This window comes from Ascidiella aspersa, chromosome 5 (genome assembly GCF_963924565.1).
Source record: "Ascidiella aspersa chromosome 5, kaAscAspe10.2, whole genome shotgun sequence".
In the NCBI taxonomy this organism is placed as follows: Eukaryota; Metazoa; Chordata; class Ascidiacea; order Phlebobranchia; family Ascidiidae; genus Ascidiella; species Ascidiella aspersa.
In genome coordinates this window covers 4,695,309-4,748,734 of record NC_139451.1, presented here as the reverse complement: position 1 = coordinate 4,748,734, position 53,426 = coordinate 4,695,309, and the positions used below count along the sequence as shown (strand labels likewise).

At 34.8% G+C, this 53,426-nt stretch overlaps 3 protein-coding genes, 1 long non-coding RNA gene and 1 other non-coding gene across 5 annotated transcripts; 1 reads left to right on the top strand and 4 right to left on the bottom strand.

The window, feature by feature from the left end:
* Positions 1–1,722: 1,722 nt before the first annotated feature.
* On the bottom strand, positions 1,723–6,710 carry LOC146141556 (uncharacterized). The gene is made up of 3 exons (XR_014498723.1): positions 6,584–6,710; positions 5,638–5,760; positions 1,723–2,584 (listed from the first exon to the last, which is right to left on the bottom strand). It is a non-coding gene; the product is annotated as an uncharacterized LOC146141556 (long non-coding RNA).
* Positions 6,711–7,135: 425 nt separating this feature from the next.
* LOC146141555 (uncharacterized) lies at positions 7,136–13,757 on the bottom strand. Its single transcript, XM_083390180.1, has 7 exons — positions 13,653–13,757; positions 11,604–11,732; positions 11,250–11,426; positions 10,366–10,488; positions 9,430–9,555; positions 8,567–8,689; positions 7,136–7,149 (listed from the first exon to the last, which is right to left on the bottom strand). Exons 1-7 carry the CDS (start codon positions 13,726–13,728, stop codon positions 7,136–7,138), a joined length of 768 nt encoding a protein of 255 aa, XP_083246306.1. The 5' UTR covers positions 13,729–13,757.
* Positions 13,758–29,376: 15,619 nt separating this feature from the next.
* Positions 29,377–29,451, bottom strand: Trnap-cgg (transfer RNA proline (anticodon CGG)). Its single transcript has one exon. It is a non-coding gene; the product is annotated as a tRNA-Pro (tRNA).
* Positions 29,452–29,613: 162 nt separating this feature from the next.
* LOC146141553 (sodium channel modifier 1-like) lies at positions 29,614–37,062 on the bottom strand. The gene is made up of 8 exons (XM_083390003.1): positions 36,781–37,062; positions 36,083–36,133; positions 35,480–35,645; positions 34,245–34,321; positions 32,859–33,030; positions 32,158–32,201; positions 31,295–31,368; positions 29,614–30,258 (listed from the first exon to the last, which is right to left on the bottom strand). The coding sequence occupies exons 2-8, from the start codon at positions 36,131–36,133 to the stop codon at positions 30,165–30,167; spliced, it is 678 nt and encodes a 225-aa protein (XP_083246129.1). The 5' UTR covers positions 36,781–37,062; the 3' UTR covers positions 29,614–30,164.
* A 2,096-nt stretch (positions 37,063–39,158) lies between these two features.
* LOC146141552 (uncharacterized) lies at positions 39,159–50,645 on the top strand. The gene is made up of 9 exons (XM_083390179.1): positions 39,159–39,293; positions 41,051–41,145; positions 41,933–42,009; positions 43,250–43,333; positions 45,184–45,252; positions 45,658–45,752; positions 47,198–47,371; positions 48,432–48,547; positions 49,972–50,645. The coding sequence occupies exons 1-9, from the start codon at positions 39,192–39,194 to the stop codon at positions 50,126–50,128; spliced, it is 969 nt and encodes a 322-aa protein (XP_083246305.1). The 5' UTR covers positions 39,159–39,191; the 3' UTR covers positions 50,129–50,645.
* The last annotated feature ends 2,781 nt before the right edge of the window (positions 50,646–53,426 follow it).

Below are 53,426 nucleotides of genomic sequence, written 5' to 3'. Positions count from 1 at the left end.
GGTCATGTCTCACCTGTTCAAATATACACACTTGACATCCTCATCTATTCCTATCATAGCTTTGTCAAGACCAGGCATAATTGCAGTATTTAATTACAGGGGTCACGCTTTATATTATACGAAATTATAATCTCCCTTTTTCACCCGGCCAAGACATTTTCTGTTTCTAACGCGACAAAACTATAATGGGCCACACCTGATCTAACGTCACGTTATTGCGTCATAAAACAACTATTTTTACGGTGCTCTTATGTTTCTTTTAATTGCCTTATTAACTTATTGGCTGTTCATTGGTTGCCGAAACGTTGGTAAAGAATTAAAATTACCAGAGGAGATGTTTTTTGATTTATATTGCTATGCCTGGTAGCAACAGTTTACATATTTATTGGCTGTTCAATGAAATTATTGGGAATTTCAAGTCAAAACTAACACGGGGATAACTAGAAATTTCTGGTTTAAAAAACACATTGGGGTTAATTTGTGCAAGCATAGATTGCAGTACGAGTTATTGAGTTTATATCGCACATTAAAACTACTTTTGTAGTGGTGTGCCTCCAATTTTTTCATGTTTTTCTTCGAATGTGTTATACATAGTGGATAGCTGTTTGACTGATCACCTGTATCCAGTTGTAACACAGTTCGCATGAAGAAGTGTACAATTTTTAACACATGCTCTAACACATGCTTCAACACAGACGCTACAAAGCCCCGAATTATCCTAACTTGAGCGCTACAGGCGTCTAAAACAAATCGAACCGGGTGATACTTCAGTCGGCGGCCCAACCAAATTAAACGAAGACCCAATATTTTTGAAATTGGTTCGAGCTAGATTTCACCAAAAGTTGAAAAAACAAAAGCAATGAGGAGACTTGACTCAACATTATTCAATTCGAAGTTATTAATGCCAATATCTTTCGTTCACTTTAAGCTTATTAAGTGTTCAGTCAAGAAAATTAATCCGGCAAACCTTCGATGTTAAACTTATGCATTTGAGTCGCAGCGAACAAAGGTTGAGAATCACTGATATAAAGTATAATATGATTTTTACTTTAAAGTATAATATGATTTTTACTTTGAACGCAAAATAAATGTCGATCTCAACTCCTCAACAGTAACAGCAGAATAGTCTACCAAAGCCAGTAATTCGGTTCGGACACAATTACTAAATGTAATAAATGATTCATTCGAATTAAGACAAGATAAACTTACGATGCATTTATTGGCAAATATATAGAGCTTTTAACATCTATAAAAAGTGTCTGACCTGAATTACTAGCTGTTCTATAGAGATGTCCGATACTGTAGTTTATACCGATACCGATACCCGATATTTTGGACAAAAAGTATCGCGATCCGATATTCTATGACGTCATTAATATACTCAAACTAGCACAAATTGTGAAATTAAATCTTTAAATGTCATGTTTTCCACGTTAATATGTTAAAAGGTTGTTATTAGGTTAGTTACCTTTAGTTGTTAACCTAGGAATATATGATAAATTTGTGTTTCAAGTAAAGATCGTTGGTTGGATCGCAAATCCACGGTAAATTTTCTATGTTAATCTAAAATCGGATGGGCACCGATACCACCCTAATATCGTACGAGTACCGATACTACGACTAGGAATCTGGTATCGGCTCCGATCAGATATTCGGACATTCCTACTGCTAAGTAAACAACATGATTAAATATTTTGAGTTTAAGCACAAAAAAATGCAGCAGTGCTATCTTTAGTCAATTGATTGTCACCCAGTCGCTTCTTAAACCAAAAGACCACAGTCTCAGTGAAGCGGTTGGTCCGATACTTGACATTTTAATCCTTAACCGATACCCGATATTTGGCAAAAGTATCGAGAACCGATCCAATAGGATGTCCTTACTATGCTGAAATAAGCCAAAAAGATGAAACTAAATCGTTTAAATATCAAGTTTTCCCGGTTAACATGTAAAAAGTTTATTTTGTGTGACTAGGTTACCTCTGGAACACTATATACGGATCTGTTCATAAGTTTAATGGTGAAAATAACGGCCACTGATGATGGCATGAGCATTTGCCGAAACGTTTGAATAATAAAGCATGTCGCTTTTTATGTCTATTTGGGCCGTTATTTTCACCATTAAGGTTACCTCTAGTTGTTAACGTAATACTATTTGATAATTTTCTGTTTCAAGATAAAAATCGCTGGTTAAATCGCAATTATGGGCTCATATTCCTAGGTTAATATGGTATCGGATCGGCACCGATACCATCCTAGTATCGGACGAGTACCTAGACTACCATTTAGTATCGGTTATCGGCTTCGATCTGACATTATCAGGCATCCCTTGAGATGAGTATAAAATATAATTGAATTTTTTAAGTTCATGAAGCCAAAAAGCATTATGCAGCAGTGCTATCTTTAGTCGATTGATTGTCACCAAGTCGCTTCTCAAACCAAACGACCACAGTCTCAGTGAAGCGGTTGGGACACAGCATGGCAGTCAGGTTGAAGAAGGTTGCAATGTAGCAGAGCACCAGCACCACGATTGCTGCGTTAAGGATTCCGTCCCTAACCTTTACGAGGGTGCTTGGCGCAGAAAGATCTAGAAACGTCAAAGTATGTTTTAAGTGATTCTGTTTGGGCTATGAACTAAATAAATATGCTTAAAACAGAGACAGAATTATAGGAAAACAAGGCCAACGTTTGCGCGAAGCGCAAATTATTTTTGTTACGTACGGTAATTAAAACAACCAAAAATATAATGTAAGCCTTAGATGGAACAGTATGGCCTATAGCAGTGGTCGGCAAACTTTTTTTGTCGCGGCCCAATTTACTCTTTTCAGAGATATTGGAGGCCCACTACGTAAAACCACTACGAAAACAGTGGCGGATTTAGGATATTTCAATTTGGGTTAAAACATTACACGGCGCCCTGATGCCCAACACACACCATGTCATCATGTGAAACATAATATAATACGAAGGTTATGCGCGCGAAGCGCGAAAAAAACTTGTTTGCGTAGAGTTGGAAAAAAATATAGTCCGATAGGCCCTCATGGCCATATTTGGCATATGGGCCTTTCCAAGCTGAGTGAATTTAAAAAGTCTATGCCGCACCAACTTTTAAATAAAATGCAATAAATTTACGGCTTTCACGCGGCCCACAACTACTTAAAAGGACTAAACTATCCAAAAGTAACTCGCGGCCCACTAAAAATGGCTCCATGGCCGACAGTTTGCCGACCACTGGCCTATAGGGTCCAGTACATCCCCGTTATGCCACTGCGAATTACATACTCCCATACCTGTCTATTTAACAATAATGGAGACTGTTGTAATTGCTTTTTAAACTCAATATGGGTGTACTTGCCAAGTCGAAGTAAAACTGCTTGCTAACAGGGTACGTCCGATACAGGTGCGGATCTAGGCATGAGTTTGTTCTTCAGAGATGACGTCACAAAGTTACGTCCTAATGTGACGTCACAAGGTTACGTCAAAACGTGACGAAGTTGTATACAAACGGGGCGTCAAGAAAAAGTATACTTAAGAACGGTACACGGTTGGTTTATTTTGCTAAAGTTTGAAGAAAGTGTTACTTTCAAAGCAACAGCTATATAACAAAGATGTTAATGAAAAAAATGCCTTTATATTTTTTAGGTTGCCCGACTTCGCTTTAACGACGAACTAGGGCTAAAACCAAAACTACGCCTTAGGCTAAGACAAATTGATTAAAATTGGTTTAGAAACTTAACCCTGGACTATACGCAGCGCAAACAATCAAAATAGGCAAAAATACAGTTTGGGGGATAATTATGGCCACGTTTGTTTTATAAGAGTTATTTCATTTTTTAAATTACACACCAATATTTTAATTAAGCCTTCATGGAACCCCTAAAACTTAGTTCATATGACTTGTTGTAGTAAATAAGTAACTTTATAATGAAAGTCCCAGTCGAGTAATTTGCAAAATAACTTAAGTTTAAGTCTTTTCAGCAAAAAGCAAGTCACAGTCCCGGTTAAAATCATTAGCTACTCACGTCAATTTCATGTTACAGCATTGATACAAATATTAATATTAAACTTCTAGAAATTGTGCAAATGTTCCATTTTGATTTCACACAGCAAACACAAAAACAAAACAAATGGCAAATTGACATTTTATTCCATTTACTAATTGACTAAAACAAATCAAAATAACAAAACGATAAAACTAAAGCTTAACATAGCCCAAGTTATTTGTCTAAATGACCTAGGTTAAGTCAAGTCATTTTACCCCAAATAGCTAAGTCACGTCAAATCACTGACAAACGGTTACATAAGTTTACCCAAGCCAAGCTATTTTCATTCATTGACTGTCCACGGACCCCATTTAAGAACACTGAGGTACCCCAGTATAAATCGACATTTAATCAACAACAAGTGCAAGCGTAAATAGGCGATCCAGCCGAATAGCATAGGCAACTCCCGAGACTATCTAACCGGCTAACATCGATTTAAAAAAAAACATTGCAATTATGCAAAACTCGCAAAATTCGTACACTTTATTATGGATTTTCCCCAACATAGACCCTTCGAGTTAGAAAGGCATTATGTTATTATTCATAGTGGCTCTTTACTTTGCACGTGTATTGGTCCAAAAGCGTATGCTGGCCACTGCAAATGTTAGTCATTTTATTTCCGATCTAAAACCATCTATTCGGAAATAGCGCGCTATAGGCCAGATGAGTGTTTTCGTGGGCGTATTTCCTGGAACAGAGGTTTCAGGCCTTTTTGAGCCACGGAACACCTAATGCATTACAATAACCTCGCAAACAATAATTATTATAGAATTTATTAGTTTAATATAAGTTTAATAAATTAGATCATTTAAATTTTTTCAAATAAGATTCGAATTAGAATTGCGGTATTGTCGAAAAACAGAATTTAAACTAGAACTTGAACTAGAATTAAATTTAAGCATTCACAATAAATTTAGTCATCGAAATTTATTTTTAAAAGAATATAAAGGTAAATATTTGTGTTCTATTTTTTTTACGTTTTGGCAGTCTGCCTGTTAGGACAAAAAGAAAATTGATTCGGACTGTATTGTACTTCATCAGAAACACGCCTACGCAATTGTGATCCTAATATAACACGGCTAGCCTATTATTACACAACAATAAACAAGTCAAATCACGACGGTTATTACACAATATTTACCTGTATTTACAAACCGCCGATGTTATTATGTTTACCATGCGTTTTTACCGAAAAATCATTCTCATCTGTAAAACCTTTCTGCTTTTATTCAAATATTTGACATTTATTTAAAGTCTGCATTATGCTGAAAATATCTACGGAAAGCGAATACGGAATTTTTAACCGACTCCAGCAATAAGATCGAAATAAGAACAACGGCAACGTCGGAATAAATTTCACTTCTGGGCGTCTAAACTTCATACGTTAGTTTTGTCATTTAGGCCTTTTTTCTAATTTTAGAAAGTATTCCAACAGGTTTAGGCCTTATTCCGATGATTTACATATTATTCCGTGCTGGATATTACTGTGTATTTGGCTTTATTATCTCGTTGGTCCCAATGCTAAGGTATTATAGATTATTCTGCTTTAGATGTTGTTGCCTTGTAGGTCTTGTTGTGTGTTCCCTTTTTAACTTACCAATGCATGTCTTGCCGTTTCCCGACCAGCCCGAATTGCACCAGCACATGTATTCTTTCCCCACTTGGTTCACGCACAAGGCCTGCTCGTGGCAAGTGTAGTTGCCGATGCATTCGTTGATATCTAAATCAGATAGGTTGTAACCTAACAAATGTGTACTGTTGTATGGGACTTCAAATGTAAAGCCCTTATAAGCGGAATTGGACATTTAGATAATTCAAGTTCTCATTTCAAGAATTAGAAAAAATTTTACAAAATTTTAATTCTAGTCTAGGTTGTGAATTGCTTGTGTGCTGTAATTCTAGTTTTATTCGAATTCGAATTTTACCAAAAAGCATTTTTAGTTTCTCTTAATGTTTTTGCCAACCGATACCCGATACCGATATCCGATTTTTTATATGCGGTAACTCAGACAAAGTAATAACTATCCTTTTTTATTAAAAAAAAAAAAAAAATTACATTCAGTTTATTTACTTTCTAAATTATACAATTCTTTTATTGCATATCAGCTTTGCATTATGCAAAGCACACACGAGAAATCAAACACTGTATTAATCAGTCAGCCATGTAAATGAAAGAAAATTACAAATCCGAAAGTTCGAAAGTTAGGAAAATTGTGTATTTTCAAGAAAATACTGTATACTATTTTCATAAAAATATCGACAAAAAATCGACCAAATTTACTGAACCAATATATCGGTAGAAGTGAAATATCAGCCGATGTTATCGGTAAACAGATATATTGATCTGCCTCTAATATAAACGCAAATCTTTTCCCTATCTTACTGAAGCATTCAGTTGCTTAATGTAGCATTCAGTAAGGATTTGATTTGGAATTGACTTTCTCTAATTATTACTTGAATGGGACTTGATCGTGATTCTTTTTGAAAAGGCTTGACTGGGACTTAAGCTATTAATCTCCTTTCAACCAATACGAGCAGCTTACCGTAGCATTCAGTTTGGTCGCCCAAGTAATAGCCTGGCGGACAGTGACAGGCGTAACTTCCGTCAGTGTTGCTGCAATTGGCCAACTTTGAACATCTGGACGTCTCAGTAGTACACTCGTCAATATCTGTACAAAAAGTTAAGCAGAGGGGTACAGTATAACATATAGATGTCCGATAATATCGAACTTTAGCCGATACCCGATGTACTTGTCCGATACTAGGGTATCGGTGCCGATTCGATTCTATATTATTGGTATTTTAGCAATCAATTGCTGCCTAGTATAAAATTATAGGTATTTTAGCAACAATTGCTGCCCAGGGAAGCGATTTCTATCTTAAAATGTGAATTTATCAGCAAATAGTAGCTTAACAACAGGTGGTAATTAAACTTCCTCACGCTAGGTCTAATACCCTGAGAAAACAAATTTTGAACGTCCTACTTCAATTAATTTGATTTGTTTGGGCATAGTATTGACGTCATTAGGATACGATCGCGACACTTTTGGTCTAGATATTGGGCATCGGCGTCGGATTGAAATGTCAAGTAAAGTCTAATCGTCATTATCTGTACAAAAAGTTAAGCAGAGGGTTCTAATATAAACATAGAGATGTCTGATTACATCGGATCGGAGCCGATACCCGAGTCAAGTGGTAGTATCGGTACTTGTCCGATACTAGAGTGGTATCGGTGCCGATCCGATGCCAAATTAATCCAGGTATTCTAGCAATTAATTGCTGTCTAGTGCATTTCTATCCTGAAATGTGATTCTATAAAAAAATAGTAGGTTAACAAATGATCGTAATTGAACTTCTTAAAAAAAAATTGGGCCTGAAACCTGAGAAAAATTGTTTTAGAACGTTTTAATTCAATAAACTTTATGTGCTTGGGTATAGTAATGACGTCATTAGGATCCGATCGCGACACTTTTGGTCTAGCTATCGGGCATCGGCGTCGGATTGAAATGTCAAGTAGCGGACATCCCTAGCATAACAACTGAAAAAGAGTTTAAAAAACATATATCAATGTTTCGGCATTCAGGTGTTTATCTTTTCTGTTGAAAATAGACCAGTTGGAAAAAAGGGAACAAAACATGGTAAAACTGTTCAATGTCGACATTTTTATAGACAGACTATAATTTATCAATAAGGGCAAATAGGGACCTGATATTTGACATCTCGTTCCGACGCCGATACCCGATATATCGGACAAAAAGAATCGCGATCTGTTCCGATACCAAAATGCAACAATACGCTCAAACATGCAAAATAGATAAATTTGAACCTCGACGCAATTTTTTAAGTGTTTGGGCAAATTTCGCGTCACGGATTGCAAATAAACGCGAAATGCGAATAAACACCAAAAACTTTAAGCAAGGGCTAAAATTACATCAACATGTTTTATCGTTTCCAAATATAATTTTATTTCAGCTTTCCATGTCATTGCTTATTGTTTAGTCAGTGTTTAGTAAAATAGATTGTACAACGATTTTTTTTGTCTAGATCAGTGGTTCTCAACCTTTTTTCTCTCGTGGCCCATTTTCGTTGCACAAAAATTCTGTGGCCCAATACACTTTTATAAAAGAAAAATAAATATAAAATAGGTTTAGAACAAAACACAGCAGAACACATATCAAAACAGATTATTTATTTAACCGTGCATTAGTGAGATAGTTTCTGCTGAACAATCAATTTACATTTTATTTACATTTTTATAAAATAAGCATATTGACGCAAATGAAACTAAATTCTTCGATTAATCTAGCTTTTTTAAATTGGTCTGTGGCCCACCTCAAAATGTTTTATGGCCCACCAGTGAGCCATGGCCCACTGGTTGAGAACCGCTGGTCTAGACTAAATATGAAATGGCTATCTGAAAAAATAGTGTTTTCTTACATTAAAAGGGTCAAAAACATATTTCACAAAAAAATTCTTAATATAGTATTAAAACCGCGAAGCGTTATTGCAATTGTAGCAAACTTTACCTTGACAGGTATTTTCAACGTGTTTGTAACCAGCTGGACAATGACAGACGTAACTTCCAACCGTATTGGCACAAGTAATGTTCTTTGGGCAGCTCGACGTGTTTTGTCGACATTCATCCAAATCTGCAATTGATATTGATAATAAAAAAATTATCGTAAAACTATCCGATTAAGGTAACTGTATTCTACTGATTCATTCGAATTAGGATAAATTGATGATGTCATTTATTGGCGAAATACATATTTTCTAATATAAGTTTTAACACATTGTTAGCTAATGTTTGTTCGAAACGGTGCGTTTCTCAAGCTATTAAGTCTAATACAGACAAGAAAGAAGGATACAATACTAAAAGCCAGTGTCTTGAACAATTCATTTTGAAATGGCTCAAGTCCCAGTCAAATCTTTTTTAAAAATAAACAAGTTATGTGCCACTCCAAGTCATCAGTTGCTTAAGTTAGAGCAAGTAATCTAGAGCAAGTAATCTCCTAGTCAAATCACTGATATAAATAAACAAAACAATACACAACTAAAATTAGTAAACTTTTTCGATTAAGAGCAATGATTCAACTAAAAAATAACAAAAAACAACATTTAGAAAGCAAATCGTTTTACGTGCAAATCTTGATATAAACAGCTCAACTTTATAAAAATAAAATGGTAAATAAAAGCACTTAATTTTAACACAAGTTATTTGACCCAATGACTTAAGTCCAAGTCAAGTCATTTGATCAAAACGACTTAGGTCAAGTCAAGTCATTTGGCAACAGTGAATTAAGTGCACTTAAGTCAGGTCATTGACCTATAACACTGCTATAAGCGTAAATATACGCATATATTATTTCAACCAATACGAGCAACTTACCAATGCACTCAGTGTGGTTTATCAGGTTATAGCCTGGCGGACAGTAACAGGCGTAACTTCCGACAGTGTTGCTGCAATTTGCCAACTTGGAACAACTGGAAGTCCCTGTGGCACACTCGTCAATATCTGAACGAACATCGTATAAAGGATAATTAGTTTTTGGTGGATGGAATATAAGCTGTGGAGTAGAGGCCGGACTCGGTACTCGACGGAATCGCACATTTAGCGGGAGTCGGCCTCGGGAATCAAGGCTAGGACTCGGCTTAATATTTTTGGCCGGAGTCGGACTCTAGTTACTTTTATATGACTCACCAGTCCTCATGAAAACGGTATACAATTTTGCCTCAACATCACTGACAAATGACTGATTCAACAGTGGTTGGTTTATATTGTTCAGCATCATGCAAAGTTAATATTTAGAAAAAGTGTTGACGGGGCTAGCAAGTTTGGCCGTGGTGTGGTTTATTTTGTGACCGGAGTAGAATTCGGGTTTATTTTTTTCCCAGAGTCGGACTCGGGTTGTTTTTACCCCACTCAGCAGTCTGCGTAAAACACAGAGTTCAATTTACTGACTGTCTTTATGGCTCCCTCGCGTGGCGCAAGAATGCCGGGCCGGTCCGAAACATCGTTCCGATAATAAAAAATGTTTTTTTTTTACTGGGCTATTTCGCCAATTTTTGTTCCGTCTAACAAATTTTGCGAAACAAATTCCTTCTGAAAATTGTTTCTGAAATAAATTTGCGATTTGGGAACAAAATATTCAAGTTAAAATTAAACTTTGACATTATAGAACATTTTTTAAGTTGGCGTTTCACGTTTTTAAGTTGGCGTTTCACGACTCTGCAGTACTTTTTCGTCTCTGACTCTGCAATGCCGTACTTTCGTCCCTGATTTAACGCCATGTGTGTTTGTTTGGATAAATTATGTAATTCTCACCTCGACAGTTCTTAGCCTCGCTGGTGTAGCCAAGTGGACACTGGCATTGGTAATCTCCGATCGTGTTGCTGCAATTTGCGTTGTGGGGACAACTGCTGGCGTTTAAAAGGCATTCATTCACATCTAAGTGGATACAAATATTTTGTAAGTGTACATATCTGTATTATAAGCCAATTGTAGAATCAAATTGCGAAACGCCAAACCTACTCGCCAAAGCGTTGGTCACAGGTCAGTGAACACCAGTCACGTGTATAGTGACGTCAAATTGGGCAAGGCAGCGGTTGGATATTGGAAAACTACTTCCTAACGCTACAGATAGGCTACTGTGTCCGGTTTCAACTAGACATGGGATACTAGATAATTTGAGTTCTGTTAAATTTGAGCGAAATGCTGCTAATTCTAATTTTAATTTTAATCTAGTTCGTGAATTGCTTGTGGGCTCTAACTTCTAGTTCTAATCTAATTCGGATTTGACCAAAAACGCTACTTTGTTCAACCGCATTTTTAGTTTCCCAGTTGAAATAAAAATCTTGAATTGGTGAAAACGACTTATAAGTGAATTTTACAGTCTGAAAAGCATACGCTATACTAAAACTTATAAAATAGAAAGTTTGCACTTTACGTTCCTACGCGAATGAATTGAAACTAAATTAATTGTGAATACCTACAGTTCAAATTCTAGTTCAAATTCTGGCTTTAAAAATCAGTAATTCTAATTCTAATCTAAATCGAGAAAACGTAAAAATTTGATCCAATTTTGATTCTAATCGAATTTGAAAACACTGAAATAGTCTAATTTTAATTCTGGTCAAAGTTTAAAACGGCGAAATAAATCTAGTTATTCAGGTCTAATACTAACATAGTCTGGTGCTAATGGCACTTACCTGTGCAGTTCGTTCCAGACGGGACGTAAGCCAAATTATAGAAAGAAACGTATGATTTTGAACTCGTATCCTTAAATCCGGGTTTGCAGGAACATCTATAAATCGACGGTTTGCCAGATCCAACGCACTTTGCGTTAACATTGCATTTGTTAAGGGTGGATTTGCAAATTTCTGAAACTAAATATAAAAATACAAAGGTTGTTTAAGGGCAAACTTGTCTCCTACTATAAAATAATGCAGCACGTTAATATAATGAAAATCAAATTAAATATGCTTGAGTATACTATGCACGGAGCTTTAATGTAGCTTGATAGGTAAAACGACATCATCGTGATAATCCACTATGACACTTACTTGTTTCATACATTTTTGTGGAACTGTTTAGTAAAACACCGACCCCACGCTCAGATTCAGTGAGATTGTTAAAAGCGTTCGTGTATGCTCTATATCCGAACCCATCGACTTCATTCACAGTGATCATAACTGGAAACAACATAGAGATAAAGACCAACTGTGAAATATTTGCGAAACATATATTATTAAAATTGTGCTTTACTACTCGGTTAATGCAGTCCGAAAAAACGAAGACATTTTTTGCAAACACTAAATACATTACTTTAAACCAGTGCTCCGCAACCTTTTTTAATTTGCGGCACACCATCGGAGCTAAAATAACTTGGCGGCACATCTGTTTTAAAATGCGTGTCGATTGACAAAACAACAACATCAGCAAATATCCCAGGCAACCAAGAGAAAAAGGATCATTTTGTGACAAAACGCGCCGAAGGCGAAAAAAGTTTTATGTATTAGATTTCTTTATTTTCTGGTTTTGCGGTTTTTCCTGAAGAAAAACTTCCTAAAGTTTCCGAAAGCCGGTCAAAGTCCTACAACTTGTAACCCTTTGCAATAGCTGATTGGAGAATAGAGGGCTTTTGATAGCATTCGAAAAACGAAACCTGACATTATGGCTTTGTATTTTTTGAATAATTTGATTTTTCATAACAGCTTCCAAGGTTAAATTACAATCAGAAAATGCCAATAATATATTTATAATAATGCTTTATGGGTTTCGAGCGTATGGTTAATCTCCCATTGCAATTTGTTGTACAGGTAACACATTTTTTGTATGTTTATACTCTGGTAGTTGAGTTAGTTAAAAAAAACTCTTTTGATTTCCGGTGATTTAAGATAGCTTTATAAGATATAAATTCTTCGCGTTAATTCGACTAATTGTTAAAAAATATATACTTAAAAACGCAAGTAACACACCTATGAGAACGTCGCGGGCACACCTAGCATGGCCGGAATACCGTTTGCGGAGCACTGGTTGAAAGTGTGACCACCCGCCAGTGTAAATCATCCGGCCACCTCTTTTACAAACCGGACATGAGGCCATTCCTCATATTATTTGGCTGATGCAAATAAGTAAACGCTAAAATATTTCGACTTTGCGCAAATATTGTGTTCATGCATCTAGTGTGTTTGACTTTTAAATAAATCTTTTCAAGCTTTTTTCGACTTGACTGAAATCACAGCGATTTACCACCAACTTGCAGTGTTGTAATGACTTAGGCCAGGGGTTCTTAAACTTTTTTAACCACGGCATCTTATTTTGTTGCTTCGCGTGGACCACAGTAAGCATGCACTTTTTAAAAATGACGTCATAAATTGACATCACAATACAAATAGATTTTAGAAATCTGCAGTCTTCGGGACACAAAGTAAAGCAGAGTTTAAATTCATTGCAAAAACGTTTTATTTTTAATTAACCTCTTCTTAGAAAAATCGATTAATTCTTAAATATACACTAATATTTGGATTTGGCCTTCACGGACCCCCAAGAGGTACATGGAGCCCAGTTTAAGAACCCCTGACTTAGGTCAATGGCCTGACTTATTTATAGCTTAATTTTTAATATGCTACGCTTGGTAGCAACAGCATATTTATTGACTAAAATGTCCGGATTTAAGTATGCACAACAAGCTAATGGTACGATTTGAGCGTCCATTCATTTTATTAAACATTGTTTGACTGAAGCTTGATTCATTAATTGAAAAGTTTTATGGTAACGTCATAAAGACGACAGAAACAAATGTTAGACTGACGGTGCTTTTGCTCCTTCTATACTGCTTAACTTTTAGTACATATTGCTATTTCTTATAAAGTTTTTTTTTTATCAAATACTACACGGCGACCCCACCAGACAACCCCTTGCGACCCCCAGGTTGGAACCACTGCTCTAACTATTTTGGTTGCCGCAAAAAGGCAGAGAAACACTGAATCAAGGCGTTGCGATTGTAACTTTAAGCATAGTTTATAAAACAAAGTGGAAGAGTAGGCATACACCTCGTTTATTTACTGTTTCTGTACAGTTTAACCTTTACGCCAACAATAACAACTTACATGCTTCCGAATCTATTGCAACGGACTGCTGTTTCTCAACAATTGCCAAAGAACAAAGCAAAGCAAACAATATCATTCTTCTAATTGCTAATAGTAAATTACTTTTCCGACTAACACAACAACAGTAAAACATTAAGCTCTGGTGCTCTATCTAAGCAGACTGGAAGTGTAGGCGTAGAACTGCTGACACCCACTGCTTTTAGTAGCTTATGTTGTATACCTGGGCAAACTATACGGCCTGTGGCTTAAAATTTTCCATGAAATGTTTTTTGAGCAAAATAAGCCTTTCACATTTTTACCTTGGTTTTCAAACAGTTATTTGATCAGATTATATTGGTAAGGCAAATTGTATTTTTTCATAAAATTTGAGTTTTCTTAACTTAGGTTAGATTTAAAACAGTTTAGCTTAAAACAGACCTTTTTACCCACTTCTATTATACCTACTTCTTTATGGGCTTTGATATTCTTACTACGTGTAACTAAAACCTCCGACCATTATGTTCCAAAACATATTTACTGTTTGTAAAATGGGCTTTTCGATTTTTCAGAAAAGATTTTTTTTCACTGAGGTGTAAAGCACGATATTAATAAAATATGTTCGTAAAATATTTAACAGTTGGTATCTATGTTGTTTCCAGTTATGGCCAAAGTGAAAGAATTCATTCTGTTCGGACATAAAAATCCAACCCATTGATTTTGAAACAGTTAATCGATTAGGTTTTACGATAAAGGAACCTCACTTTTTCTACTCTTTAAAGTTGTCAAAAAATGTCATTTTTCAGCATTCTTTAAAATACATGCCAAACTGAATGTGTAAAATAGGAAGATATCTCCTCGCCCTTACACATAAGTGACGACAATAATGGCTTCAAATGTATTTGATCTATAAAATTATAAACACTTTTGTAATGTGCATTTCGGTGTAGACATCTCCAATTTATCTTTTGACCCGTACCTCCAAATCATTTTCCTATTCACATGCTGTCAAAAAGTATTCTATTTATATTAACAGTGTTGTAATGATTTAAGTCAATAACTTGACTTGAGTGCACTTAGTCACTGTTTTCAAATGACTAGACTCGACTGAAGTATGTTGGGCAAAATGACTTGGATTAAATTCAAATATATTCATTATCCATTTTTTATTATAAAAATTGGGTTATTTATCTTAATTTTTCCACAAAAAATTACTTGCCATATGATGCGTTGATGTTGTTTTTTACTTGAGTATTTGCTCATAATCGGATGAGTTTACCAGTTTTTAGTTTGACATTTTATTTTTATAAAAGGAATTGACTTGAAGTTGACTTGCTCAAATAATGACTTGGACAGGAACTTGACTTGTTATTTGAAAAAAAAGACTTGACTTGAACTTGAGTAATTTTACAAATCGCTTAACTGGGACTTGACGTTCTGAAATAAGTTGTTTACAACACTAATGCTTGTAATTCACATTAAAACCTGAAATCCCTTAACTGAAAAAATCTGTTATTTTAACCATTATTTTGTTCCTGTGGCTGTTCTTATAGCCGTTTCGAGACCAGACCCACCTCTAGCAACATGTTATGTTTATGACGCAATAGTGTTTTTGTAATGTGCCATTTTCTCTTTATTAAAAACCCACAGTAAAAAAATGCCTCTTGCCAAATCTTTATTTACTGTGATATGGCTGAAAATCCTACTGGTGACAAGGTTTACTTCTTGTTAATTTAACTTGCGTAGTTAATGTACAGGGTGTCCAAAAATTGTCTTAACAATTTAAAAAAATATTAAAAAGTGAAATGATGAGATATCGCAATGAGGTTTGTTTTATGTTAATCAGTATTTCATAAAGATTTTATTAACACATTAAATTCACTTCTAAACATTTAATCATCATTTAATTAAAAAATCAGAAAAAATGGTATTACTTTATACAATACACTTCTATATGTGCACCATTAGTTGCACGAAGCACATCTAAACGGTTAATTTAGAAATTTTGTCTGAAACCATAAATTTTAGTGTCAATAAAAACTTTATGAAATACTGATCAACGTAAAACAAACCTCATTGCGATATCTCATCATTTCACTTTTCAATATTTTTTAAATTGTAAAGAGACTTTATGGACACCCTGTATATCTGTTGTTCATTTTATAGGTTTTATAAATTTTGTTCCACTTATTTAGATAGTAAAAAACGTCATTTAGTAGTCGCAAAAAAAGGCGCATAAGGATGCGATATGGTATTACCGGAACTATTAATTGCGCGTTAAATAATAAGCTATAAACACACACTTTGAAATAGCATTTAATGTGTAACAGGCAAATTAAGGGATGTCTGCAAAACGCAAAAGCCAACAGCAGTAAGTAAAAAGTTATGTGCTTTGTGTATTTGCAATAAGTCCAAATCAATCTGTAACGGGTAGACTTGGACAACTAGATTTAGTTTAGCTTTCTAAAATAGGATTAGATTTAAAATTAGAGCATTTCATTTTTTCCAAATTAGAATTAGATCATTTTTGTTTTCTTAAATTAGATTAGAATTAGAATTACCGTACTTGAAAAACTAGAATTTAAACTGGAATTTGAACTAGAATTACACTTAATTATTTAGTTTTCACTTATTGAGATAATACTAAACGCCCATTTGGTCATCGCAAAACAGGCGCTTAATAATGAGATATGGTGTTACCGGAACTATTCATTGCGCGTTAAATAATAAACTATAAACACCCACTTCGAAATAGCATTTAATCGATTAGAACTAGAATTAGACCACACAAGTAATTCACCAACTATATAGATTTGAATAAGAATTAGCCGCAATTTGCTCTAATTCTTCACTTAGAAAACTAGAATTACCTAGTTGTCCAAGTCTGGTAGCGGACATTCAATAAATGACAAGGGTTGAAAAGCCTGTTATAATATATGCAACTAAAATAGGTTTTTACTTTTTGCTTTCACTATTATTAACAGATATAATATTCCGATAAAGACTGTAATTAAGATTACGATAAAGACTAAAATTATAATTCTGCAGTTGTCCAAGTCTGGTTATAGTATTATGCAAATAAAGGAGAAAACCTTAAAATATTTACTTTTACTATTATTAACGGATATAAGTTTACGATAAAGACTATAAGCACATTAGGTTTTAGTATTCGTTATACAACTGAATGAATGACAGTTATGCTTAACCGATAGCATTTGATCAAGCCAGATAACCAAACAGGATATAAAAGAAGAATTTTGTATTGTAAACGAAATATATTTACCCTTTTTTAGCGAAGCAATACTTTGTACACAAAATTACTTTAGGTTTTTATAGATTGGTATTGCAATAACTTTCGTCTGTTATTAAACTAGAGGTTTTTCGCTTTGTAATTTATTCCTTCAACATTCCGCTTTATCAAAAAGACCTAGGCTATTGAAGTAGTAAATATTTGGAGCGATAAGTAAACTAAAAAATAGCAAAAAACAACGTGTAACAATCTAATCGTTTTACGTGTAGGAATTAAGATAAATAACTTATTTTTATAACAAAATGTTCAATAAAAACATCTAGTTTGAACCTATGTCATTCGACTTAGACACTTAAGTCCAAGTCAAGTTATTTGGCCAAAATACGTAAGTCAAGCCATTTTTCAAAACGACTTAAGTCAAGTTAAGTCCTTTGGCCTAAATACTTAAGTCAAGACAAGTCATTTACCAAACGACTTAAGTCAATTCATGTAATTTAAAAACAGTGACTTAGATCCATTTAAGTAAAGTCACTAACTTAAGTCATTACAACACTGCAACATGATGGTAAACCGCTTTGATGGTATACCTATATACTGCAGGCCATTAAGATGGTATTCACGAAGGCAGTTGGTTGAACAATCAAAAGCAGTGGACTACAAGCCTTATTGTAGGGTGGGCTACATGCCCCCCTACCAACATCCTGCCTACTATTTTGCAAGGTAAACAACCTTTATACATTACCACAAGTATTTTTATTATATTTATTGTCCCACATATATTTCGTCCTTTCAATTTGATTTTTGACAAGTTTCGTTATGTAACAAAAATGTGGTAGGATTCTAGACCAGCGCCGACAGCAAACAAGCCATTTTCAATAAATGATTTTCCTGTGTTCTAAGCAAGTCACCTCCAAATAACTCGAGTCACAGTTAAGTCGTTAGAAAAATCGCTTAGGTCAAAATCAAGTCCTTTTCAATAAATGATTTGCCTGTGTTGTAAACAAGTCATTTTGAAATTACTCGAGTCATAGTCAAGTCATTTCGAAAATCACTAAAGATAAAGTCAAGTCATTTTCAATAAATGATTTGACCATGTTGCAGGGCTGCGAAATCGGTTAAAAATAACCCGAGTCCGACTCCGGTCAAATGTGCGATTTCTTGGAGTCCCAAGTCCGGCCCTGACTCTACAGCCTGTATTCCGCCCATTTATGTAACTAAAATAACGTGGATATTCAGCAATCCATTTATAGGGGTGTCGTATAATTCATTCACTTAAAATACTTGGTTGGAAAACATTCACCATATGCTGTTCCACCTTTACAATTTCCAGTTGGCGGCCATATTAGTTTTAAAATTTGGTACTGCGCATGCGCATGTCGGACTCGGGACTCGGGTAGTTTTACGTGCTCTTACTCGAGTCCCGAGTCCAAGCCCAGCAAAACAAACCGACTCCTCGAGTCCCGAGTCCGACTCCAACTCCGCAGCCCTGCTATGTTGTAAACAAGTCATTTTGAAATAAGTTAAGTCCCAGAGAAACTATTTGTTATCGTTGTTTTCAGCGCATTTCGTCTTACCAATGAGACGCTCAACATATGGACGCACTTTTTACCCTTGATTTACTTCATCCATAAATACATATCTCGTTTCGTTGATGATGGATACCAAGTTGAACCATACATGCTACCTTTCTACACCTATGGTCTTGGTAAAAATGTGTATAGTATGGTATTTAAAATAAGCTGTGCCGTTAAAACAAACTATATTTGGTTTGACTTTCTGGTTGTAGCCTATATTTGTGCAAAAGTGGATTAGAATTTTGGAATGTTACCTTTTGGTATCGGGTAGCGATTCCCATCCGACATTAATAAAAAACACAGCTTCTCTGGTAATTGTAATTGTTAACCAACGTTGACGAATGACTTTAGCCTTTTGTTTTTGAACAAGTGTCTGTAGTACGTTAAGAGCTTCAAAGTAACTTTTCTTGCTTTATTTCAACAAACAAAATCGTGTTACTTAGAATGTTTAGTCGAACAAAGATACTTTGATTGACATGCTGTTAACAAAAACCTACACAACGTTAACTTTTTAAACAGAAAGTTGTTGGAACAAAAATATTATTGTACATGTCCCGGCAAGGTAACATAACTTTTCTTGTTTTATTTCAGCCGTTTGCCTCGCCCTTCTATCCAGCACAGTTGCGCACATGTTCAACTCTTATTCCGCTGCAGTTCACCACTGTTGCTTCTCCGCTGACAAATCCTGCATTTTCTCGCTCGTATTCGCTGGAATCTCCGGAGTACAGCACTACATTTGCGAGTTGGAACACCACTGCGCATGTAAGGCGAGGTTAAGTACAAATAAAGTGATTGTGAATAAGTAAAGTACTAACTGCAGGGGTAGAAATGAGCAAAGTACTGATTGCAGGGGTGGAAATGAGTAAAGTAGTGGTTACAGGGGTGGAAGTGAGGCAAGTAGTGACTGTAGGGGTGGAAATGACACAAGTAGTGAATGTTTGAATACCATTGCGCATGTAAGAGCGAGGTTTGGTACAAATAATAATTGGCCTAGCTACAGGGGTAGAAATGAGTAAAGTACCGATAACAGGAGTCGAAATGAGTAAAGTACTAATGTCAGGGGCGGAAATGAATAAGTAGTTACTGTGGGAAGTGAGTAAAGTACTGATTGTAGGGGTGGAAATAGGTCAAGTAGGCCTAGTGAGTGTTGGACTACCATTGCGCATGTAAGAGTAGGGTTAGGTACAAACAAAGTGATTGGAATGATTAAAGTACTGACTGCAAGGGTGGAAATGAGTAAAGTGCTGACTACAGGGATAGAAATGAGGTTAGTAGTGACTGTTGAAACACCACTGCGTATAAGAGTGAGGTTAGGTTCAAACAAAGTGGTTTACTGCAAACTATCAGACAAGGGCGAATCCATGGTGGACTGAAACTAAAATTATGATGTTAAGAACATTTGGGATCTATGAAAATTCACAGATGGTTCTAACGTTCAATGAAAGATAGACACACATATATGTGCTAAACAAATGTGATCCATCCCTTCTGAAGTTGATTTTTGACCAACGATTAGTACAAGCTCACCGAATTTGTCGGTCAATGATCACAGCAAGACAGGCTAGAGAACAACTAGCTTACGGTGAGGTTCGAACTGACAGCCTCTGGTCATACCGGGACTGTCGCTCTACCAACAAAGCTGCACAGGCTCAGAGAGGAGCTATTCGAGAAACAACCATCCGCCAATGCTTGCTACATTCTGTTAGTAGAAGCAACTTTATATTAAAGGGTATCTCCAGTGCCATATCATTGTTCAATTCAGGCAACATTGACCCACAGATTCGGTGAGTCTATGACACTTTCAGTGTACATGGGTCTAACGCAGTGGTTCTCAAACTGGGGTCCGCAAGACAATTTTGTGGGACCGCGAAGCACCTAACAAAATTAACACGACGCTCCTGAAGAAGAAAATTTTATGTGCCACAAAATTTTCAGGCAACTTACTTTTTAAACCAAGCTGAACAAACAATTAGAGTAACTATGCCGTACATAGACCTAATTGTGGGAAAAAAAGAAAGTCAAACTCAGGCTCGACCTATACGCGCAAAGTGACATTACGCTAACTTAATTCCAACGTGTTTGCGCTCGTCATCACAAGCTACGATTAGTTGTTCATTCACGTGATTGCATGCTTTGAGTTAAATGTGCATTTTGACGTCATAGTGTTGCGTTGTGCTAATGAGAATTACGTTTTTACAGCTTGCTGTGCTACCACTGTGGGCTGTACGGTCACGATTTAAAAACTTATCGTGATTGCTTCATTCAAATAAAGTAATTTCGTTACTGTTACTATACTAAATACGGTATCAACAAGCCTTCTAAGACTGCAAGTGCAGCCGTCCCATTTACCATTAAAAACAACGTGTTATTTTGTGTTTATTTGTGTATAATATTAAGGGGACCGTGAGCAATTTAAAAAATTGCTAGGGTATCATTTCGTAATTTAAAAAAAATGTTTGAGAACCACTGGTCTAACGTATATAGGAGAAAATGTAGTTATTGAACAAAAATGCAAAGTTGTGCTCGCGGACTCACCTTAAATCTCACGAGGATTCAAATGAGTCGACCGACTTTGGGTCGAGAAACACTGTTCTCTATAACTTGATAATCTACTGTTTCAGGGCCCATTACACTCTTTTCGCTTCGCACACATCAGATACTAGTGGTGATCTGCTTTTGGTGGACTTTATTTTCCCGTGGCAAGAAATACGCAAAGGTAATCACTGCTATCTCCGGGACCATTGTATCGGGGGTTGGAATTTCGCCTTGCTTTGTCAGGTAATTTCATTTTTTTTTGATGGTCAAAGTTAAGTCATTTGTAAAATAACTTAAAAATATAACAGGTTCAAGACCCTTGCTTTGTAAGGTAATTCCAATTATTTTAAAAATAGTTTAAGTTAAGTCATTTGTAAAATAACTTTAAGTTTAAATAAATTCTTTACAAAAATAACAAGTTCAAGTCCCTTGCTTTGTGAGGTAATTCCAGTTTTTTTTAAATAGTTCAAGTTAAGTCATTTGTAAAATAACTTTAAGTCTAAGCCAAGTCTTTGAAAAAATAACAAGGTCAATAATTAAGTCCCTTGCTTTGTCAGGTAATTCCAGTTTTTTAAAATAGTCCAAGTCAAGTCATTTGTAAAATAACTTTAAGTCTAAGCCAAGTCTTTGAAAAAATAATAAGTTCAAGTCTCTTGCTTTTCCAAGTCAAGTCCTTTAGAATAAATAAAAGTAGAGTTAAAGTCATCATTTGCCCAAGTCAAGTCATTTGTAAAATAACTTTAAGTCTAAGTCAAAACTAAAAAAAAAAATAACAAGTCCAATTCATCAGTTGCCAAAGTCAAATCCTTTTCAAGTCATTATAAGAGCAAGTCATCTCCAAGTCAAATCTAAAATCAAAATAGAACGATAAACTTACTAAAATTGGTAAACTCGTCCAATTATGAGCATTCCACAAAAAATAACAAAAAACAACATGTAACAATCCAATCGTTCTACGTGCAAAAATTGAGATAAATGGCACAATTTTATAACTTAACGTTAAATAAAAATACCTATTTTTCACCCAAGTCATTTGAATTGATGACGAAATTCCAAGTCAGATCCTTTGTCCGAAAGACTTTAAGTAGAGTCAAGTATTTTTACCAGAACGACTTCAGTCAAGTTAAGTCATTAAAAAACAGTGCCTTAAGTCAAGATAATCGGTTAAGTCATTGACTTAAGTCATCACAGTACTGAAAACTGCATCTTCGGTTTTTTGTTGCCATCTATTGGAAAAACAGTTAAATCCAAATGCGACAAGAACCATAGAAACAATTTAGGCGAAGCTTGACTTTTATAATACCTTACATAAAGTTATTTCATCGCCTGTTTGCCGACAGTTTTTTTTTTGGAACAATTAATGCTCGACGTATGAAAGTTGCAAGATCCTTCCTTGGATGTCTGAGCAGAAAAAAATTACTATTACAAAAAGAATTTCAATTCAAACTTTATATTTCAATGCATTTTACTTTTTAAATATGTAGTATTATGGACATACCTTCAAACTAAACTTTATGATACTGGTCGCGTTTGGGTTTAACTGTTTTTCAAATAGAAGGCAACTAAAAATCGAAGATGCGATTTTTCGATTATATAGTACTTAAAAATAAAATTTTTAAGGCTTGGAAATTTTTAAACTAAATTTTTAAATAGAAATTAAATTTTGGAAATTTTGACTAAAATTTTTTATTTTTCTGTTTTTTTTTATAATTCTTGTCGCGTTTGGATTTAACTTTTATTCAAATAGCAGCTTACTAAAGTACGAAGATGCATTTTTCGGTTTTATAGTACTTAAAAAATAAAATTTAAGCTTGGAAATTTTAAAACTAAATTTTTAAACAGAAATTAAGTTTTAAAAATTTTAAAAATTTAGGAAATTTTGACTAAAAATTTTTGTTTTCTGTTTTTTTTTTACAATTCTTGTCGCGTTTGGATTTACCTTTTTTTTCAAACAACAGCTTACTAAAATCCGAATATGCATTTTTCGATTTCATAGTATCGGTAATTTGTTTCTGAGTTTGTTTTGTTTTCTAAAAACCACCTTTTCCAGGCTTTTCTATGGAATGCGTCCCCGTATGGAACACCTGAGCTATTATGCTGATTTCCCGTCCGATTTTTTTCTATGGGCGGCCTTGGTTGGTTTGTTCGGCATTCTTCTGTACGGTTTTAAAATACCAGAAAGATTTTCTCCAGGTCAGTAAGTTAGAATCCGTGTTGTAAACAAAAGTCCCAGTCAAGTTATTTGCAAAACAACATAAGTCGAAGGCAAGTCTTTTGCCTAAAAAAGCCTGTCCTAGTCCAAGTCATCGGTTGCCAAAGTCAAGTCATTATGAGAGCAAGTCAATTTCAAGTTATGTCATTGACATAAAAGTAAACCGTTTAATTATAAACATGGACAAACTCGTCTGATTATGAGCAACAATGTAGCTAAAAAATAACACAAACGCAATAAAGTCCAATTCAGGTCATTTGTCCAAAAGACTTAGGTCAAATCAAGTCATTGAAACACTGCTAGGAATGCTCGATAATATCCTATCGGAACCGATATTCGATAACAAGGACTAGTATCGGTCTTCGTACGATAGAGTTTTATCGGAGGCAGTCAAATACCAAATCGATATTAAGGTTTTAGCAATGTTTTGATAAAAAGCAGTGATCAAAAACTTTCTACATTGAAAGGATTATTTTTCATTTTAATAAAAAATTGTAAGTTATCAGCTGGGGATATTTAAACTGTAATTAACACTAAGTCAGCCTTTGGCCTGACAATTTTGAACAAAGGCCAGTGTTGCTATGACTTAAATGATTTGACTTAAGTGCACTTAAGTCACTGTTTGACTTGAATTGACTACGGACAAATGATTTAACTTGAACTTCTGTCATAGTGCCAACAACATGGGTTGAAATTAATTGTTTTTTTAAATATGTTTCTTTAAACTTAACTTGTTTTTCAGGGGACTCGGTTAGACTTAAGTCGTTTCCAAGCAGGATAAAAATGAAAAATCGCTCGTTTCAAATGACTTGACTTTGCTTAAGTCCTTTGGACAAATGACTTGGGTTAAAATGAAGTGTTTTCATCAAGCATTTTTTATTACAAAATCGGGTTATTTATCTATAGTTTTGCACACGAAACAATTTACTTGCTTATGTTGCGTTTATCACTAATAAGGTTTCGATACCGGTTTGGTCAAAAGCAACGCTTTCTACATCGAAAGGATTATTTTTCATTTTATTACAAAATTGTAGGTTATTAGCTAGAGTTAACTTAACTTCTAAATAACACTAAGTCAGCCTTAGGCCTGACAATTTTGAACAAAGGCCAGTGTTGCTATGACTTAAATGACTTGTTTTCAAATGACTTGAATTGACTACGGACAAATGACTTTTATTGGTTTAATGCTTTAATTTTATGTTAATGATTTTAATTGAAGTTGACTTGCTCTTATAATGACTTGACGAAATTGATGACTTGGACTTGACTTATTGTTCTTTCAAAAAGACTTGACTAGGAGGTCGTTTCCAAGTGATTTGACTGAGACTTGAGTCATTTTAATGTGGCTTGTTAATAACACTTATAGAAATGCCTTTTTAACTTTTTAGGTTTATCATGTTAAATCCACTTAAGTCGCCGTTTTTAAATGACTTCATTTAAGTCATTTGGGACTTGACTCAAGTATTTTAGACTTGACTTGACTCAAGTATTTTAGACAAATGACTTGGTTGAAATGAAATGTTTTCATCAAGCAATTTTTTATTATAAAATTGAGTTATTTATCTATAGTTTTGCAGACGAAACAATTTACTTGCCTATGTTGCGTTTTGTTTTATTTACTAGCTGAGTTATCGGAGTTAAGAGTTTAGCAATTTTAATAGTTTGACGTTTAACTTTTAAGACAAGAACTTGATTTGGAATTCACTTACTATATTTATCACTTAACTGGGACTTGACTTGTTTTATATTCAAAAAGACCTGACTTGGTTGTAAGTTCTTTCAAAGATGACTTGACTTGGACTTAAGTATTGTTACAAATAAAATTGACTGAGCCTTCAATTCAAAATGACTTGTTTACAACACTTGGTATCGGTATAAAAAAGGTATCCTGCGTGTTTGGTAAGACGAAAACCTGTTTGAATGTTTTTCAGACACTTTCGCAATGGTGGGTAATTCGCATCAGCTGTGGCATTTACTCATAGCAGCGATGATGTATTACCATGGCGAAATGAACACTCTGTTCGTCGAAGAAGTGAAAGCTAAAATTGAAAACGGGTAAGTTTGATTATTATATGGTATACTAGTCCGCAAATGCCACCCTGATTTTCGAATTTTGTGTTTATTTTTTACTAATTTTTTTTATATGTTACATTTTTTGTTTTATTTTTAAATTATTTTCTTGACTTTTTTCAAAATTAGTCTTGTAAGAATTTTTTTTTAAAAAACATAAACCATTTAATTAAAAAAAAATAAAAACATATAAATTGAATGAAAACTTTTACAAAATGAAAACAAAAAAACAAGTACAAAATTCGAAAAACGGGCCGGCGGTCACTATAGATCAGAGGTCATTAAACTTTTCTACCGCGGACCCCTAAATATTTTGGCTTCGCGTGGACCACGGTAGTCGAGAAATTTCATCAAAGAGATGACGTCACAAATTGACGTCACAATACAAATAGAATTTAGAAATCTGCTTATTTAGGTCTAAAAAATGTGAAATTGAAATAGAGCCTAAATAGCTTACATTGAGTGCTAGAACGTTTTATTATTAATAAAACTCTTATCTTTCAAAATTTGATTATCTCTTAAATTTACACCATATTTCACTTAAGCCTTCATGGACCCCCGAAAATTAGTTCACGGACCCCCAAGGGGTCCATGGACCCCAGTTGAAGAACCCCTGCCATAGATGGTTTATGAAGTCAAATATTTAATTTGTTAACAAGTTACTTCCCAAAATGAACTCCAGTTTTGAACAAACGTACTAGAGAAGTCAAATATAGAATCAAAATCAAGCAAAACAAACAAAATCAAAACTCAACCTTAAACTAACCGATTAAAAACGCAGACATATTTCCTTTTTAATAATATCAAACAAAACCTTGGTTACAACATTGTGAGAAATATATACGGCTATCATCTCAAAATTGAGCTGTTTTATAAATAAATATTCGATTGAGGTTGTTTATCCTTCTAAATTTTATCGTAAAAAGTTGGCGTGGGTTGTTGCTACGGGTAAGTAAGAAACAAGGCCGGCTGAGGCCCTTACACGTTTCTTGTATATATCTAACTCCAAGGAGCAGGCCGCTAAAAATACCTGTCCTTGAATTCTTGAACTCTAGACAGAGTCAATTTTCTATTTTGATGTTGCTCGTAGAGTATATTGACAGTAAAATCCAAAAACACATGGCAAACTAGCCCGGAGATTCAAGATATTAGGGAATGTTACTTGCTACTGCCACAGTAATACAATTGCTTTTACTACGAATGAATAAGCTTTTACTAAAGTTTTTCACTTATTTAGCCAATGACTTGACTTCAATTCAATTAAACTATTTGTTTCTTTGTTATGTTTAGGTTAATCCCAGATTCAGTGTTAACTACTGGGTTATGGAAAGAGTCGTTATCCGAGGTGTTCGTCATAACCTTTCTTAACCTTCTTGGCATTTTGGTCGACTGGCAGATTCGTAAATGGAATGAAAGCAAAAAGCACCAGTGAAAAGTTGATTTATGTTCACTCAGCAGTTACTTGAGTAACTTGCAGCAACATACGATTTAACTGGTGTAATATGTTTTAGGAGCTATTTACAGTAACCTGTTAACATAAATGTTTCCCAACGTTTCTTTACGTTCTAACATGTTTGAAACTTTGGGTGTAAAATTTAGGCAAAGTATTTAATATATCCTGGTGTTACTTATATTACACTCGATTTATATAAAGAGTGAGCGTGTGTTTGTGTTTACATGTGTGTGTTATCAGCAAAATAATTATAAACTACAAACTCCTATATTTCTAAATACATTTTTCCAATCAAGTATTAACACTTAGAACAAACGTATATTGATGGTGTAGAATTTATTCGAACTTAATGTACTAGGTCGAAACAATTTGATTTTTGTTCATTTACGCCAGTAAAATGCTTAAAATTTAACCAACCATAAAGTCTATTTAACGCAGTATTTTGGTGTACTTTTTTTAACAACGGATGGTGACTTTAGGCAGGCACGGATCTACCATTTTGTCTGGTGAAGCCCATGGAAAAATTTTCAGACATGACGCCACAAAGTTACGTCATAACTTGACGCGACAAAGTTATATCTAAACGCGACATCACATAGTAATCTTAAAAACACTACAAAGTACGTTTATTTTGTTAACTTTACATTTCGTTAACTTTACAAAGTTTTTGGTTGGGAGGTGTTACTTTTATTACAGAAGCTATACTTCAAAGATGTTATTTGTGCAAAGCGAAAAAAAAACGATATTTTATTGTTTAATTTGTAAAACTTTAATTTTCACTTTACCTAACTTCAGACCCAACCCTAGGTACATCACTAACTTCCATAATAATTTCAACCCATTTTCTATCCCCACCCATTACCCACCAATACGTTGGTTTCAAGAGTTATTTTGGCCATAGACCTTATTCCGAAACGTTAAGGTCTTATTCAGACGAAAGTTTTTATTCTGACGAGGATATTACTGCGTAAATTTCCGTTCTTATTACTATTGCTTTATAGATTTTTCTGCTTCAGGTATTATTGTTGCTTTTTGGGTATTTTTGTGCGTTGCAATTAAAATACATTTCGTAGCATATTTATCTTCGGTTTCAATATATAGGGCTAGATCTTTAACCTTTATGTTTTTGCACTGTAAGAAACTATGTCCCTTTTTGCCAGGGCTTTTAATGTAGGTATGTGATTAACGTTGGCTACATTTAACACAGTAAAAGCAACTATAATATATTCCTGATGTGGTATTTTTTATTGATTTTCTATTTACATCGAGTTTTTTAATGAATTTAATGGACTGAGATAAGACTTGTTAGTTGTAAGAATTACTAGACTTTTCAAGTTATTTTTGTAAATAGTATGGATTAGGGCCGCGCGACCGTTCGAATTTCTGTATAATACCTGGAGGTAGGCCTAATTAATCGAATCGGGGCCATAGCACATGGAATCTTGTACAAACATTTTAGTTTTATTTGTTGTCTGTCTTTTGTGCACAGCTGGATTGCCGAAAATTTTTGTCATTCATCATATGAATAGTACCGTAACCTAAAGCAGCTCAAAAACAGGGAGCTCAGAACTTTATAAACCGTTTTGGGCCATATTCTGCTAACCTGAACCTTTTTTGCAGGATTTTAAACAGCACAATCGCACATGAACCGACTATTTTGTTAGAACTTAAACTTTAACCGAACCTATCAAAAAACATTTCACTACGCTTTTTTTTCTAGGTCATAAAACTTAAATTAAATACGAGTTACAAATTGATTATTCTCCATATTTATTAGCCTACAATTTAAGGTTTAACGCAACTGATATTGTTTTGCAAATAGATTTAGTCGAAACGGAACATAAGAATTGCTCCGAACCAAAACAAAAATCGAACAGGATTTCGAAAAATTATTTTAACCCGAACCGAACCTGCAGCTGAATAGTTAAACAATTCGACTCTCTGGTTAAAAGTGAAATATACCATGGACCAGTATGCTAGAATGCTGGCGAATTGGTGACTACGTCGGTGGAGGTTACAGTCAAATAAGAAAGTATAAAAGTACATGTCATGTTCCCCAACCTAAAGCCTAAAACAGACCTGGACAAACTACAGCCCGCCAAGCAATATAACCCGGCCCGCGACTCATTTTCAATAAACTTTCTTCGGCAAAAAAAAGCTTAACATTTTTATTCTTGATTTCTGAATATTTTATTGAACATATTACTCTAGTAAGGTGTCCTCAGCTATTACTACTCTTACCAGCTTGTTTAAATAAGGACATTTAAACAATATTTTAAAAGGAATCAAAACATGTTGTATTATGTGTAGGCCTATTCGAGATCCAATTTTTTGACACGGCCTGCCAAGACATTTTTTGTTTCTTGTGTGGCCCGCAGTCAAAAATAATTGCCCACCACTGGCCTAAACTTTATTTTTGGCTGTTTTAATTACGTAAACACTTGGATCACTATTTTCCCTGGTTTTTGTCTAAACATGGCGTTTTATGCATTCGTAATGTGAAAACAGCATTTGACAGTAGGAACAAGCCTCAAAACCGAAGAACTTAGGCAAAAAATGCTTGATACCAGAAGGTTGTATACCGAAAGCCATTGCAGACTCTTCACCGAATCTGTCGATTAATGATGCAAGCAGGGCAGACTAGAAAAACAACTAACCTGCAGTGAGGTTCGAACTCACGACCTCCGGTCAATCCGGGACCGTCGCTCTACCAACTGAGCTATGCAGGCTCAGAAGGGAACCAGTCGAGAAACAACCATACGCCAATGCTTGCTCAATCTGTTAGTACAAGCAATTTCAATACCAGAAGGCTGGCAAGATTCTGCCAGTCTGCCATGGACTACCGGAATTTCAACACAGCCGTTGAAACAAAAATGCAAGTGTTATAAAAATCATATTTATTGAACTTTTTTTGGTGACAACGCAATGCTGAAAAATTTGTCAATTTGATTGCTATACAAACAAAAGAATTATTTAGATTACACACACACACACAACATACTAAATCAAAAAAGCCAAAAAACACACAAAAAGAACCCTTTACGTTTCGTTGCATAATTTAAAACGTACAAAAAAATTCGATGGAAAAATAAAATAAAACAGTGTCGAAAAAAACTTTCCCTTCTACTTAGACTGGCCAAGTATAGTTTAATCAAAAACAGCATTTAGGGAATTAGTTACCTCAAACAGGTTATAGTAGTGACAAAAACAATGCTTGCACCGTCATAAGAAAAGATTAATAAGAAAGGATCTATTTTCGAGGTCACTATTTAAAAGATAAGTTTGATAAGAAAATTATAAAAGCAAAATTGACGCAGAAAAAAACAATCCAATGACCATTCGTAAGACTTGGCCGTTGTTTACAATGCTTAGCACTCTCAGAAGCGAATTTAATAAATACATTACAAATAGACTTGCTCTATTTTGGGGAAAATTCGAGTCACTATCTCATTAGCAAATCACCGTCGTTGTCAGAGTCGTATTCAGCATTTGGGTCTTGCACCCAGTCACCGTTATCATCGCGTAACCAGCCCTTGCTACAAAAAACAAAACAATTGTTTAAATAGGACAGGGACAGTGGTGGGATTCAGCCGGTTCGCACCGGTTCTATAGAACCGTTTCACAGAATTCTATGAGATCAGCGAACCGGTTAGCATTACTGATTGCCGTCAATGGATTTTTGCATCTTATCTCATACACATATTTTTGAGATCCAAAAGCTTACGTATTTTTTTTAATGTGCAATGGTCAAGTTTGCACGTACAGAGTTATACATTGTGTAAATATAGCAATTTTCCTTTTGTAATAGTTTGTCTGAAAATTGAATTGTTGCATCATAAGTACAAGTCATGAGACGACTGCTGCTTTTTAGTGTGACATATAGCAGTGATGGGATTCAGTCGGTTCGATTTATCTTCGTAAGACCAAGTTCTGCCAATCAGTTTATTGCTTTTTTATTTAATACGAGTTAACACCTGTTTAAGACTGTTTGTTCCGCTCGTAAAGAAAGAAGGTGAAGAAAAAATGATAAAAACTAAAAGCAATTACTGAGTGATATTATCAATATTCAAGTATTTAAAGTATTGATATAAGGTTTGGCTTTAGTGTCAGCTCGGCAATTTAAAAAAAATGCTATTCCATTGAACTTCGTAAAAAATCTCATATTCGGCCGCAGTCGGGACTCGGGTTCATATTTTTGGCAGGAGTCGGACTCTGTTTTTTTAACCGACTCCCGAGGCCCTAACATAACTTAGGCTGTTTGTTGTTTATAGCTGCTGGTTAAATAGGGTAATTATGTGGCACTATATAAAGAAAAATTGTATTACAATTTTGACAAGCTTTCGCACAACCGTGCTTCATCTGGTCAAAGTATTTTTCTACTCAGACCTGATGAAGCACGCTTGTGCGAAAGCTTAGTAAAGAGTGGCTAGATGTTACGTCTTAAATTGGGTTTTTCCATCGAAGGTTCCAGAAAATTGATACGGAAGGTTATTTTTTTCATTTTCACTTAAACGCAAAACGTTTACAAAGCCTGAAATCTAACAAAAATCTATAGAAACAAATTGCAAAAACCTTAACATATCGAGTTCCCTTTTGCTTGCTTGGTACCTCAGTTCCCTCGAAATAAGGCATCTGCTGTGGTAATACTGAAAAACGGGTTTTCAGCAAGTTATTATTTGGCATTGTATGTTTTTTTGCATAACACCGGTCAACACCATTTTTCTAGCACAAGGATAAATAGTGTACTTTTGACTACTGATTCCGAATCTGTCATTATTTGTCAGTGTTGTAAACAAGTCATCTTGAAATGACTGCTAACATACAAAAAAAAAATAATTTTTTTTTTTTTTAATTTCTTGATACTAAAATCAAGAAAACAAAGTAAAAGCTTATTTTTCCTTGGAAAAAAAAAGAAAAAAAATGATGAACAAATCATTGGGCACTTCGGTGCAAAAATGGACTAATGTGTACACTGTACAAATCTAAGGATAAGGAGTAGGAATGTCCGATAATTATCGGATCGGAGCCGATACCCGATGCCAATTGTTAGTATCGGTACTTGTCCGATACTAGGGTGATATCGGTGCCGATGCGATACTAAATTAATATTTCTATTTCGGCCATAAATTTTTACCCAATGCAGCAATTTCCACCTTTAAAGGTATAATCTCAGAATACTAGGTTTACAACTGATGTCGATTTAATTTCTTAAAACTAAATAAAATTTTGGCCTCATAACCAGAGAAAAATTAACTCAACTTAAACTATTTTGTTAGCTTGAGCATAGTTATGACTACATTGGTATAGGATGGGATCGCGATACTTTTTGTGTGGAATATCGGGTATTGGTATCGGATTCAAATGTCAAGCATCGGACACCCCTAATAAGGATTAACACGAATAGTTACTGCAACTTTGTCGAAACATGATCTCACCGTTTTTCCATCTGGGCAGGTGTCAATGTTTTTCCAAGTGCCGGCTGAATGTAAAAAAAAATATTGTAGTTAGCCTATAGAGAAGTAGGTAGCATTTTGTCCACCCTTTGAATAAATCTCTAGATAATGACTGGAGGTTGTAGTTAGACGTAGAATGAATATCAAGGCCCATACAGAAGTAGGTAAAAGTTTGTAAACCTTTTGAATAAATATTAAGATAATGGCTGAAGGTTTTAGCTAAACATAGATTGAATATTAAAGTTTATACGGAAGTAGGTAACATTTTGAATGTTTCGACTAAATCTTAAGATAATGGCTGGAGGTTGTAGTTATACGTAGAATGAATATGAAAGCCCATATAGAAGTAGGTAGCATTTTGTAAACCTTTTGAATAAATCTTACGATAACGGCTGGGGTTTATAGTTATACTTAGAATGAATATCAAAGTTCATACAGAGGTAGATAGCATTTTGTAAACGTGAATAGTTTTTTTATTAATTTTTATGTTTTTTCGAAACGTGTTAAATATAATACGTAGTACTAGTACCTACTTTTTTATGGCTTTTGATATTCAGTTTTCATCCTATTATTTTTAGGAAAAATAACTCTGAGTGATTTATTTTAGAATCTGATTTTAATCTTTGGATAAACATATATTTTTTGGGGGGATAAACATTTTTTTTCCAATTTGTTCGACATACCTTCATTCCATGGGTTTACAGTTGAAAGTTCGGAAGGTGAAATATTCGCTAGTTCAACCTTCACCTTTGGAGCCGCAAGTTGCCGACCGAATTTTGCACCCTTCGCTTTGCAAAACTTGTCTCTTTCCATCAGCGCTAGCCTTTTCTCGAGAAATATCGCTCTGTCTGCTTCCTGTAAGTAAACTATCTTTAACTTTGTATAGAGATAGAATAATATATCAGTTTATATTTTGCTTATAACCATAGATTAAAGTTTTGGAAAAAAATAATAGTAGACATATATCAGTAACGGTTAAGTTTGGCCGAATTTTCACTACAATAATATGATAAAGTTGTTTTCTGAAAAACAAATAGATTTTACTAATATTCTTGCAAAAGAAAATTTGTTGAAAATAAAGTTAGACTAAAATATTAGTATACTGATAATCTCGGTTGATATATTTCGCTTTTACCAATGGTAAAGTTTAGCCAATTTTTCACTACAGAATTATCATAAAGTTGTTTTCTGTAAAACAAACACATTTAACTAATATTATTGCAAAAGCAAATTTTGTTGAAAATAGAGATGGACTGAAATATAGCATACCAATAAAATTGGTTGATACTTCTCTTTTACCAATATATTGGTGTTGGTAAACTTTAAACTTTTTCACTACGAAAATAGAATATAGTTTTTCTGAAAATCAATAAATTTTCTATTTTTTTATTTCCAAAACCAAATTTTGTTAAAAATAGAGCTATATTTCACTAATGTTATATCACTATTTGTAAAATTTATTTGGCCGATTTTTTACTATGAAAATATGATATAGTAAAATTGTTTTCTAAAAAACAAACAAATTTTCTAAGTTAACATGAAAACTCAGAACTTAATAAATATATTTAGGTACAAAAAATAAACCAGAGTATGACCCGGGCCCAAAAAATAAAGGTCAAAGTAGTAAACCCTAGTACGACTCTGATCAAAAAAATAAACGCGAGTATTATTCAGTCAAATGTGTGAGTTTGTTAAGTCCCGAGTCCAGCTCCGACTCTACAGCATGTATTCCACCAATTCTGCTAACTAAATACGGTGGATATTCAGCAATCCACTCATAGGGGTGTTATATAATTCATCCAACCACAATACATGGTTGGAAAATATCCACAATATGCTATTTACCAGTTGGTGGTCATCAGTTTTAAAATTTGGTACTGCGCAATGCGCATGTGCACATCGGACTCGGAACTCTGGTAGTTTTATGCGGTCTAACTCGAGTCCAGAGTTTGACTACAGCAAAATAAACCGAATCTTTTGAGCCTGACTCTGTATAAATCCTTTTCCAAAGTTGTCTCAAGACAACAAGTTCACGAACAGCTATTTAAACTTATAATAAGAACACTTACACTGCAGTTGGGGTCGCTTAGGCGCTGCTCGATGTTTTGCAATCTGTCAGCTTTTCTTTTTTGGAAAACAAACAACTCTACAAAAAGATAAAGAGCATGATCAAAAAAAACTAATAACACAGAGGCACCAAAATAATTTACACTATTTAAAGCAAGATATCGACCTTGAATGTTAATAAACATAACCTAGGGTAAATAAGCCTTTGCAGTCTCAATTGTGTTGTTTTTTATAAATTTGCTCGAAAACAAATTTTAAAAGAAAATTTATAGGTTTTCAATCATCAAAAAAATAGCATCACTCAAAATGTTTTGAATCTAATTAAAATCAAAACAGTATAAATAAAATAAAAAAATAATGTTTTACTACGGCAAAAAAAACTTATTTTACTGTTGACACTTTTGAAAAACATTATTACCTTTGTTGCACGTCAATTAAATTTAAAATTTATTCTAAGACTTTCAGAAAAAATCAAGGTTTTTGAAAAACTTTTCAATTGCAAACTGATTGAAAGACATTTAAAGATTGCAGGGTCTGTTTTTGTTTAAATTAACACAGTTGTAAAACTAGTCAATGAATCCTGCACAAACATATGTGTGTTAAACACTGTGATTTACTCACTGAATCTGTCGATTAACGATGCAAGCAGGGTAAATGTTAATCCTTTTCAAAATGAAGTTGCTTGTACTAACAGAATGTGGCAAGCATAGACGTATGGTTGTTTTTCAACTCTCTCCCTTCTGAGCCTGTGTAGCTCAGTTGGTATAACGAGAGGGAGAGGTATGGTCAAATTTGTGAGTTCGCACCTTACTACCGCAGACTAGTTTTTTGAGGTTGCTTGTACTAACAGGTTGCAGCAAGCAATAATGCTATGGCCATTTCTTGACTTGCTTCCATCTAAACCTGCATAGCTCATTTGGTAGAGCGACGGTCCCGGTATGAGGTCGTAAGTACGAATCTTACCGCAGGCTAGTTGATATTCTAGCCTGCCCTGCTTGTATCATTGATCAACAGATTCGGTTAATCAGGGTTCTTAAACTATAGGGTCCGTGGATCCCTTGGGGGTATGTGGTGTACTTTTAAGGGTCCATGAAGGCTTATTTGGAATATTAGTGTATTTTCTGATAAATAGAATGAATTTTTCCGAAAAAAATTTATTAAATAAAAAGAGGACTTTGGCGTATGGATTTTCTGTACAGCTTTTGGTGCACTTGTAAAATTAGAACTTTAGATTTACTTCTTAAGTGACTTTTTGTTGAATTGTGGGTTTGGAGCGAGTCGATCGATTCGAAGACATGGTGAGCGCCACAAACAAGACAAGTAAACCTCCCGTCTCTCATACATACATATTCATCTGTTTTGATATCGTCTGATGGAGCATCGGCCGCCTTTTGTTTCCGAACCTATGCAAGCGAAACATTAAATGTTGATGACAACAATAAGGTTTTACCGCCAATTGAAAACAACATTAATAATATATATACATCGAACCCAATCATACAGAAGTAAGGACAATTTTGTAAATACTTCACATAACTTTTTACTTATATCAACATGTTGAAATGGATGTTGAAAAGACTTGAAATTATTTAAAAATTTGTTGAAAAATGTTAAAAAAGTTTACATTTTATACTAGACTAGGGTAATCTTTTTATCTGGCTCATTTATTTTAATATGCACCCGATTGTGTCATTGCTTTCTCCTTTACCTTCTAAAAATTATTTGTGAAATAATATCTTTGTCAATTATGATGTGATAATAAAAATTGTGGTTTAAGGTAGGTTGGAATCATAAAAAATATAAATATACATTGAATATCTTTGAGCAAATTACGACTTACTCTTATAAATTCAAGTAATTCTGGATCATCTTTGTCTATTTTGTAGGACATCTACATCAAAAAAAAATTGTTAGCTAAAAAACTACTTTAGGCTTAGACATTGAGTTAAAAATAGACAAATAAATTAGATTATTTTTCTTAACACAATTCAGGTGTGCACATTTGTTGAATACTCAGTGTACGCTTGCCACAGAATGCTTTACTGCATTCCACAATTTGTGGCTGCCAAATGTCTACGCCAAATTTTTTTTCGGCTGAAATCCTACGCCAAAATAGGACGATATATATCCTAAAAACGACAATTTTGTTTTGGTAAATTCACAAGGTCAGCAATATTTTAAGCCAAATTACGACACTGGCGTGGTTTTGGGCAAGCATTCCAAGCCCCGATTGCATTCCAGTGCCTTCCCGCCAGAGATATTTGGCGTGGAATGCTTGCCCAAAATCACGCCAGTGACGTCATTTGGCGTGAAACATCGCTAGCCTTGTGAATTTGCCAAAACAAAACAGTCGTTTTTGGCGTATATATTGTCCTATTTTGGCGTAGGATTTCAGCCGAAAAAAAATTTGGCGTGAATCTTTGGCGGCTACAAATTATGGAATGCAGTCAGGTTCCAAGCCAAAGATCTCTGGCAGAAAGACACTAGAATGCAATCAGGACAGAATTCAGACTGGTTCTAGACCAGTGCTTAACTTACTTTTTGTACGTCTCTTTGATTGGTGCTCCACCAATTGGTTAAGTGGAAACACCTATATTGTTTTCACACTAAATTCTTAATAAACAGTTTTCCTATTAGAGTTTCAGAAAAACATTGAGTGGTTGTGCCATAAAATAATACTCTTCTAAACTTTCCAAAAAATTGATGAAAATTAAGACTAGAATGTGCGCTGTATTTTCGATAACAGTTCCGTGTAGTTCAGGCGATTATGAAGGCATATTTATGAGAAAAAGGTGTGCTGTTTTATATTTTTACTGTGCCGCAAATGCATTTTGGGTAACACTAATTTACGGAATGATGAATGGTCGGAACGCTCACAGTATTATTATTAAATATAATAACACTTGACCCACCTTCCCCAAACGCTAACCCCCAACATAACCCAAATATTGTGCGTTGGTTTAAAAATTGTTTTAACAGGGTAACACTTAAATTAGTGAGCGTTCCGACCATTCCGATTTCCGACCATCCATCATTCCGTAAATTAGTGTTACCCTGCATTTTGCAAAAAGGAAAACCACTCTTCCAAGCCATTATTCTTAAATGCGTAACGATAAGTTGTATAAGCACATGTCAAAATGTACAGCTGCAAGCTGCAGTAAAAAGCCTCCAAAATTGCCCCAAATACATTTTATGCTTATCCTCGTAAATCGTCTTTTAACGCAATATGTTGTTATTGTTGAACGTAAAATGCGTTAACGTTTTTTTTGTAAAACTAATAGATATCTTATGACCACGCTGAAAGTGCACATGTAGTACTTTATGTTTTATGTAAAAAAAAACTCTTTGAAGACTCGTTTGGAGATTTTAATGTACATTATATGTTTAATGCAGAAGTGAAAGTAGAATAATTGTCATCCCGGATCAAATAGAACAACTCTCAGAGATCAAGTCACCAAGCTAGGTATCAGCGGGATGTCTGAAAACAGGTAATCTTCGGAAACTTGGGGTGTATCGGTTAAATTGGTGCACAAATACGCAACTGAAATCCTAGTTTAAATACATTCAAGGAAATTTCGGGATGGATTAGTGAAAAAGGCAAATGGCTTGGTAAATAAGAGCAAAAATTGTTTTACGGGAATCTGTTCTGGCCTATCTACATCAATGGTTTAGTCACTTAGTGGTTGATTGACTTAGGGAGAATTGTGTTTTTTTTTATTTCATTAAATTGTGTTTTTTTATTTCATTTCAAAAATGTTTGAAGTGCGGTACGTGGGCACAATATATGCTGCAAAATACATTCTCAGTAAACAGAATATTTAAGGTCTGTAGAGATATGATGTTATAGAGAATTGCATCCATAGCCGCCACCAATCTCTTAATTCCAAACAATTTTAACATCGCCAGACGTCTACTACGTCCAAGGCTGTGTTTATTGGACACCATTCTTGTTTTTTCCAGTTAGGCTACATACAGTTCTTATTTTAACCTATAATTGTTTCTTGTAAAGGGCACAATAGTGGAGACACGGTTGGAAAATGGCCGGCTACTGCTGCCACGTAAACGCAATACAAAGACTATTTTCTCGCGAATTCTAGCAACGAGACGATTAATTAAACGCCGCGGGCGTCGTTTAGCTGGATGTTCAGTTCTGATATTCAACCGACTGCTGTGAATTTGATGTATTCTTAGTGACAGCGGTGTGTATAAGTAAGGGTTGTTCAGTAAAACGAGTCATTTAAAGTAAGAGATTATATTGGGAGATATAAACAAGGTTATAAAGCACAAGCTTAGGTCATATTCGAATAGTAAAGCTTAACATGGAGAATGAAACATAAGGGTTACGAAAAAAATGACTGAAAAGGGCTAAAACAAGGCTGTTAAGGTTGTTCAGCAAAATCAAGTCATTGAAAGTGAGAGATTATATCGGACGATAAAAACAAGATTATAAATGACAAGTTAAAGTTATGCTCAAATAGAAAGCATAACGACTAAAAATTAAGGGTCACGAATTACGAAATGGCTGAAAAGGGTTAAAAGAAAGACTGGTAAACTTGTTCAGCAAAATCGAGTCATTTAAATTAAGAGATTTTTATGGAAAATTAAATCAAGATTATAAAGCACAAGTCAAGGGTATGTTCAAATAGTAAAGCTTAAGGTGGAGGCTAAAAAATACGGGTTACGAAAGAAGTTTCCAGTGTTGACCTGATGGAAATGATTAAACGCACAACATTATTGACCTTGATTGTGTAAAGCCAAGTGTTTCACAGCACCTATGCGTTTAATACTCAAATTAATTTGCAAAATTACCTAAATAGAATAACTACAAATATATCAGTTTTCTTATTTCACTTCTGATTGTAGTTTTTCATAGTTGCCTATTTAATTTAAACCTGTTTAATTTTACATAGCGAGTTTCTACTAGAAGTTTTAGTCCTTAAAAGTCACACATGGCTCAGTACAAATCAAATGGCTGCTGTTGGAGAAGAAAAACATTCTGCTGCTGTTGTAGCGTGAGGACTGGCGCTTCAGTAATCGGATGGTTTAACTTTGTGAGTATTCCACGACTTATTATATTCATCTGGTACTACACGCACATTAAAGTTAATTGTTAGTATTTTCGGGCCATTTCATTAATTGCTAGAGGTTATAGTTGAGGTAAAACAAATATCAAAGCCCATACAGAAGTAGATAGCGTTTTTTGGAAGTTATGAATAAACCTTAAGCTAAAATATTGCCTTAGGTTTGTAGCTAGCATATATTGAATACTGAACGCCTTGTGCTACTTGGTTTATCGTTACTATTTGTGCTACCCGAACTCTGACAAAAAACAGCAATTTAACTCGCAAGCATATTTTAAGAGCACTGTTCCAGAGGTTTTAGTTAGACGTAAAATATACATAAAAGCCCATACAAAAGTAGTCATAACGCTTTGTAAAAGTTTCCGATATTTCTTAAGATATTGACTAGCGTATGATAAATGTCGAAGACCATACAGAAGTAATCATCAACCTTTTCTTTCGAATTAGAGAATCTGCCTGAATGTGAATGGTGAAAAAATGCTAAGACGATTTTAGCCTAGTAGCGAAATATATTTATCATATAAGATCCAAACAAACTGATTTTCGGTTTACTAAAAACTTTTTTTGACGTTTAGAATTAAATCCTAAGATAATGGCTTACTGTGGTAGTTAGCGTAACTCAGGGGTCGGCAACCTTTCGTATACAGTGTGCCAATTTATAAATAATTTAAAAATATTAACAAGTCGCGTGCCAAACATTTTTCTATGTTTAGTTACTTTTGCACTGGCGGAGTCGGTCCGGCCAAATGTGCAATTTCATCGAGTCCCGAGTCCGGATCAGACTCTAGTCTACAGCCTTATTTCACCGATTTACGTAACTAAAATAAGATGGATTTTCAGCAATCCACTCATAAGGTTCCACCTTAAAAATTTACAGTTTGATGCCTTAATAGTTTCGAAATTTAGTACTGCGCATGCGCACACGTCGGACTCGGGTAGTTTTACCTAGTCTTACTCGAGCCCCATCCAACTCATCAGCGCTGCTGTAATCTGACATCTATTTTACGCATCTTGGGAGACGCCAATAAACCTAATTTCAGAAGTTAAATTCTGTGAAGATACCCCAACCCTGCTGAAAATAAAACGAACTGTCGCGAACACACAACTGTGCCCGCTACTTTGGAATATACTACGATGTTTTTCAGTCGATACCTAGAGGTGTTAACTGTTAGTTTCGCTTTTCGCCTGGTTTCTTAGTCGCACAAAAACACACGTACTTACTTTTAATGTAGAATGCCCTGCCTTAACGCAGTAAACATCACGCAAATTTTAGGGCATTGTGACGTAATACGAACGGTTAGTCGTAAACAACAAGTTTATGGCCCACAAAAATAAGTTAAATACAACAGTTAAGACGCTAAATTGTGACAGGAACGCTGCAGATCAAACTGGAATTGTGTGCAACCATTTAATTCGCGCAAGTGTTAGTGATGTGGCTGCATTTTTCAAGGTGATATAACGTGCGCATTAAATCATTTGGCGTGCTCTGAAAAATCATTTCGCGTGCCACTTTCGGCACGCGTGCCAGGGGTTGCCGACCCCTAGCGTAACCTATAATGAATATTAAACGTCATACAGAAGTAGGGAGAATTTTGTGAACTTTTGCTGTTGAAATGTGAATCAAGAAATAATCGAAATGCTCAAAATATGCTATCCTATACCGTTTCTGTTTGTGCGTTGATTATGAGCTTCTTTTTAAATTTATATATTACGGTGATTGATTTCAGATATTCAATTCCCTGTATGTCGGTATGATGGTCCTTTCACTTGCAAAAATACAAGATGAATTGGGAGAGCAACTACAGTTTGATGTTCCAACTAGGTTTGTATAGTGTTGAAAATATAGAGAAATCATTTGACAATAGAGAAGCATTGGTCCTGCTTTTATATGCGATAAATAATCTTAATTTTAAAGGTGTTTGTTGTGATTTAGGACACAATTTAAGTTTGTAAGCGGTCGTTTTGAAATGACTTAAGTCCCAGTCAAGTCATTTGTAAAATAACTATAGTCCAAATCAAGTTATTTGCAAAATAACTTCCAAGCCATATTGCCAAAAAATATAAGTCCCAGTCAAAGTCGTCAATTGCCCAAGTCAAATCACGGTCACGTTATTAGGAGAGCAATTAAGTCAACTTCAATTAAAGTCATAAAGATAAAATAAAACGTTAAACCATACAAATTGACAAACTCGTATATTAATGACATAAGTCCAAATGAAGCCACTTGTCAAAATAACTTGAGTCAAGTCAAGTAAATTTGCCCAAAATACTAATTAAAAAGTCTAGTCAAGTCATTGAAAAAAGTGAACCCAAATGTACGTAAGTTAATCCATTGACTCAAGTCATTCAAAATGATTTAAGTCAAGTCAAGTCATTTTTTAAAAAAGTGACAGCAACTTAAGAGCACTTAAGTTAAGTCATCGACTTAAGTCATAATAACACTGAGAAACACTGCACCCTAAAGCCTGTTCAGACTATAAATTTAAGTCAAGTAATCTTGAAATTTAAAAACAGTACACTTAAGTCAAGACATCGACGTAAGTCATAAAGACACTGTCATTAACCTATAAAAAGTTACGGAGTTCTGATTATCTTACGTTTAAATTAAGGATGCCTCGGACATCTACCCCTACGCAAGTTGAAACCGAAGGATCCGGTGTTCCCGATTCTACACAAGCAATTGAAGGTACCTTCCATATTTTTTTTGACTGTTAAGTGTTCAATATAATTATGCCTTAAATACAAAGAAACTTTTTAGCTTCGAACGTTAAAAGTCTTCAGGTACTAATGTAAAAACGTCAATAAAAATAAGAAGAAAATAAAAGAAACTATGCATATTTTGTATTTAGCGTTTAGAAGTTAAGTTTCCTCTATATAACAAAACCCATAGCTGCTTCTTAAAACCCAATTGCTTCATTTCTCTTCTAAATGCACCCGCTGCATCCTATTTTTTCTGGGAAAGTAAGCAAAATAAATAAGTGCAAAAGTTTTGGCGATGGTCTGGAATCCTACCACAATTAATAAATCAACGCACAATATTTGAGTTAGTGTGCTAGTGCACCCTCCGACATAAAACTTTGTCACATTCGCTTTTTAGTATATTTTGTACGTTTAGAGTTAAGATATTTCGTATATTTTGTCTCTGCGAAACAACAAAGTGGCCCAAAATGGGATCCTAAAATTATTTTTTATTAACACTAGGATTACCTGTGCGGTCACTTTAAACGTTTTTGTTTTTTAATCCTTTTATTCCTTAGGTCACTGTTAAAATATTGAATCTTACCGAAGTGTCGGTCACCTTTTAGTATGTAAATCTTTAGTTTATTAGAATATTCACAGTATGAAGGAGGGGGAAAGCGGTTTACCTTAAATTACCGCCAACCGTCATTTTGACCGCAAAGTAAATTACACCACGAATAAAATCACAAACAATAGCCCATTGTTATGCTATTGTTTTAAAACAAGGGCCTACAATGCAACTCGTGAAACTTATAGCATAAAGGAAAGCTTAATTATTATGCAATTTTTCCTTTATTTGACAAACGGTCATTTTGGCGATACTAAGGACGTCGTACCTATGCTTAAAACAAACAAAATAATAATTAAAACGTTTGAGGATCATTTTTCTCAGTTTATTAGATTTAATTCCAACTGACAATTCAAACTATCTTAGTTTAATTTTTATCATTGATGTGCAACCATAATCGTTTGTTTTCACCATTCGGAATCAGGCAGATTCTGTTGATCGAAAGAAAATTCTGATTATCTGTTTTTAACCTACTGTTTTGTGATACATTTACCTTTAAGGGGCCAATGCCGCCCTGGTATCGGACGAGTAACGATACTACCACTTGGAATCGGGCATCGTTTACGATTCAATAGTATCGGACATCCATAATAGTTAACCTTTGAAACCTTGTTTTTAGTGTACACACAAGCTCTAACCCCAACTTGCCTGCACATGGGAAAGAATATCAGCGATCCATGCATTTGCGCACCTCGTGTGAACTGTAAGTAAGATGTTAGGCCTTAAACAAGTGACGCTAATGACTCTATATTGTTGTTCAATTGAAGGACGAAAGCACTAGTATGTTGTTTATTCAAGTTTTAAAATACTTTAAATTTTATGTAGGCGAACCAGCAATTGAAATGTGTTAGGTATTCCCACACACTTTTTTCTAAAAATATGAAAGGTTCCAGCTAAGTTAGAAAACTATGAGTTTCATTTTATTGTTGTGAGCCTTCTAACCATAACAAGACTGGCACATAATAGCAGTGTTGTATAAAAGTCATTTGGAAATGACAAAAAAAAAACGTATAACTCAAGTCCAATTCAAGTAATTTGCAAAAATACTTAATCCGAAGATATTTGACAAAATGACTTAAGTCCAAGTCAAGTCATTTGTCCAAAGGACTTAAGTCAAGTCATTTCGATCGAACGGCTTAAATCAAGTAAAGTCATATGAAAACAGTGACTTTAGTCATTACAACCAGGGCTGGGGAGCCGGAGCCGGAGCTGGAGCCCGGAGCTAAGCATTTTCTCTGGAGCCAGAGACGGGGCCGGAGCCATTATTATTATTTTTGTGGAGCTGGAGCCGGAGCCATTTTTATTATTTTTGTGGAGCTGGAGCCGGAGCCGGAGCCATTTTTATTATTTTTGTGGAGCTGGAGCCGGAGCCCTTTTTATTATTTTTTTGGAGCTGGAGCCATTTTTCAATTTGTGGTGCTAAAGCTAAGAAATTATATTTTGTTCCATCTCCAACGTTAGTAGCCAAAAGCAATTTTTAAAACTTGCCATTGAATAAGTGACTGGTGGCACCGGAGCTGGAGCCGGAGTCATTGGGTGTGTGTTTGATGGCCCCGGAGCTGGAGCCGGAGCCAAAGGATTTGAGTTTTTTCTATTCTGGAGCTGGAGCCGGAGCCAAAGGATTGAGTTTAACGACTCCGTAGCTGGAGCCGGAGCCATTTAATAATTGCCTGATGGCTCCGTAGCTGGAGCCGGAGCTAATGCTATTTTACGGTGGCTCCCCAGCCCTGATTACAACACTGCATCAGACAGCAAAAATACCTGACGTACATCCAATCAATCTGCACCTCAAAAATAAATTAATATATGGACATTTTAAAGCAACGAATTGGAAAACAGAATACAGTAATAAAGCGATATGTAAATAAATTCAATTACTTCTCTTACACACGCCACACTTAGACAAATAGATACTTCTAGTTTCAAAATGCGGCTAATTCCAATTGTAATCTAATTTGTGAATTGCTTGTGAGATCCAATTCTAGGTCTATTCTAATTCGGATCTTCCCAAAAATGCTACTTTGTCCAATGGCATTTTTAGTACCTCAGAAGCAAAAAATAGAATTTGGATCTTAACAAAATGCTACTTTGTCCAATGGCATTTTTGTCTCTCAATCAAAGCTAAAAATAGAACGACTTTTATGAAGTTTTTACAGTTTAAAATGCATGCTAAGCCAAGGCGTAAAAATTAGCACACATATATTTAGGCTACCATTCAAATTCTTATTAATAATTTGCGATTTAAATTAAATTGATTAGGCCTAAATTTAATTCAAGTTCAAATTCTAGAATAGATAAAGTTCGTAGAATTTGGCAATTCTAATTCTAATCTAAGTTGAGAAAACTATAATTATCTAATTCTAATTTTTAATCTAATTTGGAAAAACTAAAATGCTCTCAATATAATTGTAATCTAATTAGGAAATAACAGAAAAGCGAAAATATTTTTAAAAAGCTAAAATAAATCTAGTTGTGCAAGTCTAACCAAGCAGGCCACTTCGGTGACCAAAATACATACACTACTTGATTGGTTTACTTATGTATTTTTTTCAGTTGCATCCGGCAACGTATCTGTTTGTGAAGGCGATGAGATTACCTGTGCACAATGCGTCTTAAATTACAGTAAGTCCAATTTACTTAATCACTGGTTTTCAACATTATTTCTGTACACGTGCTACCCATAATCGTCTATTTGCTCTTCTTACCTACCACTTGCTTTTAGCAAAACATTGTTGTTCAATTTGCATTTAGCAAAAAATGTCATTTGTTAAGACTTAAGTCCCAGTTAAGTCATTTGAAAAAAACTAAGTGAAGTATTTTTCAATAAACAACAAGTCAAGTCCCAATCAAGCCATAAAAAGTCAATTCCAAGTCCAGTCTTTGTCATAAAAAAACGACTTCAGAAACGACTAGATCACAGTTGTTGTACGCGTTTGTGTATAAATCTATCATTGTATAAGAAATGCTACATTTTTAGCACAGGTATCGAAAGCACCAAAACTAACCGCTGTGTTTTTATTTTGCCAGTTGAAAAAACGTTGGTGCCAATTATGTACAAAAGTCTTGCTATTCCCGGTTTTCTTCTTGTGTTGAGCATTGCTTGGCTTACGGCTGTCGAATCGGTAAGTTATTTATAAAATACAAAATCGTACTTTATTTCCCCGGCCAAATTCGAACTCGACTTTGTTTTCCCGGCCGACGTCGAGACTCGACCTTATTTCCCCGGCCGGAGTCGAATTGAACTTTATTTCCCCGGCCGGAGCCGAACTCGGCTTTATTTCCCCGGCCGACGTCGAGACTCGACCTTATTTCCCCGGCCGGAGTCGAATTGAACTTTATTTCCCCGGCCGGAGCCGAACTCGGCTTTATTTCCCCGGCCGACGTCGAGACTCGACCTTATTTCCCCGGCCGGAGTCGAATTGAACTTTATTTCCCCGGCCGGAGCCGAACTCGGCTTTATTTCCCCGGCCGACGTCGAGACTCGACCTTATTTCCCCGACCGAAGTCGAATTGAACTTTATTTCCCCGGCCGGAGTCGAACTCGGCTTTATTTCCCCGGCCGACGTCGAGACTCGACCTTATTTCCCCGGCCGGAGTCGAAATCGACAAAGTTGGTAAACTCGTCTGCTGTATATGAGAAATACATCAACTTAATAATACAAACGCAGCATATTGCAAGTAAATTATTTTAGGCCTATGTGCAAAAATTGAGATATATAAGTTAAATCTTACAACAAAATATTTTATGCTTACGCTTAATTTCACTTCAAGTTTTTTGACACAATTACTTGAGTCCAAGTCAAGTTATTTGTCCGAAAGACTTAAGTCCAAGCCAAGTCATTTGTCCAAAATACTTAAATCCAGCTTGTAAAATTGTTCTATCGGCAAAAGTACCAATGTTTCGACCACCTATTCGGGCTATCTTCTTCAGGGCAATATAATTGCAATTATTGGCAAACAATATATATATATATATACATACCAGACAAACAAACAAACAGTAAAAGGAGAACAACAATGGGCCACGTTCTAAACCACGAGGCGCGAAAAAGTTGCAATTATGAAGAAGATTGCCCGAATAGGTGGTCGAAACGTTGGTACTTAAGTAAAATGTTGCAAGAAAAACAATTTTACAATTAAAAACAATGACTTGGCAAGTATGTTCAATAAATCAAGCTATAAACATAAGTCATTAATAGAATACAGGACTTACCCCCAGAAATAAGAGAAAATGACTTCAAAAAATGTGTTGTTGTTTACAGAGATCTCTATGCTACATAAAATGTTGGATAGAAAATTAAATCTTATAAAAAAATATTTAATGATTAAACTTAATTTCAACCCATTATTTATTTAACACAATGACTTGACTCAAGTCATTCGTCCGAAAGACTTGAGTCAAGTCAAGGTATTTGACCAAACGACTTAAGTCTAGCTCAAGTATTTGTCCGAAATACTTAAACCGAGCCATTGAAATAAGCCATTAGAACGCTGGTAGAATAAAGGTCTTACCCCCGGCAATACAAGAAAAATACTTTATTTTGAAAAACTGTGTTGTTGTTTGCAGAGATCTCTATGGTACGTTCGCTACACTGGCATGGCGTACATCTTTGCAATATTCGCTCAAACCATTATGCAGCTTTCATTTCTCGGGTTTGGCAACAAGAAACTGGTCGAAAAGGGCTTCTCTGCCCTAACTTGGCCTGTGTGGCTCGTGTTTGGGATCTACGCAGCACTCAACGTAAGGATTTTTAACGGTTATTTTTACTTAATTCACAGTGCCTGTATTGTATTGCTCGTACTCCACTAAAACCGTGCGTTATGTATGTATAGGCGTGTTCCACATGTACAACAAAAAAGTAAACCAAAAGCTTTGCTCCAAATACTGCTTTTAACAACCAATGTTTTCTGTACCATTGAACAGTAAATTTGAAAACGAGAGCTCTGTCTAATTGTGGCTAATAAACTGTGTGATTTTTGATTTTTTTAAACTCAACCTCTGTTTAACAATTATGTGCAACAATGAACATGAAATACAATTTAAATAATATGTTTTTAAAATTTTTAGTTACAAAAATCGTTAGTTATTTTATTTTTTCTGCCACGAAAAACTGGTAAAATTGTAGTAATTATATTCAGGCTAATGGTAACAAAACAACTGAACTAATTTTATTTTTGTGATTACAACGACTAAAGTTGCAATTTCCTTGATTTTAAACTTTCTGATAAACTTTTTTCCAACGTCAAAGGTGGCCTATCCCTTAGAAATGCACAATGAACTATTTCTAAAACAAGCTCTTGTCGACTTTTCTGTCGCAATCAAACTCAGTCATTTTAAAGTCTGTTAAGAGAAATATATACATAGCCAAAAAGGGCATAATTTCTCTTAACTTCTTATAAAATGACTGACTGTGATTAGGACAGAAAAGTCTAAATAATATTTGCTTCGATTTGAGGTCATTGTCGTAAGGCTAAGAGCTTTCTTGTTGGGTAAACCTTAACTTGGTAAAACTAAAAGTGGGGAAGGCAAATTCATAGAATACTTAACACATTTTTTTAGTTATTTGTCTGATAACATTTAAATAAACTTTTTTATTTTGTTTTAGCCTTCAGAAATTTTAGCATATAAATTGGCAAAAATATAACATTAACTCTATATAATGCTACTCAGTCTCTAAAAAATGTATTATGTTTTCTATGAATTTGACGTCCCCACTTTTAGTTTTACCAGGTCAAAGTATTTACCTTCTTATTGATACCATTTAGTTAACATTTTTCAAAAATCCTATTATGCCTCTCAGGTCTACTTCATCCCTATTCTCTACAAATACATCACACTAAGAGCGAAGGAAGCATCCCAAGGAATAGAACAGGGACTCCTTACTTCTGAGCCTTCCGTGCAAAGTCGTCCCCTCGAGTAAGTTATTTAATAATTTGTTCTCAAGTGAGTTAACTTCGTCATTATCTTTTGTCTTAATATTGCTTTTTTTGAGGCGTCCTGCGCATAAAACCTCCAACAATCTTGCATTTGTAGCAGTCAGAGAAAAAAAAATTGTGAGCAAGGCGGTTTGGTGTAAAGCGGTTTAGTTGCGATAAAAATCTATGCAATAAGATTGTTAGCTTAACTTTGTGTAGTTATCGTAATCAACGCGCCACGAATTGCTACACTTTTTTCCACGTATTATTTTTATTTAGGAACAAAGTTGGATTTCAACGAAGAAATTCATATTTAACAAAAAATGATTAAAAATGATTGTTTTTTGCTCAAACAGGCAAAAAAGATGAAATTGAAACTTGCAAATATAAAATTGAAACGACATTGCCAAGATTTTTTCGGCAAACTTTACTTTAACGTTAATTTAAATTGCTCTCAGTTTTTATATATTTCTATTTTTTCAATAAATGCACCTATATTAAGGTAAAATTGTTGCATTGAATCGCAAATTATGACTGATAAAAAAATTTGTTTGCTGTCGGGTCGAAATCGATAACAACATAATATCGTACGATTACCGATACTAACACTAGGTATCGAGGATCGGCTCCGATCGATATTATTGGACATCGCAACCCTAATTGTGTGCCACGTTGCTAAAATTATCTGGTTTTTCTTTAAAAAATTTTTACCAGGGAAATTCTAAATTTGTTAGTTCAGCTGTATTTAATTTAAACATCATTTTCGAAAGTCTTAAAATTTGAAATTTAAAAACATTTTTGGAGCCTTAAATCCGAAGTGCGAAATGCTCAAGATCGTTTGGTGTAATAAACTTTTGTTTTCCGCGACATTGTTGATTTGGAGGACGCATAATTTGCACTTTCCATTGTGTATCGACATTGCAGTGTTGTAATGACTCAAGTCAATGACTTGATCATTGCTAAAATTTGTGTTTTGTTATTTTTGGTTGGGTTATTGCTGGTATTCGGAGTTTATCAATTTTAACGGTTTATCGTTATATTAACGTATCAGTGGCTTGACTTGTAGTTGACGTGCTATAACTATAACTTGACTGGGACTTGACTTGTGCAACTGGTCACTTGGACTTGGACTAGACTTGTTATTTATGTAGAAAGACTCGACTTGGACTTTTTCATAAATGACTTGACCGGGACTTGACTTCAGCAACTGATGACTTGGACTAAGATTTGACTCGTTTTTTATTTAGAAAGACTTAACTTTGACTTCAGTTATTTCATAAATGACAGGACAGGGACATGACTAGGGCAACTGATGACTTGGACTGGGACTTGACTTTTAACATGACTTCTTTACAACTTTCAAAATGACCCGTTTACAGCACTGCGATATAAAGGATTCCTAACCGCAACCCTTTTTTATCACAGTGTTGATTTGGAGGACGCATTCGCGATAGACAGCGAAGGAGAGATGGACGTTTTCCGTTGCACAATCGAAGATAACCACGCCAACTACGGATCCAGTCAAGCAACGGTCGTTACTACTGGAACAACTAGCAGCGACGCAGCTTACAAACCGCTATGAGACAACTGTACTGAGACGCTGATTAAGGCGTTAAAACTCACACAAATTTTGTGCCAAAACAGACTGAACTTTAGTTTTGAGAAACAATCCTATAAAGTAAGAATTTCACATACTTCCGCATGGGCTTTGATATTCGTTTTACGTCTAGCTAATCATCCAGTCATTATCTTAATATTTTTCCGCTGATTGAGGCGTAAAAACACACACACAAAAAGTTGTGCCAAAACAGACGAACTTTCGTTTTGAGAAACAATCCTAACAGTACCATTACGATACTCAATATTTTAAACCGATAACAGTCCTTATCGTAAGATTTATCGAAGCGTGCACAAAATTCTACCCATTCATATATGGACTTTGATATTCCTTATACTTCTGACTACAGCCAGTAGTCATTATCTTAAGATTTATTCGATACTCAACATTTTAATTCGATAACGATACCCGACATTTAAAGTATCGCGCCACGATTCGATGCCAATGACGTCATAATTATGCTAAAACAAACTGCTATGTAGTTGTATTTTAATTTAAGCGCTAACGGAAAAATAAACATTACTTACTTACTTACTTACTTTAAGAAATGTAATTACTATCAGTTGTTAATCTACTATTTTTGTTGAATATTACTCTAAGGTGGAAATTACTGCTTTGGTTGATAAATCGTGGTTAAAATACCTAGATTAGTTTAGTATCGGATCGGCACCGATACCACCCTAGTATCGGACGAGTACCGATACTACCACCTAGCATCACGTATCGCCTCTCTATGTCTCATGTCGATTGCCTAAGTTGCGGAGAAGGAATTAAGATTCATTTGAAACGTTTATAAAATGCTACGTACTTCCGTATGGGCTTTGATATTCATTCTACGTATTACTAAAACTTCCAGCAATTGTCTTAATATTTATTTAAATCGTTCACAAAGTGTTACCTACTTTCGTTTGTGCTCAGAAATTCTCCGCTTTTGAATATTATTAACACGATTTCGTTCTCTCTATGTCGTATAAATAAATAACTTTGAATGCGACAAACATCGTAACATATATCATGATTAATACGTTGCTAAACACCTTTAAAATAGTCTGGAAATCGGCATTACAAAACACTATAAATAAATAAAATGAAAGGCTGGATTATATCGAATATTAATAAAAAGGCGTGAGTGCAACAATTAGCAGAAAGACCTTTAACTTGCCTAGAACATCCATAATTTATTTCAGTCAGTACTAATGAAAGAATTCTTTATCATGAATGTCAATCCCCAAAAGGTCGAGCAAATCGACATCATCCTGATTAAGACGTTGATGTTTGTCTACTCGATCTTTTTTACTTTGTAGTTTATTATCAAGATAAATTACAGACCCGTGCACAGTTTACCCAGATAAAAGATTTCTGATTGAAAAAAATTAACTCAGGATTGATCATTCAGTTACGCCGTGTGCTACAATCGATTTTTACTGATAAAACTGGTTTATTTCTAATGACATTTAGTAATCAATCGGAGAAAGTGCTATTGATTTGACGTTGGATGAAAATTACTTTTCCATAATGATGAATAGCAACCAAATTGGTTTGGGAATTCGGCTTAATGCATTCATAAACAAGCTATATGTATTAATACTTAAACTGCTTGTTGAAACAGGTGCGAGTATAAAATAACTTCTAACACTATAAACAAGTATATAAAAAAGTGTGAAAAAAACATAAATTGACAATGCCTATTTTTACACGGCGAAATACATTTTTCCGTTAATTTTGTTTGCTGGTTTTATGCTTGAACCTGTTCTAACTGAACAGCCAAAGTATTTTTTTTTTTTTTTTATTTTTTTTGGGGGTTCAGGTTTTGGTGGGTTAAGTTCTATGATTATATTTATTCTTCCATGATTATTTCTTCCTTGCATTCAATTTTGTCAGCTCGTTCCGTTACCGCAAAAAATGTGGTAGGATTCTAGACCAGTTTTCTTATACACGTAAGTGTTTATGCCACACTATATAACATATCCATGTCTTATGTAGTTTTTACAATTGTTATGGAGTGCATACACTTGGAAATGTATCCCATTTTAAAAATCTGCGTTTTATTGTCGCTATTATATTTGAACTTGTTAATAAAGTAACGGTCGCCTACTGATAGACATAGCTCTTTTCTTGTGTAGGAAGCTCAACTGCAAATTAAAAAGAGAACATCCAGAGAAACAGCTTTTGTCTGTTTTTTTGATTGGTTTTCTGAAAAGATGGTTAAAGATGTTTAAAAATATGTTTTTTCTGTGGAGATGGTTTGTTTTCTGAAAGATGGTTGCAATGCTAGAAGCTTTTTAATGGTGTCAAGCAAATTGTTTATTTTTTTTCTGTATAAAAGCATCGAAGCCAATTTAGAACTAGCGAGTATAGCGGTAACGTTCCAATAAACCAACATGCATTACCGACAAGATAATGTATTTTTTATTAATATCTAAAACAAATTAAAAATATCTGAAACAAATTTAAAAAAGCCAATATAGTTGTTTTTTCACAAATTCCGTAATTTAAGACAGAATAGTTGCGGTTTGCTCAATGTTAAAGTGTGTTATTCGCGTTGCGCTAACCAATTTTTCAATGTTCTCCATATAAGTAACCATGTTGAATCCTTATTACTTTATTTGCTATAGGTGATTTTTTGTTCAACAATGGAGGATTTAACTGAGAGGAAGTAACAAAATCTAAAAGAAAGTAGGTAAGGTTTGTGGCATGGTTCTTCCCATTGGCCAAAGAAAAGGCCGGGAATTTCTGAGCAAAGTCAGTAGTGGTCTGAGCCCAGTCTTTTGACAACCTGTCTTCACTAGGGAGCACGTGCCGCCACGGAGGTAGGGTTCGAGTTGTAAACTGCGCAAGACAGAAGGTAAACGTTTTAACCTTTTGTTTCTGGTGGTGGTTATAATAAGTTTTGTGTAAGTATAGGTAAGCAGCAAATGTTGAGTTATTTTAAATTTTAGTTATGTCTCACACAAAAAAACAGGTTTCCCTTCGAAAAAGGCCTGGTTCTACTGAATCAGGCATGACTTCACAGGGAGTAAACTTATTTATTCAAATAGAAGTATCCACTAGGTGATGTAACAGAGCCAAACGGCGACTGCTTTGTTGCAAATAATCTGAAAAAAATGCGCAAAGCTTGAAGTTTAACTGTTACTTTACATTTGAATAAAATAAACGACAACCCAACTACATCGTTACTCAGGGGTGATAAATATTTTTTTTATCTGAACAAATAGTTTTTTAGAGAATTTACAAAAGTAACCTTTCCATAAGAAGTATTTTT

Coding starts and splice junctions, on each gene's coding strand:
- LOC146141555 (XM_083390180.1), bottom strand. CDS start 13,728: ATGATATTGTTTGCTTTGCTTTGTTCTTTGGCAATTGTTGAGAAACAG. Junction 11,733..13,652: donor TGCAATAGATTCGGAAGCAT/GTAAGTTGTTAT, acceptor TGTTGTTTCCAG/TTATGATCACTGTGAATGAA. Junction 10,489..11,249: donor GTCTGGAACGAACTGCACAG/GTAAGTGCCATT, acceptor GTATCCACTTAG/ATGTGAATGAATGCCTTTTA.
- LOC146141553 (XM_083390003.1), bottom strand. CDS start 36,133: ATGTCCTACAAAATAGACAAAGATGATCCAGAATTACTTGAATTTATA. Junction 32,202..32,858: donor TGTAAACCCATGGAATGAAG/GTATGTCGAACA, acceptor TTTTACATTCAG/CCGGCACTTGGAAAAACATT. Junction 31,369..32,157: donor CCTGCCCAGATGGAAAAACG/GTGAGATCATGT, acceptor CCCGTTTTTCAG/TATTACCACAGCAGATGCCT.
- LOC146141552 (XM_083390179.1), top strand. CDS start 39,192: ATGGCTCAGTACAAATCAAATGGCTGCTGTTGGAGAAGAAAAACATTC. Junction 42,010..43,249: donor TTCTACACAAGCAATTGAAG/GTACCTTCCATA, acceptor CCTTGTTTTTAG/TGTACACACAAGCTCTAACC. Junction 45,753..47,197: donor GGCTTACGGCTGTCGAATCG/GTAAGTTATTTA, acceptor TGTTGTTTGCAG/AGATCTCTATGGTACGTTCG.